This window comes from Triticum aestivum, chromosome 7B (genome assembly GCF_018294505.1).
Source record: "Triticum aestivum cultivar Chinese Spring chromosome 7B, IWGSC CS RefSeq v2.1, whole genome shotgun sequence".
Lineage (NCBI taxonomy): Eukaryota > Viridiplantae > Streptophyta > Magnoliopsida > Poales > Poaceae > Triticum > Triticum aestivum.
The window spans coordinates 396298898-396370986 of NC_057813.1; the positions used below are offsets into that span (position 1 = coordinate 396298898).

At 44.5% G+C, this 72089-nt stretch overlaps 1 long non-coding RNA gene across 4 annotated transcripts; it reads right to left on the minus strand.

Moving 5' to 3' along the window:
• Positions 1 to 24773: 24773 nt before the first annotated feature.
• Positions 24774 to 31584, minus strand: LOC123160912 (uncharacterized). 4 transcript variants are annotated; one of them, XR_006480458.1, is made up of 6 exons: positions 31238 to 31584; positions 27940 to 27996; positions 27768 to 27846; positions 27593 to 27655; positions 27408 to 27502; positions 24774 to 24833 (listed from the first exon to the last, which is right to left on the minus strand). It is a non-coding gene; the product is annotated as an uncharacterized lncRNA (long non-coding RNA). The 4 variants fall into 4 exon arrangements; XR_006480455.1 differs by having other exon boundaries at positions 27940 to 28026; XR_006480456.1 differs by lacking the exon at positions 31238 to 31584 and adding an exon at positions 28176 to 31222 and having other exon boundaries at positions 27940 to 28026.
• Between the last annotated feature and the right edge of the window lie 40505 nt (positions 31585 to 72089).

Consider the following 72089-nt stretch of genomic DNA (forward strand, 5'->3'; position numbering starts at 1 on the left):
CTCCATTCTTTCTGGTCTACGGAGCTGAAGCCGTTTTGCTGAGCGATTTACTCCACAACGCTCCCCGGGTCGAACTCTTCTCAGAAGATGAAGCAGAGCAAGCTCGACAAGACGCAGTTGACATCTTGGAGGAAGAGAGAGAGAGATGGCTTTGATCTGGTCGACCGTTTATCAGCAAGACTTACGTCGATTCCACGCCAAGAACGTAAGGGGTCGTGCATTCCAGGAAGGGGACAACAAAGGCCACACAAGCTCGCCCCCGCTTGGGAAGGCCCTTTCGTCATCACCAAGGTGCTCCACAATGGAGCATACCGTCTCTTCAACATCGAACACAATAGAGATGAGCCGCACGCCTGGAATGTGGATCTGCTCCGCCGTTTCTATTCTTAAATAGTTAAACCTGTTAGCTTAATTATCGAAAGACATATTTACTCCTTCTGAGTGGTTGTTATTTACTTCTTTCTGTGTATGCTACTTTAGCAGCGAATCTATTTCGCGTGAACCTAAGTGATAAAAATCCTACCGAGTGATGAGTCTGCCTCTCACTCGGGGGCTTCGCTGCAGCCCAGTGCTCGCCTAAGTGATAAAAATCCTACCGAGTGGTGAGTCTGTCTCTCACTCGGGGGTTTAGCTGCCCAGTGCTCGCCTAAGTGATAAAAATCCTATCGAGTGATGAGTCTGCCTCTCACTCGGAGGCTTAGCTGCAGCCCAGTGCTCGCCTAAGTGATAAAAATCCTACCGAGTGATGAGTCTGCCTCTCACTCGGGGGCTTAGCTGCAGCCTAGTGCTCGCCTAAGTGATAAAAATCCTACCGAGTGATGAGTTTGCCTCTCACTCGGGGGCTTAGCTGCAGCCCAGTCCTCGCCTAAGTGATAAAAATCCTACCGAGTGGTGAGTCTGCCTCTCACTCGGGGGCTTAGCTCCAGCCCAATGCTCGCCTAAGTGATAAAAATCCTACCGAGTGATGAGTCTGCCTCTCACTCGGGGGCTTAGCTGCAGCCCAGTGCTCGCCTAAGTGATAAAAATCCTACCGAGTGGTGAGTCTGCCTCTCACTCGGGGGCTTAGCCGCGGCCCAGTGCTCGCCTAAGTGATAAAAATCCTACTGAGTGGAGAGCGATCCTCTCACTCGGGGGCTTAGCTGCAGCCCAGTGCTCGCCTAAGTGATAAAAATCCTACTGAGTGGAGAGCGATCCTCCCACTCGGGGACTTAGCTGCAGTCTCGTACTCGCCTAACTTTTAAAAATCCTACCGAGTGAAGACCAATCCTCTCACTCGGAGGCTTAGCTGCAGCCCAGTGCTCACCTAAGTTTGAAAAATCCTACTGAGTGGAGAGCGATCCTCCCACTCGGGGGCTTAGCCGCAGTCTTGTACTCGCCTATGTTTGAAATATCTCACCGAGTGAAGAGCAATCCTTTCACTCGGGAGGCTTAGCTGCAGTCTTGTACTTGCCTAAGTTTCAAAAACCTTACCCAACCGGTCGACTGGAACGTCAAGACCATTGCTGAGTACCTTGCTGATGAGCTGATCAATGCTACTCAAGGAACACCCAACCGGTCGATTGGAACGTCAAGACCATTGCTAAGTGCCTTGCTGATGAGCTGATCAATGCTACTCCAAGGTTGCTCGATCAGGCGACTGGCCGTACTTCTCCAGAAGCTGAGTACCTCGCTGATCAGCTCATCAGCAAGGTATTGCTGAGTACCTTGCTAATGAGCTGATCAATGCTACTCAAGGATCACCCAACCGGTCGACTGGAACGTCAAGACCATTGCTGAGTGCCTTGCTGATGAGCTGATCAATGCTACTCCAAGGTTGCTCGATCAGGCGACTGGCCGTCCTTCTCCAGAAACTGAATACCTCGCTGATGAGCTGATCAATGCTACTCAAGGATCACCCAACAGGTCGACTGGAACGTCAAGACCATTGCTGAGTACCTTGCTGATGAGCTGATCAATGCCACTCAAGGATCACCCAACCGGTCGACTGGCTGTCCTTCTCCAGAAGCTGAGTACCTTGCTGATGAGCTGATCAATGCAACTCAAAGGTTGCTCGATCAAGCGACTGGCCACCCTCCTACAGAAGCAACATTAAGCAAACGGACAATAATTCAATAGAAAGGTGAATTTCATTCGAAGACAGACGCAGTGTGTGAGGTGACAAATCCAAAGTTTCTTAACCGCAGAATATAGTGCTCGAGCATCAGGCTTGAAGCAGTTTTTACGGTTACAAATTCACTCAGCATTCCGAGGCAAATAAAAGTGATAAGCATAATGTTTTTCTTTTGATTACTCGGCAGGAGAAGGACTGGCTGGGTCGCAGAAGCTGTCGAGGTCGATGCTGTCGGTGATGCGAGTGGCTGCCTCGAGGAAAGTGTCCATGAAATCCTGGAAGGAGTGCTTCTTTGTGTTCGCCACTTTGAGAGCAGCCAACTTTTCCTCTTTAGCTTCCTTGCAGTGCACTCGGACCAGAGGCAAAGCGACATCAGCACCACAACGGGCAGAGGATTTCTTCCACTCTTGCACTCGACTTGGAATCTGATTTAGCCGGGCCATCAAAGACTCGAGGTCTTGCGACAGTTCCTCCCGAGGCCAGAGCTCAGCATCCACTCGGGTCATCACCGCCTTCAGCCGAGCCAGATAGTCAACTACGTCATTCAAGCGCGATTCCAGTCGGAGCAAGTTCATCGCAGCTTCATCCTTCATGGGGCAGTTGATAGGGTCGAGACCTGTCTCGACCCATCCAGTTTCGTCCTCTAAGTCCTGACAGAGTTCTTTTTCATCACGGCAAACAATGAGTCGACAATATTACAAATCTCAGTCGACGACAGTTATTTAACGGGACAGACATACATTCAAGCTTCAGGACAAGCTTTGCCGCGAGTTGCCCTAAATGAGACTCTAGCTTGCCAGTCTTGGTCTTGAGGCCTTCGACTTTAGCGGTCAAGTTCTCCTTGTCCTTCCGCAGTTGCTCAACTTCAGGTTAGCGTCCGAGACAGCCGTCTTCAGTGTCGCATTTTCATCCTCCAACTTGCCGACCGAAGCCAGCTTCTCATCCGCAAGCTTCGTCTTCTCGCGCGCTTCCTTTTGAGCAGCTGCGAGGTCCAAGTCCTTATGCTCCAGAGCTTCCTTCATCCTCTCTAAAGAAACAACACTCTTCAGACGAGACTGGAGTTGGCGATTTTCACTATGCACATCTGCTTATGCGAATTCACTCGGTTCAAAGAGACTGAAAGAAAAGCTAGTGCCAAGTGAAAAGCTACAAAGTAGACAAAACGGTCGAGTGATTACCTCCCATGATGGCTGTTTCTTATTGAGCTTTCTTCAGATTCTTCTTTGCAGGTTTGAGGTCAAGTGCAACGTTGATACGTTTCTTCTTCAACTCGGTGAGCCGAGCTCCAAGATCACAAGACCTCTGCAACCAGAAAGACAGAACATATCAGTCGACAGGTCGCAGAGCCGAGTGAAAGCAAAGAATTATTCTAAGAGTACTGCCGAATCAAGTTTTCAACAGTAGTCTCGGGGACTACACCCAGTGGGTGCACTTAGCATGCCCCCACTGGATCAGATCAATACTCAGTAATTTTTTTTTGGCAGAATGACCAACACTCATCAGACCTCAGTCGACTGCCAGCAGCCGACCGTGGTCTCGGGGACTACACCCAGTGGGTGCACTCGACGTGCCCCCACTGATTCAGAAAGTGCAAAATTAGAGATTTCTTGGGTTCTAAATGAAGGAACACCCAGTGGGTGATCAGATATAAAGCAACGTTCAAAAGTTCAGTCGGAAGTTTACTAACCTGAACATTGGTCTGAAGGGCAGTGCTGGCATTGTAGGCTATCTGACTAGCCTCATGCATCACCTTCACCTGCTCCATGACAAGATTTTCCTGGCGAAGAGCTTCCCTAGCGGCACTTGGCGAATCGTCCGGAGTCCGATATGTAGCAAAAAGGTATGGCTCTAAGGGGGTCAAAGCAGCGGCCGGGTCAGACGAATGGAGTTGCATCGATGCTGCAGGTGTCTGTGTAGTCGACCCCGATGGACGATCAGTCGTCAACGGGTTGGAAAATGTGACGCTAGTCCGAGCTGTCGCCTCGGGTGCCGGCGTCGACTGAGGGATTTGGACTTCAAGTCTCCTTCTGCTCGAACCTCCACTCTTGTTCTTCCTCTCTTGTGGGGCTTCTTCTTCCCCTTCGTCATCATGAAGCACAAAGATATCTTGCAGAGCTATATAAGAAGAGAAGCACCAATTTTTCAGTCAATCGACCACCCACTCGGTTGAACAAGATTGAGTTGAATGAACTTACCAGCCCGTGAGGTGGCTTCTTCGTCCTCTGGTGCCTTGTCAATGTCCATGTCAGTGGCAGCGGAGGTGGGGCTGAAAAGACACAAGAACTAGTTAGTCGGATCGGGAAAACCTTCAGTCGACTTACAGAAATGCAAACAAGATACCCACCCTGAGGCAACGGGGACGTCCATCTTTACGCGCGGCAGCGTCTTACGGGTCTTGGAAGGGGTGACTTTAGGCTGCTTAGCCACCTTCTCCGTCGGCTCCGGAGCCGACGTCCGAGTGCGCTTTTGGGTGGTGGCGCCTGGAGCCACACTCTTCACTCGACCGCCGGATGGATCGTGTTTCTGCTTGGAGCGACGCTCAGATCGCGGCGGCGAGTCGACCTCTTCCTCCTTGTCTGACTCCTCGCTCTCCTCCTCCTCCTCTCCCAGGGACTCCCATTCGCCACTCTCCTCTGCGCTGTCCTCCCCCTCCTAGTCCTGAGCCAAAGCCTGTTCACCGTTGGGCATTGAGTACATCTCTGTGAATACCTGCAAAGCAAGTTGGCCGAAACAAGAGTCAGCCAACACCAAACACAGTCGGAATGCAAGCGGAAAACAGTCGGAACGAAGAAAGTACCTTGTCGGGTGGGTTGTCACTTTTGAAAGGGGCGACTCGCCTGGATCCTCTAGGGTTATCTTGATTGCCCGTGATACCCTTCAACCACAAGGCCACGGTGCCGAGCGGCACTTATTCTGGATGGACCCGAGTGGAGTCGCCCGACCCAGAGTACAACCACATTGGGTGGTCACGAGACTGGAGAGGCTGGATATGCCGAGCCAGGAACACCTCCAGCAAGTCCATTCCAGTGACACCATCGTTGATGAGCTGGACCACTCGGTCCACTAACATCCTCGTCTCCATGGTCTCAGCAGCAGTAACCTTCAGTGGAGCAGGAGTCTGGACACGGTCGAATGAAAAAGGAGGAAGACCGGTCGACTGGCCCGGAGTCGCCACGTCCTGGCAGTAGAACCAGGTCGATTGCCAGCCCCTGACAGATTCAGGGAGGATCATGGCAGGGAAAGGACTCCTATTCCTCTTTTGGATACCTAAACCCCCGCACATTTGGATAACGTGGGTTTTCGAGTCACTCGACTTCGCCTTCTTAACCGACTGGGAACGAATGGTGAAGATATGTTTGAATAGACCCCAGTGCGGTCGACACCCTAAGAAGTTCTCACACATCGACACGAACGCGGCTAGATACGTGATGGTGTTGGGGGAAAAGTGATGGAGCTGTGCCCCCCAAAAGTTCAAAAACCCTCGGAAGAAAGGATGCGGAGGAAGCGAGAAGCCCCGGTCGACATGGGTGGCGAGCAAGACACACTCACCCGGTCGAGGTTGAGGCTCCGTCTCTCCCTTCGGCAACCTCGCCACTCCCTCTGCAATCAGCCCGGTCTCCTCCAGCTCGGTCAGATCCTCCTGCCGGATCGAATACCGGATCCAATCGCCTTGGATCCAGCCTGGCGGCAGCCCCGAGCGCGATGACGATCCGCGGCTTGGTTTCTTGCCCTTCGCCGCCCCCGTCGCCTTCTTGGAGCGCTCTAGCACCGCCCTCTTGCCCTTCACCATGGTGGGAAAGCAGTGACATCGGAGGCGGAAGCGCTTGGTTCACGGAGGAGCAGAGAAAGAAGAAGAAGAGGCGGGCGTGCACAGTGCAAGCACCCCGGTCCCGTCGCCTTATAAAGGCTCACTTCCGAGTGACTAACACGTGGGGCCGGGCAATCCCGTCAAATCCTGCTACAGTTGTGCACAGCGAACGTGGCGAAAAAGGCGGAACGGTAATTGAGGCGTCTCGGCTCGTCCGGGTTCCCCTTTTTTCGGTGCCCTCCTGCCCGTGCGCGCCTCCGAAATTTCATATCCTGCAGAATCCAAGATTCCTCGCAGACAATCTCGCCCGAGATCTCACGCTCCCACACGACACTCGACGCATGAGGCCACTAGTTCAGTCGACGATTTCCTGAATAGATCAAGGCAAGTGAGTCGACTCCGAAGTATCAACGCAGGCGTTCAACCTAACATGAAACACTCATGGAGACACGAAGCACACGACAGGTCCAATGCTGTCTTACTTTCCTCTCACACCTTAATCCATTCGGGGGCTACTGACGAGGATACAGACCCGGGGTAGGGTCATAGGCTCGACCTATACGTCCTACCCAAGGTCACTACCCTGGAAGATGGAAAGACCAAGAGTCAACAGAAGAACACCAGTTTCGTACGTCGAGTGCAATCCACTCGACGTTCACACCACTCGATGATCGTTACCTGTCGTCACTCGACCACGAGGAAGATCACTTGACCATATCGAAGACCAGAAGCCAGAAGAGCATACAATGGCCAAATATTTACTCCTTAGTCTTCATGAGCATTAAGAGTACTAAATGCTGGCGTTACCAGTAATGCCCTTACTTTATGTACATTAAGCCCCTTGTAATGGAGGGGAGCTGGGGTCCTGGCGCACTCTATATAAGCCGCCCCCTCCTCTGAGATAGGGGTTCGCACACTTTGTAATTCAACACACATAATCCAATCGACCGCCTCTGGGCACCGGGACGTAGGGCTATTACTTCCTCCGAGAAGGGCCTGAACTCGTAAACATCGCGTGTACATCTTCGCCATAGCTAAGATCTTGCCTCTCCATACCTACCCCCTTTCTATTGTCAAGCTTAGAACCACGACAGTGGCTGCAGAGCTGGCCCCTCCTTAGGGGCCTTCCCTTTCTCAGTGGCCATGAACCTCCACGCCGGCGCCATGAGCCTCGCATCTACGGCAAGGTGGAGAAGAAGAAGGAACGAGCAGCAGGAAGACAAAGATAGAGATGAGTGAGGGGGGCTCTGACCCTCCCCTCATTTATAGTCGGAGGGAGGCCAACCGCCGGCCTCCATGATCCCGCGCAATGATGTCTTCTCTGCATGCAACATCGACTCATCAAGTCGGCAGTTGCCAAGGCAGCATGGGGAAGCGGAGACACCCACGTCCCATCAATCGCTACGCATCGCGCAAGGCCACATGCGGTTAGGGCCGGCGGCGCTCCGCACTTGCCCCTTGGCTTCGCCTAGAAGCCAAGACCGAGCGCACCTTGGGCCCTGGGGATATGGTCGGCGATCTGGATACGGGGGTACCCATGCTTGCTTGCCTACGGCCCGCGGCGTGGCTCCCTCAATGGCCTGGTACGACCCAGTTTTGACATCGACCACCCTAGACCCTCGCGAGGGGCCAAGCCTTGCGAGGCAGACGACATCAATACCTCCAAAGGGCTTGGCCTCCTCAGGCTGGCTCCCGAGGAGCGGAGATTTCTATGCAAGGCTCACCTCACGAGGTTCGGATGACGTGATCCATGACGACCAAGGCCAGGCGGGCGCCAGCGGGCGTAGAGTACCCGTTTCCTCTTCGGTGCAAAGGAGGCAAGCAACAGGCTCGGAGTCATGAAGAAGCAGGCAAAGGTTTCCATTCTTGTGCAACAAGACCAAGACCGCCAGGACGGCAGGATGGAGGTCATCGCCGAGCCCACTGCAGTGTCACGACCAGAGGCTTTTGCAGGCGAAGACCACTTTAGCCAGGATAAGATGTACTTGTTGTCTCCCTTCAAATTTGGCCGTTGTGGGAACCCTTCCTGCCTCCATTCGGGAAGAGGACCAAGGCCACTATAAATAGGACCTAGCCACCACCAAGGAGGGGGATGTGATCCATTCCACCCTCACCAGCTCACCAGCTCACTTGAGCCCAAGAACACACCTCCTGAGGTTGTTCTCCACTGTACTAGTTCTTCCTCAGCCCCTCAAGGCAAATCCACCACAAAGCAGGAGTAGGGTTTTACATCGCAAGGTGGCCCGAACCTGGGTAAATTGCCGTGTACCGTTTCCTTTGAGCTCGACGTGTTAGGCTGTGAGATTAGTGAGTCGGTAGACTAGGGAGAGTGAGATCTTCGCACGCACCCCAAAGTTCGAACCTCTCAAGGGTTTGCGAAACCCGTAATCCGACACACGCTTCATCGGAAGGGCAATGGTGTTGATGTAGAAGCCCTCCTGATCGAGTCCCCCTCCGACAGGATGCAGGAAAAGGCCCCTAGATGGGATCTCATGGGTACAGAAGGTTGCGGCGCGAAAAAGTATATTCGTGGATGCCTCTTTTGGTTTTGGGATATATGGGAATATATAGGCAAAAGAATTAGGTCAGGAGGTGCACGAGGGGCCCACAAAGGTGGGGGCGCACCCTACACCCTGGGCGCGCCCTCCATCCTTGTGGCCCCCTCGTGGCTCTTCCAAATTCATCTCCAAGTCTCCCAGTTGTCCTCTGGTCCAAGAAAAATCATCGCGAAGGTTTTATTCCATTTGGACTCCGTTTGGTATTCCTTTTCTGTGAAACTCAAAAACAGGGAAAAAACAAGAACTAGCACTAGGCTCTAGGTTAATAGGTTAGTCCCAAAATAATATAAAATCGCATATTAATGCATATAAAACATCCAAAATAGATAATATAATAGCATGGAACAGTAAAAAATTATAAATACGTTGGAGACATATCATTGGGCCAGGCCTAGGGGCTCCTGTCAGTGCAACAAACCCCAAGTGTGTTGCCCGGACTGTACACAAGCTCACGAGCAAGGATGCGACATCCAAGACAAGACCAAGTAGCAGAGATAGCTCTTTGAGAGATAAAAGGGCAAATCAAGAAGACCAAGTCAAGCTAAAGGAGCAAGATACCACTAAGGAAAAACCTCCCCTGTCGGGCCGGCGTGCCTGGCGGGGTCGAGGTTGCCACGAAGACAAGTCTCAGGACTGTCCCAGTAATCTTGCTGGGGACGCTAAGGGCAGAATACCACACCAAGGCTCCACCGCTCCACCTCACAGTAACGCAAGTCACCAATCGGTGGAGTGTCGAGCCCCCAATTGACCAAGTGGTTGTTATTCGGCACGTGGCAGCCACTTCCGAAGGAAACTGCCTCCAAATGACACTTGTCCAGAGATGTGTCACGCAAGCAGGCGAGAAGATGGCCGAACGACCCGACAAGGCTTGCTGGGCTGCGCTACAATGTGACATTAATTGGTGCATTTAATGCTCTCTGGCCTATCTGTAGAGTTAGGTATGATAGCACTGTTTGCTATATAATCAGTATGCAATGACTAATCTGCCATTGTGGTGACCCCTTGATCTATAAAAGGAGGGTCGTGGCAACCTTAGAAAGGATTCGGACGCTTGTACACTCATACACGCGTAGCTGCTCTCGCCCCGAACATGGGTAAAAACTGCCCGTGTGATCGCTGTCGTGCTGCTCTGCACCCTCCGCTCTTTGTGCAATGCGTCCTTCCCCCTGCCGAACTACAAGGGGCCAATGGCCCCATAGGTGGTCGTGTTTTCCCACGACATAAATACACTATCTTGGACATCTTTTATGAATGTGAGAACTCATTAAAATATTATATGCTAATAGGTTGATGTTAGACAAGGAAGATAACATAATGAGTTATGTTTTCTTATATCAGAATAAAAGTTATAATGTCATGGATCCTCCAACATGTGAAGCTTGATTTTAATCCCATGCTAGCAAAATTTTTGCACCAAGTGGAGACACTACTTGTGCATCCAAAATCTTTACACTTAGTTTCATGTCATGAGAGGCCACTATACCTACCGATGGATTGAGTAAGATCCTTCAAGTAAGTTGTCATCGGTGAAATGCAATAAGAATTGCTCTGTAAATATGTATGATCTTTGAGTGTGAGGAAAATAAGCTTTTATGAACTTGCGATGTGGAAGAAATAAAAGTGACGAACTGCATTATAAAGTTTGCTATCAGAAGTGGCAATATAAAGTGACGTTCCTTTGCATTAAGATTTTGCATCCAAATAAAAAGCACATGACAACCTCCACTTCCCTTTGCGAAGGGCCTATCTTTCACCATACCTTTTATTTTCTCCTTTTGTCAAGCACCATGTGTTGGGGAAAGATCTGGACACGCATATCCACTCGGATGTAGGTGATCATGAGTTATTGTTGTTGACATTACCCTCAAGGTGAATGGTTGGGAGGCGTAATTATAATCCCCTATCTTTCTATGTGTCTGACTGAAGCTTTGATTTCATAAGTATCGCACAAGTGTTAGCAATTGTGAAAGACTAAATGATGTTTGAGTATGTGAACTTGCTAAATAAAAGCTCTCCGTCGCGGGAAACCATGACCATGTATGGGACCAGGACGATCCGTTGCTGGTTCGGCAGGGGGTTGTCGTGTTGCACAAAGACAAGACCAACGAAAGGTAGCACGACAGGGATCACACATGTAGTTTTACCCAGGTTCGGGCCACCGCAAGGCGTCAAACCCTACTCCTGCTTTGGTGGATTGATGGGAAAAGGTGGTGGTGATGCGTAGTACACTTGCCCGGTAGGGGTTGCTTCGGGACGGCAGTGACTACCGCGTATGGGGGTGTGAGCGATCTAAACTTCTAACCTCTCGAATCGTTGCCATGGGCCTCCTTTTATGGATCAAAGGGTTATAACAGTGGCATATTAGTCATTAGACACTGATATGATAGCAAACAGTGCTATCATACCTAACTCTGCAGGCTGACATCATGCATTTAATGCGCTGCTTAGTGTCACGTCATTGGTTGCCCGGCAAGGCTTGCCAGGCTAGTTCGCCAGCTCCACACCTGCTTGCTTGACACACCACTAGAGGGTGTCATCTGTGGGTTCACTTGGTAGGAAGCGGCCACCATGTGACGAATGGCTGCCACTTAATCATCCCGCGTCTTGACACCGCACTGATCGGAGACGTGGGTCATGGTGGAGTAGTCGGTGAGGTGACTTGGTCCCCATGTGCCCCGGCAGACCCTGCTAGGGCGCCTGGGTCCGCTTCTTCTGGTGGTGGCCTCGACCCTTGCCGGGCTCGCCTGTCTGGCAAGAGAGGCTTCTTCCTTGATAATATCTGGCTCCTCTGTCTTGGTCTTGGTTCCTTCTGATTTGCTAGTTGGTTCTTCGAGTCTCTTGGTGTCTTGTTTACATTGCTCTGTCCTTGGTTTGTCTGCGCATGAGTCAGGGGAAAACATGTACCCCCATATATTTTCCCCGACATAAGCCCTTGGACCTGAGCCATACATGCCGCTGGGCACGTTGGGTTAGGTCCCAAACAGTGCGTGGACATGTGGCAGGAGAGGGCTGCACACACTGTTTTGCCATGATGACCGGTCAATCCAATGTCCACTTCGCGTGAGTATTGCGTGTCGTGGGGTCGTGGGACTGTAGCAGTTAAGGTCAAATGGTAACTTTTTGAAGTATCGCGCACCCGTTTGGTGTCCTTCTCTTAAGAGCAGGAAAAGCGGAGTGGAGTGATCCATATGTTCTCTGCCCGCTCCCTCATCTTCTTCTTCCACAAGCCAAGCAGTAGTTCCTCGCTTCTCCCTTCCGCCGCAGTTCTCATTACTATTGTCTTCGGAAATGGGGAAGAAACCCGCAGACAAGAAGAAGCAGATGGCCGCGGTGAAGGAACTCGCCGCCGAGGGGAGCAAAAGAGGGATGGAGTTGAGCAGGAAGCAAAGCTAAGATGTCGTCTTCACCCCATCAAATCTGAGCGGCCCTGTCCTCCTGGAGAGATATGGATATTTGTGGGGGAGGCCCATCGAGAAGGAGCACGGGGCGCCGACGGTCATCATGGAGCGGAAGGAGGTACCACATGATTCTTACTATTTCTTCTGCGCCTATTTCATGTGCGGTCTTGTGCTCCTTCTCTAGATTCTTCAAGGCAATCATGAACACCTATGGGTTCCATCTTCTTGATTTCACGCCGAATGCAATGGCGACCATGGCTATTTTTGCCCATCTGTGCGAGAACTTCGTCGGAGTCAAGCTCAATGTGGATCTGTTCCGCCACTATTTTGTCCCACGGGTGGAGAGCAAAGCATGTCGCTCCGGGGTTATCAGTTGGATGCCGCGCGTGGCGAGGAAGCTTTGGGATTACCTTCCCGGGTATCAGCGAGAAAGGTGGGATGAGTGGAGGGGTGATTGTTGCTAGATTCAGGACAAAGAGGCCCCTGAATTCTGTGAAACCCGGAGGGAGATTGTTGAGTGCGGCATGGACTGGAGCACCAAGGGCCTCACTGAAGATAGACTGCACCCGGCAATCAACAGGGCCACCCGTTTGAGGGCTGTCGGGCTGACTATCGAGCATGTGGGGGCAGATTTCCTCCTCCGCCGAATCTCGCCGTTGCGGGAAAGGGATAGACCTACGTGGCTGTATGGTGATGCAGCGGATAGGATGAGGTTGCATCCTGGGCTGGCCAACCTATCGGTGTATGGCCACGCCTGGTTATGCGACCAACTGTTCGGCCGTTTTGACATGTTCAAACTTCCGGCAACCATCATCACGATGAATGTCAATTCCGCCCGGGATCATATATTGTTGTGGATGCCGTACTGCAATACTGAAGGGGTGACGAGCACCTGGAAGATGCCCACCTGGAAAATGAGCTTGAGTGGTCGAGCTCCTTGGTGGAGGTGGCTACCAAGGTTGAAACTAGGATGTACAAGCCCACCTCTTCTATAGAGGTGGCCTATATCTTGAGGAAGGTCGAGGAGGCCAAGGCGGCCTACCTCATGGAGATGGCGAAGGCCATGAAGACCGGGAAGAGCAAGGGGAAATCTGGGGATGGGAGCTCCTGTCAAGATGGTGGCGAGGCGCAAGCCACGAAGGGAGCTGCCGGGGATGAGCCTGCCGGAGGAAAATTTGCCGGGCTCGACGCACTAGTCGCGATAGCAAAGGAGCTCTAGAAGAAGAAGGAGGAGGCTGGCAAGGTGGCGGAGCCAGAAGAGTGGCTTGCGGCCGAGCCGCAAGCCCATGAGCCGGACCTTGAGCAGCGTACACGCAAACGTGCCGCTGCTGGCCCAGCCGCAATGGAGGTGAAGAAGACGATGGCCAAAGCCTCCAAGGCCGAGGCGACATGCCGCCAATATCCTCGCCTCGCCAAGATCAGGGCCCCTTCCGCCCGGCGGGCGGTGACGGAGGACGACCCTGACTCTAGCTCGAGCTTGAGTCCATCGCTGGACTCGTCTTCGTCTGACCCTCCGGCTCTGTGGCGGGCGCCGCTGCTGGCGGAGAGTTTCGCTCCCGCGCCCCCGAAGAGGAGAAGGGAGCCTTCGCCTTCCATGGAATTCAACTTGGAGTCCATGTTCATCGCATAAGAGTAACGAAAAAATTCCCTTTGTGAATGGCTTGTGCGTATCTTGGTATTTTTGCCGACTTCTTGCGTTTGTTGTTGTCGTTGGCAGAGGGGTGCAGGAGGATACCAAATCCCTTATCCATCACTCCTGGAGGAAGCACCAGTGCCTTGGATCGCCGAAGGGGACACAGAGCTCGGCTTGGTGGGGAGTGAGGCAGGGGATCCAGCTTTGAGCCCCCAGTCCAGCCCTTGGCCCGGGAGTGAGGACTTAGTTCCGCCTGCCGAAGACGACGGAGACAACCCTCCTACTTCTTCGGGCGGTGGAGGGGAGGGGACGCATGGCGAGCCCCTCCCCGGTGGACGCACTTCCCCTGCCACTCGTGTCGGAGATAGTCATGTGGAACCTTTGGTGGACGAGGTTGTGCTCGATGCTGTCGAGATTGCCACGGCAGAGGACGAAGCTTGGGGCCCGGCAACAACTGTTGTCGGGGAGACTGAGATTCCCGCCCGGGAGACTACTCCAGGTGCCACACTTGCTCTTTATTTGCTACTTCCTTTTTTTCTCTTTTTTCTCTCTCTTCTTTTTAACTTCCGCTTCCTCGTTGCCTCCTGTCCCTCTTTTTCTGCAGACTGCCAAGTTGTAGAGCTGGAGCCATTGGAGGTGGCGGTCGACATAGGAAAGGCTGCTGCGGAGGATGCTGCGGGAATCTCTGCTGTGGAGGGGCAGGATCTGGTTGTCGAGGACACGCAGGGGTCCCTGGCGGTGATGTAGCGTCCTCCGGAGGTCATCCTAGCAGAAGGAGTGGCCGTAGAGGAGAAGATCCCTCTCCAAACCATGGTCCCACTCCCTGCCATTAGGTATGTCGTTGAGATCCTGCCGCCCTCCTCCAGCATGCTAGCCATGGTGCTGTCGCCACCCGGAACCAGAGCCCCGGGCCCGTCCTTGGCGACGGACGCCTAGCTTGCCAAAGAGCTTCAACGCATCCTGGCTCCACTTTATCAAGAGGCTGGGAAGGCTGATGACTCGATCGCCGTTGCCATGGACTTGTCCTTTATGGAATCCATGGCGGCCGGCGTCAAGGAGATGCAGGCCCGGCACAACCAAAAGTGGGCACAACTCAAGGAGCGGCGTGAATCTGTCGACAAGATGGGCCAGAAGCTGAAGGACAAGGGCTTGGAGCTACGCGAGTGGCATGACAAGCACTTCGAGGTGCTCCTGAGGCAGCCAGAGATGCTCCAGGTGACACGGGAGGATGTCATGGCCTGTGAGGCACCTCTGGCAGACCACAAGGCTTCCCAGGATGCGAAGGAGCGAGAGATTCCCTCCAGGAGGAGAAACTTGCGGCCACTCTTCACGCCAAGGATGATGAATCGGAGGCCCTCGTCTGTAAGCGCACCAAGGACTTGGAGGATAAGCAAGAGGTAGCTCTGAATGCTATTGCCACTGATTCTGCTGCTCGACTAAAGAAGCTTGTTGATGACCTAGCTGTCGTGTCCGCCGCCAAGACTGATCTTGATCGGCAGATGTCTGAGCGGGCGGAAGATCTCGCCAAGAGCGCCAGGGAGTTCGATTCCCTCAAGGAGGAGGCACGGAAGGCAGAGACCCTCTTAACTGATGTGCAATCACAACTTTCTTCCAAAATCCAAAGCCTCGAGGGTGCCGACGGTGAAATCTTAGACCTGAAGGCGAGGATTGGCACATTGGAGAGCTCGGTAGAGTCACTTGAGTCCTGCAAACATTTGCTGACCAGGGATCTGTACAACGCCAATCGTATCAGGTAGGAGGCCGAGGACAAGCTGAAGAAACAGCTTGACCTGAGCACCCTCTACATCAAGAGCCTGATCCACATAGCTGAACGCCTGGGCACTCGGGATGCGGAGATGGGCATGGATGGTCCAGTTTTCACCTCAACCAGCATGAGGTCCCAAGCGCCAAATTGGGGGTCTTCTTCAACAAGTTGATCAAGAAGCTAGGAGCACACGAAGCGGGGAGGGCCCAGCGCTTCACAACCGAATCCCGGAAGCTAGCTCGCAACACCCTCTTCGTGGTTTTGAGCAACATCGCCTGCCGCCACCTGGATCTCGACCTCGATGGTGGATTCAAGAAGCCCCCGGCAGGCGGCGACATCGCAGCCGCCAAGGAGAAGTTTGCATCACGGGCCGACAGGGTCCTCCTGGTCCGAACCTCTCCGCCTGGTCGCGAAGCCAAGTATTGGGACTTCGTTGCCCTGTAATGAAAATATATCGCATATTTTTTGTTTAGTCATCCTATCTCTAACATTTGTGTGGAACTGGTACTTTGGGTTGAATCTTAGTCGCGCGTTTATCCCTTTATTCCCCGTATGATTGCATTCCTATGATCTGTTTCCATGCATGTTTTGGATGCCTGCCGGTATCATATTGCCGCGATTGTCGTAAGGGTCCGGCCCTTAACAGTCATCTTGGCATGGATGCATCCTGGTAGGTTTTCCCAGGTAGTTCTTGATGCAGCCTCTCGCCCTGAGAGCAAGGCTCTGTACACGATGATGGAGCAACCAAAGAAGCTGACCAAGGGTCCATCATATGAGGATTTCTGTGATACGAACGCTTGCTAGAGTTTTAAGGGATAAACGACTGCAAAGAAATCCAAAGCATCAATTAAGAGATGATAATATGAACTTAGCTTATGTTTTGGGCTTCCTTTTCTTCTGCCAGGCCGCGCATGTCGAGTGTGTTTGCAATATCCAGTAAGCAGAAGCCATTCGGGTGGTTTCTTTGCCCCCGGCAGAGGCCGATATGCACTCTGTGCGGTTGGCAGCCATCGAGGCATAATGTCGAGCTTCTCTGCCCCCCACTTTCTCTTCTCTTTTTGGGCTAGTCCAGCGACCGCTAGTGCGCGGATCATGCCGACGCATGCAACCTCGCCGAAATATGCTTGCCAGGGAGTCAATTTGACGGAGTCATACCAGCGCCTCGCTCAGGATTGCCCTAAGCAGGGTGAATACTGGACCGAGTGTTGCACGGTAGTCGTCGATGCCGATGTCGCCGGGGCTGAAGCAATTCGACTGCTGACGAAGGGAAGAGACGGGAAGGAGGAAGCTTGCGTTCGCAGGTTCTGCATTCTCTCTCCGAGCGGCGCCTAAATTGCGGAGGCATCACATAGGCCGCCGAGACGGGCCTCCCACCTCCAGCGGGGGATCATCGCCGTGATCACGACCGCGGCGGGGCATGGAGGCCAGCAATGTGGTGCAGGGATGGCCTTGCTCCGCTTCTGCACCCTGGCAGGCGCCACGATCGATGGCGTCGTCGACAATGCAGATGGCGATGAAGATGATGCGTTGCTTACGTCTTCAGGTTCGTGCAAGAGATCCTCCTACTTGGCGCGCCAAAGATGTCGCGGGAAACCACGACCACCTATGGGACCAGGATGGCCCCTTGTTGGTTCGGCGGGGGGGAGTTGCATTGCACAAAGAGCAGACAACCGCAAAGCAGCATGGCATGGATCACACAGGCAATTTAACTCAGGTTCGGGCCACCGTGAGGCGTAAAACCCTGCTCCTGCCTTGGTGGATTGATGGGAAAAGGTGGTGGTGGTGGATAGTACACTTGCCCGACAGGGGTTGCTTCGGGGCGACAGTGACTACACACGTATGGGCTGTGAGTGATCTAAACTTCTAACCTCTCGAATCATTGCCATGGGCCTCCTTTTATAGATGAAGGGGTTACCACAGTGGCAAATTAGTCATTAGACACTGATATGATAGCAAACAGTGCTATCATACCTAACTCTGCAGGCTGACAGCATGCATTTAATGTGTCACTTAGTATCACATCGTTGGTTGCCCGACAAGGCTTGCCGGGCTAGTTCGCCAGCTCCGTGCCTTCTTGCTTAACACATCACTGGACGGGTGTCATCTGTGGGTTCACTGATACGTCTCCAACGTATCTATAATTTGTGAAGTATTCATGCCATGTTTTTAATGTTTTTACATGATTTTGATATGATTTGATTAGAACTAACCCGAACTCATGCTGTTTTTAGCAGAACTACCATGATGCTGTTTTTGTGCAGAAATAAAAGTTCTCGGAATGCACTGAAAATCAACGGAGAATATTTCTGGAAAATATAAAAATACTGGAATGAAAAGCTACTGGAGAGGAGTCCCGAGGCCACCACGAGGGTGGAGGGCACGCCCTACCCCCCGGAAGGGTGCTCCTACCTCGTGGACACTTTGTGGGCCCCCTTGACGTGAAACTGATGCCAACTCCTCCTATAAATCCTAAAACCCCCCAGAATAGAGGAAAGATCGGAAGTTCCACCGCCCCAAGCCTCTAGAACCATGAGAAATCAATCTAGGCCCTCTCTGGCACCCTGCCGGAGGGGGCCATCATCACCAGAGGCCATGAGGGAGGATCTCGGAGGGGCCATCATCGCCATGAAGGCCAAGGACCAGAGGGATAACCTATCCCCATCCAAGGGGAGGCCATGAAGGAGGAAGCACAACGGGGCGAACCTCTCCTCCTCTCTCTCGGTGGCGCCGGAGTGCCATCGAGAGGGGAATCATTGCCACGGAGATCGTCTTCATCAACATCACCATCGTCATCATCACCATCCTCATCTGTTTTCAGCGGTCCACTCTCCCGCACCCCGCTGTAATCACCTACTTGAACATGGTGCTTTATGCCACATATTTTGATCCAATGATGTGTTTCCATCCTATGATGTTTTGAGTAGATTTCCTTTGTCTTTGGGTTGACTGATGATCTAGATTGGTTTGAGTTGCATGTTTTATTATTGGTGCTGTCCTATGGTGCCCTCCATGTCACGCAAGTGTGAGAGATCCCCGCTGTAGGGTTTGCAATATGTTCATGGTTTGCTTATTGTATGTGTTGCGTGACTGACTGAAACACAAACACGGATAAGTGGGTCATGGAGTATGGGAATGAAGAGGACTTGATACTTTAATTCTATGGTTGGGTTTTACCTTAATGATCTTTAGTAGTTGCGGATGCTCGCTAGAGTTCCAATCATAAGCGCATATGATCCAATAAGAGAAAGTATGTTAGCTTATGCCTCTCCCTCATATGAAATTGCAATAGTGATTACCGGTCTTGTTAACAATTGCCTAGGCCAATTCTGCACGTCGACCCATCATTATTGCACACTCGCTATTTATAATATTTAGTACTATATTCTAACTTTATATTAACAACACCTACTTTTATGTTTTAGCTCTCCGATATCATGCAAAGTTATCCTCTTCATACCCACAACATAGTTTTATTTCTCGTTTCTAGTTGGAAGCAAACGTTCGGTGTACGTAGAGTCGTATCAGTGGCAGATAGGACTTGAGAGAATATTGATCTTACCTTTAGCTCCTTGTGGGCTCGACACTCCATACTTATCACTTCCGCCTTTGGAAATTGCTAAGATGATTCACTGCACTTGGGGATTATCAAGCTCTTTTCTGGCGCCGTTGCCGGGGAGCAACAGCGTGGGGTTGATATCCTCATGTATGTTTGTTTGCTTTCTTCACTAAGTAGATTTTTGTTTTTCCTTTTGCTTCTGTTTAGTTGTGGGTGAAACAAACAAAAAAAAGTTAAAAATTCAAAATGCAAAAAGGGGTACTTGCCTCTTATGCCTAAAAACTTTTTCTAAAAGAGAAGTAATTGGAAACTTATGCATTGGAGAAGTGAGAGTCGACCCTCAACACTTGTGTTCATGCTCATGGAAACAATGTAGAATTTTGCATGGAAGTTTCTCAGAAAATAATTATCCCCTTGTATATATCCATTGTATTATAAAAATAATGTGCAAAGTTTTGGTTTTAGGATGATTAGATTGTTTATGTGATATGTGCAGTGCAAAAACAGAAACTTTGGCTGTAGCGCGTCAATTTACATTTTTTTACTGGAAAGTCAAACGGGTCTGAAACTTTTTGCACAGTACTTCTATACAATTTGTTTAGATTGTCCTAATTTTTTAGAACTTCTAGAGTTACTGGAGTATACGAAGTTTCCATATTACTACAGACTATCCTATTTTTGACAGATTCTGTTTTCTATGTGTTGTTCACTTATTTTGATGAATCTATGGGAAGTATCAGGGGTGGGGGGGGGGGGTATGAACCACGGTGAAATTGGAATACAGTAGATATAATGCTAATATGAAATTGGAATGAGTTTACAATAGTACATAAAGGTAGTGATTTGCTTTATTGTACTAACAGATCTCAAAAAGTTTTTGTTAAGTTTTGTGTGGATGAAGTGTTCGAAGAACAAGGAGTTTCCGATGTGAGAAGAATAAAGAGATGCAAGAGTTCAAGCTTGGGGATGCCCAAGGCACCCCAAGTAAATATTTCAAGGATACTGAAGCATCTAAGCTTGGGGATGCCCCGGTTGGCATCCCATCTTTCTTCTTCAACAATTATCGGTATACCTCGGTTTTTGTTTTGTTCACATGATTTGTGTCCTTTGTGTTTTCATTTTTCTTTAAGAACCATGCTAGTATGAGATAGCCCTTCATTGATTTATAGAATGCTTCATGTGCTTCACTTATATCTTTTGAGTATGACCTTATAGAATGCTCTTTGTGCTCCACTTAAATCTTTTGAGTATGGTTTTATAGAATGCTTCATGTGCTTCACTTATAAATTTTGAGCTTGGATATTGGTTAATATATATTAATTGTAGAATGCTCCATGAACTTCACTTATATCTTTTGGAGTATGAATAAGACTATCATCGAAAGTGGGTTTGGAAGAGTGTCAACTTTAGGAAGTAATGATCCCACTATTTTGGAGGGTGTTGAATCTTAGTGTGATATTTATGGAAGTAGATTTGAAGAGGTCTTGACTTTATTTAGTAATGATTCCACTATTTTGGAAGAGGTTCCAATTGATTATGAGAACAAAGTTACTATCTATGATGACTATTGTGATGACATGCATGCTATAAAGAATAATGTTAACCATGAAACTTGTCATCATGATTTTAATTTTCAATTGGATTATGCCTCACGTGATAGTTATTTTGTTGAGTTTGCTCCCACTATTCCGAATGAGAAGAATTTTGCTCATGTGGAGAATAGTAAAATTTCTATGCTTGTAGATCATGAAAAGAATGCTTTATGTGATGGTTATATTGTTGAATTCATTCATGATGATATTGAAACTTATTACGAGGGAGGAATATATGCTTGTTGGAATTGCAATAATATCAAGTTTCCTCTCTATGTGCTTAAAGTTTTGAAGTTATGCTTGTTTTGCCTTCCTATGCTAGTTGATTCTTTTTCATAGAAATTGTTTGCTCACAAAATCCATATGCATATGAAGTGGGTTAGAATTAAATGTGCTATTCATATGCTTCATGATGCTCTTTTCATTCTTATCTTTCATATGAGCATCATTGACATCATCATGCCTAGCTAGAAAGGCGTTAAAGAAAAGTGCTTGTTGGGAGACAACCCAATATTTATCCTTACTTTTTTTGTGTGTTCACATGATTGAGATATTGTAGTAATCATGTTTTATAGCTTTTGTTTCAATAAAGTGCCAAGTAAGACCTTTGGGATGGCTTACGATGACAGTTGATTTAATCTTGCTGAAAAACAGAAACTTTTGCACTCATTGCCAGAATTTTTAAAAATCACAGAAGCATGATTTTGATCTGAAATTTTTACACAAGATTGATATACAAATTTCCCAAGTTGTCCTAATCTTTCAGAATTTTTGGAGTAGCAGACGTATGGTTGATGTTTAGATCATTACAGACTGTTATGTTTCTGGTAGATTCTATTTTCAATGCATAGTTTGCTTGTTTTATAGTTTCTATGGCTTATATTGCTCAATATAAATTGTAAAAATGATATGGTACAATAGGCATTGTGTGAGAACAATTATGAATCTTGTCTTTGACAGTACCTAAGTGAATGATTTACTCTTTATCATACTAACCCATCTCACAAAGTTCCGTTAAGTTTTGTGTGATTGACGTTTTCAAGTTTTGGGTGAGATATCGATATGAGGAGAATAAGGAGTGGAAAGACCCTAAGCTTCGGGATTCCCAAGGCACCCCAAGGTAATATTCAAGGAAGAATCAAGCGCCTAAGCTTGGGGATGCCCCGGAAGGCATCCCCTCTTTCGTATTCAAAACCATCTTTGTACCTTACTCTGAGCTATATTTTTATTTGTTACATGATATGTTTTGCTTGGAGCATATTTTCAACTTTACTTTCTATTTGAATAAAACCATTGGATCTGAAATCTTGAATGAGAGAGAAAAAAAATCCTCCCATGGCTAGTTAATTATTTGACTACTCATTGTCCTTCACTTATATCTTTTTGGAGTAGTTTGACATTTACTCACGTGCTTCATGTATATCCTATGAGTAAATGGTTGAATGAATTGAGTATCATAAATCTGAATTTTTATATGTTTCGTATGCTTATACCATGGGGAGTAATGATTTCACACATAATAAGTATAGGTGGTAATTTATTGAAAGTTAGCAGTCACTTGAACAATTCATGAAAGAATATTGAAGGAAGAGCGATTTCACATATAAGTATACTATCTTGGACATCTTTTGTAATTGTGAGTACTCATTCAAATATGAGATGCTAAAAAGTTGATGTTCGACAAGGAAGACAACTTTTTTTTGAAACTGTAGACAAGGAAGACAACTTAATGGGTTATGTTTTCTTATATCCGAATAGAAGTTATATTATATTGGATCATCCAACATGTTGACCTTGCCTTTCCCTCTCATGCTAGCCAAATTCTTTGCACTAAGTAGAGATACTACTTGTGCTTCCAAAATTTCCTTAAACCAATTTTCCCATGAGAGTCCACCATACCTACCTATGGATTGAGTAAGATCCTTCAAGTAAGTTGTCATCAGTGCAAGCAATAAAAATTTCTCTCTAAATATGTATGATATATTAGTGCAAAGAAAATAAGCTTTATACGAACTTGTGATATGGAAGAAATAAAAGTGACTGACTGCATAATAAAGGTCTTTATCACAAGCGGCAATATAAAGCGACGTTCTTTTGCATTAAGATTTTGTGTGCATCCAACCATAAAAGCGCATGACAACCTCTGCTTCCCTCTGCAAAGGGCCTATCTTTTACTTTTATTTTCTACCCTTATACAAGAGTCTTGGTGATCATCACCTTTCCTTTTTACACTTTTTCCTTTGGCAAGCACTTTGTGTTGGAGGCGATCCATATATATATATATACACTTGGATGTAGGTTTTCATAAAGTATTATTGTTGACATTACCCTTGAGGTAAAAGGTTGGGAGGCGAAACTATAAGCCCCTATCTTTCTCTGTGTCCGTTTAAAAATTTGAACTCATAAATATCACGTGAGTGTTAGCAATTGTGAAAGATTAAACGATAGTTGAGTATACGGAATTTGCTAAATAAAAGCTCTTACATAGACCCTTCCTGAAAATAAGATGAATTGCAATTGTTTGATGACTGAGAACATAGTTTGTTAGTTTTCAAGAAAGTTTATGATCTATACTTTAACATGTGAATAGCTTGTTACTAGATCATGAGAAGTTTTATGAGTTGAGCTACTGTTATGATATATAATGATGCTAGAAAGGTGACTGAAATTATCATTGATCAGACCTCTGCACTTGCTAGCATTCACACTTCATAAATTATTTCTTTAATCATTTACCTACTCGAGGAAGAGCAGGAATTAAGCTTGGGGATGCTGATACGTCTCCAACGTATCTATAATTTATGAAGTATTCATGCCATGTTTTTATATTTTTACATGATTTTGGTATGATTTGATTCGAACTAACCCAGACTGATGCTGTTTTCAGCAGAACTACCGTGGTGTTGTTTTTGTGCAGAAATAAAAGTTCTCGGAATGCGCTGAAAATCTACGGAGAATATTTTTGGAAAATATAAAAAATACTGGAACAAAAAGCTACCGGAGGGGAGTCCCAAGGCCACCACGAGGGTGGAGGGCGCGCCCTACCCCTTGAGAGGGTGCTCCTACCTCGTGGGCTCCCCGTGGGCCCCCTTGACGTGAAACCGACGCCAACCCCTCCAATAAATCCTAAAAACCCCAGAACAGAGGGGAGTTTGGAAGTTCCGCCGCCGCAAACCTCCAGAACAACGAGAAATCAATGTAGGCCCTCTCTGGCACCTTGTCGGAGGGGGCCATCATCACCAGAGGCCATGATGGAGCATCTCGGAGGGACCATCATCGCCATGAAGGCCAAGGACCAGAGGGATAACCTCTTCCCATCCAGGGGGAGGCAATGGAGGAGGAAGCACAATGGGAACCTCTCCTCCTCTCTATCGATGGCGCCGGAGTGCCATCAGGAGGGGAATCATCGCCACGGTGATCGTCTTCATCAACATCACCATCATTATCATCACCATCCTCATCTCTTTTCAGTGGTCCACTCTCCCGCTCCCCGCTGTAATCACCTACTTGAACATGGTGCTTTATGCCACATATTATGATCCAATGATTTTTGCCATCCTATGATGTTTTGAGTAGATTTCCTTTGTCTTTGGGTTGATTGATGATCTAGATTGGTTTGAGTTGCATGTTTTATTATTGGTGCTGTTCTATGGTGCCCTTCTGGCACTTTGCCATCTGCCATGGCAGATGGCAAAGGCATGGTCGGCGGATGGCAAAGGCTTTGCCATCTGCCAGCAGATGGCAAACAGTTTTTCTGAAACCCTGCCGGCAAAGGCTTCTTTGGAGTCTGCTGGCTGATGGAAAATAGGCTGTACATTTGCCATCAGCTGGCAGATGGCAAAGCCTCTTAACGGGGTTAGCCCCGTTAGAAGGCTAACGGCATACTTTGCCGTCTGCCAGCAGATGGCAAAGGCTACAGGCTCTTTGCCGTTCGCCAGCAGATGGCAAAGGCTGCATGCTTTGCCGTCTGCCAACACATGGCAAAGAGCTTTGCCATCTGCCAACACATGGCAAAGAGCCCAAATAGGCCAGCCCAAATTTTACATGTAAATGACATGTGGCCTCTTTGCCATCTGCTAGCTGATGGCAAAGCTCTTTGCCATCTGCCAACAGATGGCTAAGTGACTATATTGCCCCATTTAATTTTTTTTCTTATATCAATTCATTTTCACAGAAAATCAAACACAAATATATTTATATGACCAATATAGAATATTCAACACATATTACCAATAGTCATGAACACATACATATCCAACACATGTTACCAATAGTAGCAAGTTTCATCCGTACATATACATAGTTTCATCAATATTACACAGTTTCATCCATAGGTAGCAAGTTTCACAAGGTCAAAACAAAAACTAAATACAAGCACTCCATCAACCCAAGCTTCCGTGATCTTAAGCAAATCTGTAAAATGGGAAAGAAGAAAGTTAGAAGAAGAAGACTAGAAGAAGAAGATTATTATGATGCAACTAAAATGTGAAGATTATTATGATGCAACTTATATCTATAAAATAGGTCATTTTGGAGCTAAGTATGGTTATTATGTCATTTTTGAGCTAGCTAAGCATACTAAGTCATTTTGGTGTAAAACATGCTAAGGTCATTCTAGAGCTAAGTAAGGTTATTATGTCATTTTGGAGCTAGCTAAGCATGTGAAGTCATTTAGGAGCTAAAATATGTCATTTCTTAAGCATATTATGTCAATTTAGAGTTAGCTGAGCATATTAAATCATTTTGGAGGAAAAGATGCTAAGTATAGGTCATTTCAGAGCTATCCTAGGTTAAATAGGTCATTTTTAAGCTAGCTAAGCATATTAAGTCATTTTGGAGGAAAAAAATGCTAAGTATAGGTCATTTTAGAGCTATCGTAGGTTAACTAGGTCATTTTGTAGCTAATTCAGCTTATTATGTAATTTTTGAGCTAGCTAAGCATATTGAGTCATTTTGGAGGAAAAAATGTTAAGTATAGGTCATTTTAGAGCTATCCTAGGTTAAATAGGTCATTTTAGAGCTAAGTAAGGTTATTATGTCATTTTGGAGCTAGCTAAGCATATGAAGTAATTTAGGAGCTAAAATATGTCATTTTTAAGCATATTATGTCATTTTAGAGCTAGTTAAGCATATTAAGTCATTCTGGAGGAAAAGATGCTAAGTATAGGTCATTTTAGAGATATCCAAGGTTAAATAGGTCATTTTTAAGCTAGCTAAGCATATTAAGTCATTTTGGAGGAAAAAATGCTAAGTATAGGTCATTTTAGAGCTATCCTAGGTTAAATAGGTCATTTTGGAGCTAATTAAGCTTATTATGTCATTTTTGAGCTAGCTAAGCATATTGAGTCATTGAGGAGGAAAAAAATGCTAAGTATAGGTCATTTTGGAGCTAAGTAAGGTTATTATGTCATTTTGGAGCTAGCTAAGCATATGAAGTCATTTAGGACCTAAAATATGTCATTTCTTAAGCATATTATGTCATTTTAGAGTTAGTTAAGCATATTAAGTCATTTTGGAGGAAAAGATGCCAAGTATAGGTCATTTTAGAGCTATCCTAGGTTAAATAGGTTATTTTTAAACTAGCTAAGCATATTAAGTCATTTTGGAGGAAACAAATTCTAAATATAGGTCATTTTAGAGCTATCCTAGGTGAAATAGGTCATTTTGGAGCTAATTAAGCTTATTATGTAATTTTTGAGCTAGCTAAGCATATTGAGTCATTTTGGAGGAAAAAATTGCTAAGTATAGGTCATTTTAGAGCTATCCTAGGTTAAATAGGTCATTTTAGAGCTAAGTAAGGTTATTATATCATTTTAGAGCTAGCTAAGCATGTGAAGTCATTTAGGAGCTAAACTATGTCATTTCTTAAGCATATTATGTCATTTTAGAGCTAGTTAAACATATTAAGTAATTTTGGAGGAAAAGATGCTAAGTATAGGTCATTTAGAGCTATCCTAGGTTAAATATGTCATTTTGAAGCTAGCTAAGTATATTAAGTCATTTTGGAGGAAAAAATGCTAAGTATAGGTCATTTTAGAGCTATCCTAGGTTAAATAGGTCATTTTGAAGCTAATTAAGCTTATTATGTAATTTTTTAGCTAGCTAAGAATATTAAGTCATTTTGGAGGAAAATATGCTAAGTATAGGTCATTTTAGAGCTAGCTTAGGTTAAATAGGTCATTTTGGAGCTAAGTAAGGTTATTATGTCATTTTGGAGCTAGCTAAGCATATGAAGTCATTTAGGACCTAAAATATGTCATTTCTTAAGCATATTATATCATTTTAGAGCTAGCTAAGCATATTAAGTCATTTTGGAGGAAAAGATGCTAAGTATAGGTCATTTTAGAGCTATCCTAGGTTAAATATGTAATTTTTAAGCTAGCTAAGAATATTAAGTCATTTTGGAGGAAAAATGCTAAGTATAGGTCATTTTAGAGCTATACTAGGTTAAATATGTCATTTTGGAGCTAATTAAGCTTATTATGTCATTTTTGAGCTAGCTAAGCATATTGAGTCATTTTGGAGGAAAAAATGCTAAGTATATGATTATGTTGCTAGTATCCATATGGTAGAGAACCCGGGCCGACATGACTAGTCATAGAACCAAGGTGGCACAAACGTACAGGGACATGCATACATGACCCAGCAATGCACATGTCGGTCATCAGCGAGTGCAACCAAGTCGTAGCAAGCTACAAGGACTTCGGTGATACACCGCGTGACATTTCCCCATAGGGACAGACACAGGAGCAAAGAAGGACACATGCCGGTCAATCCATGTGTTCCGGAGCAGTAGCGAACTACCATGGCTCAGTGGAAGCACTAGGAGGCATTTCTCTGTATGGAAGGCTACCAAAGGCACACGACTAGGTGTCGAATCCCACACATACAATGGATTTCAAACATACACACATTATGCACGATATGTGTAGATACAAGATGGCATCACAACAAAACTCTATTAAGAAAAACACTTGGGAAACTTACCTTCATCATGAAGGTGTAGGTGTAGGTGTAGGTGTAGGACCGGTCGCGCCAGTGGCAGACGGAGAAGGATCGGTCGATGCTTGTCGGGAGTTACGCTGCACCAAAGATTATTTCCAATGTATCGTTAGCATGATGCAAATCAAATGTGAAGACTAGTAACTAATGACCGTTCAAATGAAACTCACCGTGCCCGCCGGAGCAATGACTGGCATCGACGGAGGGGTCTGGCCATTCTTCTCGCACATGGACTGCACATTTGGTTTTGACGAGTCAGTCATATCTATTATATACTTAAAACAAAAGACAATGGAATGAAGATCAAAAAGGGAGGAGCAATGCTCAACAACAGATTTGTCGTACCATACAACCGAAACCTTTTGGTCAATTCCTAGCTCACATAAATGTCGAGTGGTGCAACAGGCCCAGGTCAATCAAGTACCTATTTAAGAACATCCATAAAGATGACAATCAGGTAACGGCCTTACTAAAGGAAAGAAATGCGGAAAACAACTATGATGACATCAAGAAATACCTAGAGATGAGATACATATCAACAACTGAAGCATACTGGCGGATATTCCAGTTTGATCTACACCATCGTGATCCACCAGTCAAGAGACTACCATTCCACATTGAAAATGATCAAGAAGTTATTTTTCTAGACTCGACTGACATTGATAAGATAGTAAGAAGGCCAGGATCCACGAGTACTAAGTTCACTAAGTGGATGGAGGCAAACAAAATACATGAGGCGGGAAAAGAATTAACCTATGCAGAATTCCCATCAAAATTTGTATGGAAAAGCGAAACAAAAACTTGGGGAGCCGAAAAGGGGCTTCGATATTGGACGAATCTACTATGCACACTCTGCAAGTGGCAACCGGTATTATATGAGAATGCTTCTAAACACCAAGAAAGGATGCACATCATTCATGATATTGGAACAGTTAATGGAGCTGTTCACCCAACATACAAATAAGCATGCCAAGCGCTTGGATTTCTTGATGACGACAGTGAGTGGATTGAATGCATCAATGAAGCATAATGCTGGGGCTCAGGGACACAATTACGACAATTATTCACCACAATTTTATGCCATTGTGAGGTGACCAGCCCAAAGATGTTGAGGGAATCAACATGGGAGGCACTGTCTAAAGATATCCAGTACAAAAGAAGAATTATGCTTAACTTTCCTATGCTGCAGCTCACTGATTCACAAAAAAAGGCATATGCTCTGATTGAGATAGAGAAACTAATGAGGCAAGCAGGAAAGACACTAAAGGACTATCCAGACACAGAACTACCAAATGCTACAAAACTTGAAGAACTTGGGAACAGAATGATAAACGGAAAACTTAGCTATGACATGGAGGCACTAAAGAATGAGCACCAAACCATAATAAGCAATATCCTCTGTCAGTTTATTTCGCAATGACCATAACCAAAAGCCAAGGTCAATCCCTAAACAAGGTGGGCCCATATTTGCCTAAGCAAGTCTTCTTCCATGGGCAATTATATGTAGCATTATCAAGAGTCACAAACAGAGAAGGATTAAAGGTGTTGATTGACAACATGGAGTACCCAAGCAAAGATAGCGCAAAGAATATAGTATACAAAGCGATCTTCTATTTTTTTGTTATACAAACAAATGCATATGAACGCCAAATAATCATGATTAAAAAATACAATGTATGGTTCAAAAGTGTGACGTACATGTTTAGATATATGGCCGGAAATACTGTACACAAAAGGATGTTATAGATTGGATTTCTTATTATTTTCGTGAACACAAAATAAGAGCATGACAATGCATATTATTATTGCCATGCACTGCTTTCATGCATACAGATGTTAACATGTAGCTTCCTTTCTGCATGACAACAATCAATTGGTACTTATTAATTTAAAAGTATATACTCCATTAATTCTTATTATAGCGGATGAGCTTTAAAGATGAAAAGGTTACGTAAGACATAGAGCGCGTACACAGCAGATCATTGACATGTGTACAAGGAATTCTTTTTTTCCAAGAGAGGACGTACAGGGAAGTCCAACATGCATACATACACATTTTAGTTAGAAAAGCACACCAACTTCAACTCAAAAAGAAAAAGCACACCAACTTTTTTGAGATAACACACATATAGGGGAGTCCAACACGCATACATAGACATCAGTTAGAAAATGAAAACAACTAAAAAGAGCAAACTACGAGAGGTCTGTTCTCAGGAATAAAAAGCACATACACAGCCAAAAAAAGGCAGGAAGGTCTATACCAAATAAAAAACGCCTTATCGGATAATATTGAAAATATATATGAGTCTTTCCCGGACATGTATGCCGAACTTGGAAGAGCTGGTGTCCCTGTCTATCTAGGATTCTAATTGAATGCAAATCTTATTTTTGTAACTTTTTTTAACACTGTTTTGCAACTCCCACATGCACGCATGCAAACAGGAAAGCTAGCATACATGTATGCAAGCTTATCTCCGTACTTGCACGACAAATAAGAAAATAGACATCTATAATACCATAGCTAACACATCAGAATATCCCATACACTTATCGAACTACCGCACATTGAATACAGAAGCGATGAGCGCCCAGCTAATTGAAATATCAAATCCATAGATTCGCACAGGATCTGCATTAGATGAGTTAAGAAAACATTGTATCTGGTGAACGCCACAAAAATTATTTTTAAAATTATTTTGGTAATACAAAATGTTTGTAAAAGAATCATAGATATTCTATATGAAGTCCATAAAAAATAATTCTGTAAATTACAATGAAAGGATATTTTAGCTATTTTCAATGAGTAGTTACATTTTCTTAGATGAGCAAGTTACATAGTAATTAATAACCAAAAGATTAGCATGATTGCAACTGTATTGTCATAATCAAGGAATGCAATTAGAACATGTCGGGGCAAAGGAAACGAGATGATAAGGCGAGACTGAACAATGTTTAGACTTCATCTCATGGCAGCAATTTCTCAAAACAATATAGAAACATAGCCAGACACTGAAAGATGAGATGTGGAAGAGGTAAATCATGACCTTAGTAAGAACATGACAATGCATATTATTATTGCCATACACTGCTTTCATGCATATAGATGTTAACAAGTGTGTACATGTAGCTTCCTTTCTACATGGGCAAAAGTTTTAAAATCTTATTACAAAGTTTGGATAATAACCACTTTGATAAAGATGATTCTGAAATCATATTAGCCGACAAGATTCCATAAGCAAGATAAGAAACCATATGTGTAGCTACTTCGGATCTTGCATTTGTGTGTGCACCATATAACATTGTATATGTTCGCCATATAGCAGTGCCTATACATGGTAATTAAGACGCAAGCCAACAAGAAAACTAGCCGCACATAAATCGTTGAACTTGAAAACTTAACCTGCAGCTAGATGCATGCATGTTTCAGGAAGGCCGAACAACTAGGATCTCGGCCTCTACAGAGCGGAACACATGCAACGACCTCCATCTCAGAAGATGAACATGACCCAGCGGTCTCCACCACCCGCCCCCGAATCCGCCCCAGCCGCAGCCCCAGCAAGAAATACTAACAAAACGCGGCATCCCGGCGACCGGGGCCTGTCGACGAACAAGCGGATCACAACCCATTCTCCCAGAAAAAAAACAGAGACGAACCAGGTCGCGTCACTAGGCACTAGGCACGCGGCATCCACCATCTCCACCCAGCAGCCGGATCACGGCCCGAGCGCCATTCGCGTGATCCCAGGGCCCGACGCCAACCTCGAACCAGACCAAAGGAAATCTACGGTAGAGAGGGAGGAGAGGGGGGCGCGCACCGTATCCGGCGTCGAGGGAGGCGGTGTGGAAGACGCCGGCGTAGGCGGATCCGTCGCGGACCTGGAACTCCACGGGGCGGGCCGTGGACGAGGGGGAGGGCCGGCGACGGGGCGGGGGAGCGACGCGGCCGACGACAAGGTGGGGAAGCGACGGGGCCGGCGACAGGGCGGGGGAGGGCCAGGGATGGGGCGGGGGAGCGACGGCGACGGGGCGGGGGAGTGACGCGGCCGGCGACAGGGCGGGGGAGCGACGGGGCCGGCGACAGGATGGCGGCGGGCGAGCCTAGAGCGCCATCGACGGGGGCTGTTCGGTGCGTGGATGAGGAGATGCGAACATCGTTTTTTACCTGGATGGGTGGGGAGAGAGAGGGAGGGGATAACCCCAAAGTTTTTTTACCTGGAAAAAAATAATCCCATCTCTTTGCCATCTGCCAGCAGATGGTAAAGAATTTGCCGTCTGCTGGCAGATGGGAAAGAGGTGGGGCTGGTACGCCGTTACACTGTTGACGGCCATAGGATGTGCCAACCTCTTTGCCATCTGCTGGCAGATGGCAAAGATTATTTGCCATCCACTAGCAGATGGCAAAGAATTGGCTGATGACAACCATGTTCTTTGCCGTCTGCAAGTTCTTTGCCATCTGTTTTTTATAAGCAGATGGCAAAGACGTTCTTTGCCATCAGCTAGCAGATGGCAAAGAGCTGGCTGATGGCAAATTCCCTGTTTCCAGTAGTGAGAGATCCCCGCTGTAGGGTTTGCAATATGTTCATGGTTTGCTTATTGTCTGTGTTGCGTGAGTGACTGAAACACAAACACGGATAAGTGGGTAATGGTGTATGGGAATAAAGAGGACTAGATACTTTAATGCTATGGTTGGGTTTTACCTTAATGATCTTTAGTAGTTGCAGATGCTTGCTAGAGTTCCAATCATAAGTGCATATGATCCAAGAAGAGAAAGTATGTTAGCTTATGCCTCTCCCTCATATGAAATTGCAATATTGATTACCGGTCTTGTTAACAATCGCCTAGGCCAATTCCGCACACCGACCCATCATTATTCCACACTCGCTATTTATAATATTTAGTACTATATTCTAACTTTATATTAACAACACCTACTTTTATATTTTAGCTCTCCAATATCATGCAAAGTTATCCTCTTCATACCCACAACATAGTTTGATTTCTCGTTTCTAGTTGGAAGCAAACGTTCGGTGTACGTGGAGTCATATCAGTGGCAGATAGGACTTGAGAGAATATTGATCTTACCTTTAGCTCCTTGTGGGTTCGACACTCCATGATTATCACTTCCACCTTTGGAAATTGCTAAGATGATTCCCTGCACTTGGGGATTATCATTCACTTGGTAGGAAGCGGCAGCCATGTGGCGAATGGCTGCCACTTAATCATCCCGCGTCTTGGCACCGCACTGATCGGTGACGTGGGTCTCGGTGGAGTAGTCGGTGAGGTGACTTGGTCTCCGTGTGCCCTGACAGGACCTGTCGGGGCGCCTGGGTCCTCTTCTTCTGGTGGTGGCCTCGCCCCTTTCCAGGCTCGCCTGCCCGGCACGTGAGGCTTCTTCCTTGATAATATCTAGCTCCTCTGTCTTGGTCTTGGTTCCTTCTGATTTGCTAGTTGGTTCTTCGAGTCTCTTGGTCTCTTGTTTACATTGCCCTGTCATTGGTTTGTCCGCGCATGAGTCGGGGGAAAACATGTACCCCTGTATATTTCCCCGACACTCTTACATAGACTCTCTCTGACATTATGACAAATTGCAATTGCATCAATGACTGAGATCATAGTTTGTTAGTTTCCAATGCAGTTTATGGTTCATACTTTACCTTGTGAATGAGCTATCACTTTAGCATGAGAAGTTATATGAAAAAATATATTGTTGTTCTAATGATGATCATGATGTCCTCATGTCCGTGTTTTGTTTTTATTGACACCTCTATCTCTATACATGTGATAATGATTATAAATATGGGCTTTCGCTTGAGGACAAGCGAGGTCTAAGCTTGGGGAGTTGATACACCCATTTTGCATCATGTTTTTTATGTTGATATTTATTGCATTATGGACCGTTATTACAGTTTATGATGCAATTCTCATGCCTTTTCCCTCTTATTTTGCAGGATTCACATGAAGAGGGAGAATGCCAGTGATAACCCACAAGTATAGGGGATCACAACAGTGTTCAAGGGTAGAGTATTCAACCCAAATTTATTGATTCAACACAAGGGGAGCCAAAGACTATTTGCAAGTATTAGCAGCTGAGTTTTCAATTCAACCACACCTAGAGGTTAATTATCTGTAGCAAAGGGATCAGTAGCAATGTAGTATGATAGTTCTGATAGGAGTAGCACAACAATAGTAACAGTAACAGTGATAGCAATGATTTTGTAGCAAGTGTAACAGTAACGATAGTAGTAGTAACTTAGCAGGAACAATATAAGAGAAATTCATAGGCAATGGATCGGTGAATTCGTTGGATGATATTCCTCATATAACAGTCATAACCTAGGGCGATATAACACTAGCTACAGTTCATAAATATAATGTAGGCATGCATTTCGTAAATAGTCGTACATGCTTATGGAAAGAACTTGCATGACATCTTTTGTCCTACCCTCCCGTGGAAGCGGGGTCCAATTGGAAACTAAGGGATATTAAGGCCTCCTTTTAATAGACAACCGGAACAAAGCATTAACACGCAGTGAATACATGAACTCCTCAAACTACGGTCATCACCGGAAAGTATCTTGACTACTGTCACTTTGGGGTTTATGGATCATAACACGTAATTGGTGAATTTAACTTGAAAGATCGAATCTAGAAACATAGATATAATGGTGTAACATAAACAGTTCAGATCTGAAATCATGGCACCCGGGCTCAAAGTGACAAACATTAAGCATGGCAAAGTCATATCAACATCAATCTCAGAACATAGTGGATACTAGGGATCAAGCCCTAACAAAACTATCTCGATTACATGATGAATTCCATCCAACTCCTCATCAACCAGCGAGCCTACGAAGGAATTACTCACTCCCGGTGGGGAGTATCATGGAATTGGCGATGGAGAAGGGTTGGTGATGACGAAGATCGAAGATCCCCCTCTCCGGAGCCCCAAACGGACTCCAGATCTGGCCTCCCGATGAAGAACAGGAGGTGGCGGCGGCTCCGTCTCGCAAAATGCGATAATTCTTTCTCCCTGATTTTTTTGGAAAAATAGGTATTTATGGAGTTGGATTCAGGGCCTGTGGGGCCACCAGGTGGGCACAACCCACTGGGCGCGCCAGGAGGGGGGAGCGCCCTGGTGGGTTATGCTCACCCAGGCCCCCCTCCAGTAGTTCTTGGCTCCAATAATTATCTTTTATTATATAAAAAATCCTCACGAAGTCTCGTTCCAATCCGAGAACTTTTATTTCTGCACAAAAACAACACCATGGTAGTTCTGCTGAAAAAAGCGTCAGTCCGGGTTAGTTTCATTCAAATCATGCAAATTAGAGTCCAAAATAAGAAGAAAAGCGTTAGGAAAAGTAGATACGACAGAGACGTATCAACTCACCGGAGCTTAAAGCTTTGCTTGTCCTCAAGAAATTCAGTTTATAAACTGAAAGTGAAAAAGAAAAACTTTTACAAACTCATTTGCTCTTGTTCAAATAAATAAGCTAAAGTAGCACCCATGTTTTCATCCAAGATCGTGACTAACCATGTCGACCATAACTCTTAAAAATTATATTAACTTATACCAATGATATAATCAACTAGCGAGCAATAATATGATATCTCAAACGACAACACTTTGTTCAAAACAACCATGATATAATATGACAATAGTGGCATCTCGCTAGCCCTTTCTGAGACTACAAAACATAAATGCAAAGCACCTCTAAAGTTCAAGCAGCGACTAAACATTGTAATTCATGGTAGAACATATCTAGTCATGATGCATCCAACATTAGCTACACACAATGCATGAAGATGACAATAGTGCTCTCAGGATCTGGCGCTTATTTGAGAAGGTGATGACACAACATAAAAGTAAATAGATAGTCCCTTCGCAGAGGGAAGTAGTTATTTGCAGCGGTGCCAGAGCTCAAATTTTTATAACAGAGGTAAATGAAATTTTGAGAAATGCACCCTTCTTATTTACTTCGCGACCATTAGTTATCGGCATCTTCCATGCTAAACACATTAGTGGCGGTTCCCAAGTGATAAAAGTAAAGGTTTACTACCCCTCCACCAACAAGCACACTCCACAACTAACCGAATCACGGGTACCATCCATACCAACATCAGTCCTGGGGGAGTTTTTTTAATTATTCGCAATTTGATTTCGGGACTGAGAATCCCTATTACTGCCCTTCTCATGCAAGGAAGAGTGAATAAACACTCATCATGAGAATAACCCGCTTAGCATGGAAGATACTGACTACCTCCTGTCACTCCATGAACAATCCGGGCACACAAAAAAGGATATTTATTTGAAGTTTTCAGAGGTGGCAGATGCAAATTTACTTAAAATGGTAGGGTAATACCACATATAGGTAGGTATGGTGGAATCACCTGGAATACCTTGTGTTTTAGGATTTTGATGCACAAGCAGTATTCACACTTAGTACAGGCGAAGTCTGGCAAATAGGTTGGGAAGCGGCCAGCTAGAGAGAGAAAACGATCATGAACATGCATTATGCATAAGTAACATTGGATACTAGCATGAGTAGGATATGAACACCATGAACACAAATATCATAGAGGCCATGTTGGTTTTGTTTCAACTACATGCATGAACATGTGCCAAGTCAAGCCACTCAAACATTCAAAGGAGGATACCATATCATCATACTACATCACAATCATTTTAACGCAATGTTGACATCACAATTTTTTTCTGTCATACTTATGACACTTCTATGACGATAATTATGACAAAACCAGGTATCATCATAGATTGGTGGGCTCCTACTTCTATGACAAAAAATCATGACAGAAAATGGGCTTTTCGTCCTGGGCGGGATTGAGACGCACCTGCATGACATTCTTTGGTCCGTCCATGACGGAAAAAATCATGGTAGAAGCGAGGGCGAGGAAAATTCATGGAGTTCCCAGTTACGATGGGTGGTTGGGGGCCGAGCGATGCGTGTTTCTCTCGTACATGTACGCGCGTGGGTGCGAGGCGTTGGGCTCTAACTGAACCCGAGCGTGGCGTTCGCCTATTGAACCTGAGCGATTGCACAACTACATTACTGAACCCTGATCGATCCCTTGTTGTTAACTGAATGTGATCGAGCGATCAATTCGCTACTGTTGCTAACTGAAGCCGATCGAACCTGCTGCCTCTAGATGAACAATGAGCATTGTTGGGGGTTGGATGAACAGTTCCCGGTGGGTTGGATGAACAGGCCCCCGTGGGGGTGTAGAGGCCGTTGCCGCTGGATGAATAGGTCCCCGATCGAGTCGGTTAGGGCTGGATGAACAGGACGACCCTGTGGAGGGCTGGTTGAACAGTAGCCGGTGGAGGGCTGAATGAACAGTAGCCTGTGGAGGGGTGGTTGAACAGGATCCTATGGAGAGGGCTAGTTGAACAGTAGCCGGTGGAGGAGTGGTGGAGGCTGGATGAACAGGATCCCGTGGATGAACAGTCGCAGGTGGAGGCTGGAGGAGGTTGATGGTGGATGAATAGTAGCCTGTGGAGGGTGGAGGAGGTCGACGGTGGAGATGAACAGTATCCCGTGGAGTCCCGTTTTGCTGCATGCCACACCCCTCCCGATGAACAGGACCCCCGTTTCGATCATAGCGTTCCAACACAAGTTCGTTTCCTCCATTTTTTGGTACGCCACACCCCTCCCAATCAAGAGGACCCCATTTCAAACGTAGGCACTTGAAGACAAGTATGTTTCCTCCGTTTTGCGGTACGCCAGACCCCTCCCGATGAACAGGATCCCGTTTTGACCCTAGGTGGTGGAACACAAGGCCGTTTCCTCCATTCTGCGGTACGCCAGGCCTTGCTTCTTTCGGCTGTTCCGTCCAAGCCGGTTGCCTCCCGACGAACACAATCCATTCCGACCCAGTCTGTTGCCTCCCACTGAACAAGACGCATTCACCCAGTCACTTGGCTCCCGGTGAACACGACGTTGTTTCCTCTGTTCCGACCTAGCCGGTTAGCTGAAGATGAACAGGACAACATCGCTGCCGTCCGTTGCATATCCATGTATAGGAGCCCTGGCCGTCCGTATGCGCGAGTACACATTTCGAGACCCCACTCATATGTACGTACGTGGCCGTATTTTTTGTTGTGTGGTTGTATGTACGTGTACACGGTTTAGACGGGACATCCTGAACTGGTACGCGTGGGGCTCTACTATGACATGTGCTGCTACTTACTTGGCCACGGTTCATCATTGCAGAGCAACCGATCGACCAGTGTGTACGTAGACGTTCGCAACAAGACAGACAACGCTACGTACGCTTTGACCGGGCGGGTCCCAACTGTCAGGGAGGATAAGGACTCACTTCCTTGCATGCGAAGATATAGCTGTTGGGTCCCAGCTATCGGGGGGTGAATCATTTTTTGCCCGTAATGAGGACGCACTTCCTTGCATGCAAAGATGTAGCTTGTGGGTCCGAGCTTCCAGGAGGGAAAACATTATTTTTCAGGGTAAAAAGGATGCAGTTGAATGCATGCGTCCATGGGCATGGTGCGTCCCCACTGTCAGCCTCTCACGTACAGTCATCTTCCGATGACTCTCGTTTGTTGACCACGTTGACCACACCGTGCCGAGCGCACCAAGGCCGGTGGACGATGGCGAGGCCGAAACTAGAACGGCGCGGAGATGGAGAAGACGCGACAGTGGAGTCGCAGATGGGGAAGAGTGGGAAACTTGACTGGTTCGGGTGCGCGACAACACTGCCGCCCACGGGAGACAGGAGCAAGAATAGAGGTTGAAGAAGCAACACGGCCGGCCACGGGAGGCGGTAGTAGGCGGTACCGCCGGCGGTGGTTTGGGCGGCTGAAGCATGAATATAGGAGATTGAAGAAGCTCCACAGCCACTAGATGGACATCCAACAACCACTGCTAATAGAATCGTGTATTGACTATAAGTTTTTTTAGGGATGTGTGTTGACTATAAGTTGACAAAGCCTTGCGTACGCGTCAACTTAGTAGGCCCACAAGTGACCATCACATCTGTGGCAGAGAACATATAGCCCATTTGTGATTTGTATTTTAAATTATAATGGAATTTACTCAGCCCATTTATTGTTTGTTAAAACTACGGCCCATTTTCTAGCCAAGACTTTGTTAATAATTTCAGCCAACCGGTAAAACTTTTTTTCCAACATTTTCATGGGTCCAAAATATTTTTTAACCCGAAATTTAGAGTCAGATTAAATAAAATTTCAAAATAAATTTGTATTAAGTAAAAATCCAACGAAATTTTGCGCGCGCAACAAGTAATGAAATTAAAAAATTTACCTTTTTTGAGAAGAATAAAAAAATGTACCTGTTCGGTTCATTTTTTATATTTATAGCCAATTTTTTAATTACAGCCCATTTATTATTTCTTCAAGCCCATTTTCTTGGCAAGTCTAGTGCGGCCCGGAGAATAACAAGTTGACCTGGGTTGGGTATTCCGCAAAAAAAGAATAGCTGGGCTAGCCGTTTTCATATTTAAATATTAATATCTAGGCTGGATATTTGGTCGATATAAAATAATAGCCTGGGCCAGACGGGCCATAGACCGCCCATTTGATACCCTGCTCCTTTGAACAACGACAAAAACATCACTCCAGAAAAACTCTACACACACCTCAAAAATGGAAATTCTGCTCGAACAGCTGGGTCCCAGCTATCAGCCGTTCCTTGTGCAATTCTCTCGTTTATTGACTATATAGGTTGACAATGGTGTGGGACCGTGATGTCGGGAAACAGGGAGGAAGCAAAAAAATATAGTTGTATATATACTAATAAGGAGGCACTTGCGTACGTGCGGCTATGTCCCTGGTGGGATCCACTATCATCCTCTCCAATTAAAGTCATCTCCTGATTCCTCTTGTTCATTGACCATGTTGACAATGCGAGACAGCGGCACCACAGCGAGTGCAACAACTCGACGGACGATGGAGAGGGCCCTACGGATGGTCTGATACATAGCCTGCTGCTCATTCAAGAAGCCAGGATCATAGCGCCACATGTCCACGACGGCATTGTTATTCGCTTGTTCACCGGAGATTCGTCCTTCCGCGAGCCGGTGCTCGTTGAGGAGACGGAGGTTGCAGCATAGGTCCCCCTGCGCTGGTAGCTCTTCTGCCATTAGGGCTTCAAAGTGCGTCCGCACCTGCTCTATGGTGAACTCGGCATGAACCGGCTTGGGAGGTGCCACCAGCTCCTGGTCAGAAGCCACGTCCATCATTTGATTCTCGTTGCTCAGCTCGGCGAGCTTTCTCGCGAGCCAGCATGTCCGACTACTGGATGCCTAGACCGCTGCCAAGCATGAGTCTGACCACCCTGGCCCACCTAGACCGCCTCCCTCACTCACTATGCTTTCCGCCCGAAATGGTCAGCGCCACCAGCGCCGCTTCCCGGTGCAGGCGATTGCTCCGTGTTCAAATGACACAAGTGCCGTCTGTCCGTCCGTCTACCACCCACATTAACGATACGTGGTTGCCGAGGCGGCTACTCCGGCGCCACCCGTCCGTCCCTCTACTGTATAAACTGCTGCTCCGATCATAGCCGTAGTCATCTGCCTCCGTTCCCTTTCTCCTATCCAGACCACTCCCACCATGGCTTCCTCACGCTCCAGCGCTCTTCGAGATGTAAGCCATTGCTGCCTACAGGCTAGCCGACAGGCAGCCGGAGGATGACGACGTCCCAATGGAGAACGTGGTAGTCGATGATCCAGCGCCAACCCCCTCCTCCGCTCCATCCTCGCTGATGCATTGCACCATGGACACGGTGAGGCAGAAGCGTGATGAGCAGTTCCGGGAGGCGCAGGCCGACGCCGCCTACAACCACCATCTCCTCCACGAGCACCTGCAAGCGGAGGAGCAGATTGCCATGGAGCAGGCGGAGCAGGAGGCGCTGCTCGAGTCGTACCGCTCGGCACGCAAGAGCTGCCTCACGCACTGGCGGTACCGCATGCGGGTGGCGGAGGTTGCGGCCACCTATAAAGAGGATGATGAAGCGGGCGAGGCGCTGTTTGGCGAGACCGACGACGAGGCAGAGGACAATGCCGGCTCCGCCGAGGCCCCGTCCTGCTGGCACCGAGGCGGAGGACTTCGCTGGCTTTGGTGAGCCCCTGCTCCGCTGAGGCCCCGCCCAGCCCACAATGAGGCAGAGGACATCACCGGCTCTGCCGAGGCCCCGCGCCTCCGACATCGAGGCGGAGGACTTCGCCGGCTTTGGTGAGGCCCTGCTCCGCCGAGGCCCCACCCCGCCAACAATGAGGCAGAGGACATCGCCAGCTCCACCGAGGCCCCGCCCTGCCGGCAATGAGGGGAGGATTTCCCCCGCTCTGCATACTTCTTCAAGGCCCCGCCCCGCCGCCAACAAGGACGCACCACACAGAAAACGAGGAAGAGTAGAACATGGTAGGTCGCCGCCGCTCGGGTCCAAGTAAGGCCACCACTGCTAACCTCCGGTTGAAGCCAAGCTAGGCGGGTTGAGCATTGATGGCCGATTAGCTTCTTGGTGGCGACGTGGAGTCAGAGAGGTGTGCTGGAGAATAAGCTTGTGTTTGGCTCAGCCGGCCAGACACGGGAAATGGGCATCGGAGATCATAGATTAAGTTGAAGAATGTATGAAATGTAATAAAATCCGGCATGTTTATATCAAATCCGGCAGTGTATGAATGAATTTAGTTCAATTAGTTCGAATTCTTGTATCACTGGCGTTGGATGAACATGCAAAACAGTACGTACTAGCATTATTACCAGGGTGATCACCTCGTTTGCAGTAGTTTCACACGTACACCCTCCGGTCCTTTCAGTCTGCATATAAGTTTTATCTGAAGTCAAAGTATCTCTACTTTAACCAATATTATAGAAAAAGGTATCAACATTCACAATGTAAAATCGACTTGAAACAAATCTAATATGAGAAGTAAAAAGGAATAGAGGGATTACAAAAAGTTTGAGCTGCTTTTTAGCATTCCTGTGAGTAAAATGCACCGATGGCCATTAAACTTGTCATGTACGCTCACTTTGGTCACTGTACTTAAGAATACGATCAATACGGTCAGTATATACGTGTTGAGGTGATTATACGGCCACTAGCAGATCGTATAGATCTGTATGCATCCATTTTGACTGGTCAACCAAACCACTTGACACCTCATTAGCTCACTTTCTCTCTTTGTCATGCGGGCCCTACCTGTTAATGGGTGGAAGAAAGAAGTGGAGGGAAAAATAATTTTTTTGCACAAGGTGGGGATTCAAACCCAAGACCTCCCGTTCATCTGCGAGGAGGCTAGTCAGCTGCACCAGCTTCACGTTGTGATTTCATAGAGGAATACATGCTTGTATACTATTGCTGAATTCATGTGACAACCATTGATTGTTTTTCTTTTTCGTGGGTGAGTATTAGATTTAAATCATAATTCTTTCATGTGGCTTCAGTGGTTGGGCTTTTCGGGATTATGATTATGATTGTAACATTCAGATTGTCAACATTCAGCCATTGGGATTTTTTTCTTGCTTTGTGGTTTGTTTCCAACGCATGCAGTCTGAATGTTCAAAGAATAGTAGGTACGTCTACACCGAACAAAAGAAATTTAAGTGCTAATGCAATCTTGACGGTGAACCCTATGTATGAGTACATTTAAAAAAATATACGAGTACAGAGTTCTGCCAACACTGCTTTAAATCCCCAAAAAGACCAACCACTGAAACTACATTTAACGATTATGGATTCTCAAAAAAAAGATGAAATGATTATAATTTAGCGGTAAATCCCAATGGCTCGCACGCAAAGAAATGCACTCAATTGCTGCCACGTGAATGCATGGGAGACGTCTAAAATGCGCTATTTCCTCCTTGTTATCAAATAGTTTCACTGGTACAGCTGGTTTATTCGCTGTTCCATAAGCGCGAAGATTCCGGTTCGAATCCCCACTCGCCCATTATTTTATTTTGGCTCTATTTCTTTCTTCCACTCATTGACAGACAGAGAGAGAAAATGAGCTGGCCATGTGGATTGTTTGACCGGTCAAAATGGATGCATACGGATCTATACGATCTGCCAGTGACCGTATAATCACCTTAACACGTATATAGTGACTGTATTGACAGTATTCTTAAGTACAATGACCAAAGTGAGAGTACGCGGCAAGTTTAAGGACCAATAGTGCATTTTACTCCATTCATGTACATTGCAATCAAACACACAGGCCTGACAATTCATAGAGCATTCAAAACAATCGATGATTATGCATCTCAACGATTCACATGTCAGAGCCAATATTTACTTCACAACTAAAGAGTAAAGAAAAATTGATCGATGTTGCTGTAAGAAAGGGCGTTCCATTCAAAAATATCAAACACATGTCTTATTTCTAACATCAATGAACAAAATTTGACATGGATTTTGCATTCCAAAATGTCAAATGTGTTTTGTTCATACATCAATGAGCAAGCTTTGACAAGGTTTTCCCATTCCAAAATATCAAATGCCTACGATTGTGGAATAGGCAGGGTTTGCCATCAGTTTGGACATTGACATGGCAGCTTGTGCTAAATAAACCAACTGTTGTTTTTGTGTAGTTCCACCAAAATCAACCAAATTCGCGTGTAGCTTGTATGATTTTGCCTTTATATGTTGCAACGCTTTAGAACATATCGGCGCATCCTTTCTTGTGGTGGAAATGAATGATTCGAGAATATTCGATGTATTCATGAAAATTTTGTGCAGTTCCCATAGAAATCAAGCTAAGCACCCGTGTTTGCATAAATTCAAAAAAGTGATTAGTATAAAGCAAATTGTACTATGAATTGACAGTTTAAACAGGCAACCTACATGATCCGTGCAGAGCACACATTTAAAAAAAATGGAACTCACTGGAAGGAAACCTAAAACAACATTGTATTGGCCATCACAACAACAAAGATGGATATCCATGAATGCTTCTGAGCTGAAGTTAGTTTGTTCTTGTGGGCAATAAAACCATCCTTCAACTGCTCCCTTCTGATAAGAAGAGAGGCTTGGCTTCTTCTTCCTGGCATAATCAGAACCAAACACTTCACGTTCTCCATATTCTTCTTCAGAGGTGGATGATCCTGTTGTGCAATGCTCAAAAAAAAAGGAAAGGAATTATTTAAAACAACACAGATGAAGCACTTCATGACAGTAGCTAAATAGTAGCACAACACCAATAGAGATGAAAAAGCTGAATCATATGGATGAAATCCGTGGGTCGGTACCAACCTTTGTCAGGAGGCTTATTGTGTAGAGCATACAGATGAAGCACTTCTCCGGAACCATCTGTTGTTATCTACTGTGGTTGCCATGCTTACTATATACTCCTCGATTTGTTTAATGTTTCCAACATCTTCTTGTGCACTTCCACTAAAATAAATGTGATCTTCTAAGAAGATCCCTGTTTGCACAAGTAGAGATAATTACGTATTACATTAAGAGTGGGAAAACAATTGCTCGTTCCAACCATAGCAATAAATTAAGATGCAAAACTAGATCATTACTGGTGTCATCACAGTTCCAGTGCTTCACTATGGCACTAGGAGTTGATTTTTGTTTTTCTTGAGATTATCCTTCCCCTTCATCACTTGGTTCAATAACGCCTTCAATGTAAGATTTGGCATGTCAATTAGGGAGCAGAAGTATAGCACTAAATAACGACGTTAATTTTCTGATGACAGTAGCAAAATACAGGCCAACAGTTGTGAAATATCATTATCTTACCTCAATGGGATATTACGATGCACATACAGATTGGAAGTCTTGTCTCCATTTGCGTAATTCACTAAAATCAAGCAACATTACCGTATAAGAAGCACAACATATGAAAGAACACTGCAAAATCATGTGAAAGAATGCTAGTACTGACCTCTCATGACACGGAATTCAGACAACTCACAAGAAGAAGATCTGAAACAAATTTGCCAACAAGGATAGGAAGTCAGACCTCCTCTTGTGTAGTTCCATTAAGATCAAGCAATCAAGCAATATTGTCGATTTGACATTTTGGTTGAACTGAACAGAACACTCTTAAAACAAAAGTGTTTTGTGCAGTGCAACAAAAGGTCGCAATAGCAACAAGGTGAAGCAGATAACCCTGTTTACACAGAGGTGCAAAGGAAACAAGTACTGGTCAATAACGGTGGATGGCACAGAAGCCCACAAAAAGAAGCATCTAACTTATCTAAATGGGAAAGAAAGCAAGACAGTAGCATTTGTCAAATAGTGGCACTGATTAATATTAACAGAGAGATTATATTAACAACAAAATTCGTTAAACATGTGATTTGCTTTTAACTATGGCATTGCTTCAATTTTCTAGCGGCATTATTAGAGGGTGTTTGTTTACAGGGACTTTTTTGTGTAGGGACTAAAAAAGTCACTTTTAGTCCCATCTAAACCAAACATGAGGGACTTTTAGGGACTAAAAGTGGGCATTTGGGTCTAAAGAAACAAGACCCCGAGGGAGAGTCTTTTGGGGACTTTTTCTAACAGTTGCCCCTGCCCTGCATCGCACCTTATCTCTGTTAGTTCATTACTAGGGGTAACATGGTTTTTAGCATGTCATTTAATAACCTCTAGTCCATGTTTAGTCCCTGGAACCAAACAGGTAGGGACCAGGGACTTTTTAGTTGGGACTAAAAAAAGTCCTAGGACTTTTTAAATAATCAGGGCCTTAGATTAACAACAACTAAAGAGTTGTACGGGACAGTGGACGCACCAGCACCAGCACCATGTGCATCTATCGATATATAAAGGGGTGATGCACAGTCTGTTGTAAAAAAGAACAAACAACCAAGGAGCATATTTGTGTTGGTCCTAGTTTTGTCATCTTTAGAAACCTTTCCCTATGTGAGGGAAGCAAATCTAGTCCTGCTCAAACTCTACAACCTTGTCCCCCAAAACAGAAAGATCAGTTCATTACAGATGTGCGTATTGTGTTTGTCATTGTTTTCCCTTTTCGACCAACGTAGGTGCTGGATAGCCAGTCTGTACTACTTCCCCCTACCTTTCCTCTTTGAACCATGTCCTAGATTCATGCTACACAACTTTCCCCACTACTTTCCTGTTTGATCCAACACCTAGATTCGAGTGCAGAAGCGGAAAAAGCCCACATGCAGCTAGAGCAATGCATGTGGAATAAGTAAATTATACCTTAAGGTTCTCGGGGTGTGGCTCAGTGGGCGGCCGGAGGCCGATCTGCCCACACTATGTACGTCAGCAAGCAAGAAGGGGTCGGAGGCCCTCCCGCGCCGCCGCTGGGTGAAAGAGAACAGCTACGCTGGTAGTGGATTCCCTCCCTCACCGACAGCGACAATGTTAAGCCTCCTTCCCTTCCCGATGGATGGATCCTGCCGGCTCTTTGACCAGCAGTAAGGGGGGAGAGATAGAGGCTAAGGAAGTCTTGTTTAGATCTACAGAGGGTGAGAGAGTGTGAAGAGAGCAACTACAAGCGCTGAGGCTCCAGCATGTATATATATAGTGGAGAGAGAGTGTGAAGAGAGCAAATCCTAGAAAACAAGCGCCTAGGTTGCAACGTATATAAATGGAGTGGTTTTCTTTTTATCTCCATAAAAATCTTTTTGAATTGTGCATGAAACGGAACTCTTTATTTAACGTAGTGAAGAAAAATACTAGGGGCAATGTTATACGTGAAGAAGATTTAACACTCCTCGCAATTAATGCTGCACGCCTCCCAGTCGTGCTTACTAACATTCACATGTGGTACATGACCCTCCGAAGTGGTGAATAACAAATGAACCACACACAGTCAAAATATTGGAAAGATGGGTTGCACCATCCTCTAATTTTAAATATTTGGGTTTCAAAAAAAATATTAAATATTTTGGGCACTTGTATTCGGCCTAAGTCGCTGTGCCACTGTATGTACTAAGGGTTACAGCGGGTCCTAATAAACTAGGGCGTATTGAGAGTAATTGCCATGCCGTTTATTTGTAGGGTCAGTTGCAAAGTGTGAAACTCTATTCACCTCTTATTTAGTGGATGAGGCAAATCTTTTGCCTCCGTTTCAAAAAAAAAACAAGAAATTCAATTTTAATTATTTGGTTTGAACATTTTGCTCTCTTTCAATAATTTTTGGCACTTGTATTCAACCTAAGTCAGTGTGCCACCGTATCTCGTACTACTCCCTCTGTCTAGGTGTATAAGTCACGTTAGAAGGTGCAGCAGGACCAAGGTGCAAGCAGATTGGAAGAGAAGGAGAAATTTGACCGGTCCTTCCTCCAATCAAAGCCCTGATTTCTGTCTCTAAATGCAACAATTAATCACAAAAATTAAGAGATGTCGTTTTAGCTACCATGCAGGGCCATATATTAACTCGCATGCAAGACGACTTTGATTCCTTGACAGATCAACGTGTAGTTGCGCTCAACGCCCGCTCCTGACCAGCCTGACCCACCCAAAGCCCCTACATCGCCTATGTGTGCTGACCGCTCCGCTCCAGAGAATCGGTGCCGCATTCATGCGCGGGCAAAGCGGACGCGACCTCTCACTGGCAACTGCGTTGAAGAAAGCGGAATCAAGAGTGATGGTTGCTTCATCAGTCCAACTTACTACTGGGTCTATGTGATTCGATGGCTCATTGGTCATTATTACTGAGGTGGTACGACTGCTGGATGTCCCACGTTTAGGCGAAAGGAGGTAGATTACAATTTTATCCATTCTTACAGCAAAGGAGTGTGAAAGTAGTGAAAACACGCAAGCTCAGTGATTACATGGCCCACCTCACACTATCACCATATTTTTTGGACACCGTGCGACACCTAACTCTTTACATAGTAGTATAGTACGTATTGTAATTTTTCAACGAGATGAATTTGTACAATGCGATGAAGCTTCCAGCTTCTGTTTCATGTATCTTGCATCCAAGATTGCCCTGTCGCAACATTTCATCAAATACAAAGGAGACTAACATGCATGCCATTGCATCTCAATGATTGAGAGATCATAGCCAATATGTACTCCCTTCCAAAGTAAGTGTCTCAACTTTATGCAAACTTTAGTACAAAGTTGTACTACTACTAAAGTTGACACTTATTTTGGAACAAAGACATCTACAGAAATAAATGATCCATGCAGTCCCTAGCCCTTGAACCCTAAACCCTAACTAGGCTTTAATTTGCTGGCGACGTTGAACCTTCCAAAGAAATGAAGTTTGCAACCCTTTGGCCATCGGATCATTTTGTGCAGCTTCACTAAAATCAAGATGAGCATCCCTGTGGCAAAGAAATTGAAGAAGCGTGATTAGAATAAGATTACTGGGACTAGTTGATGAGACATAAACTCATCACAATACAGTAGAAGCCAGTAGAGGTACATGCGGGGCAAAGAAGTAGAGAAATATCCACATGGAGCGATGTGGGCAGATGGGGCAGTGGTGCAAGCCGGCTGTAAAGGAAGTTGTACCTGAGGGATGTCGGGACGTACCTCAACCTAGAGAAGGGTAGCGGGAGGCGGCAACTGCCCACGTCGTGGCAGTGAGCAAGGGACGAAGGCAACTGCACCAGCTATTGATAGAGAACAGCGGGGACCCCTAATCGGGATGTGCCGACAGTGGGCTTTCGCCGGTGGTGACGGTGACCGCATCTACACAAAGAATCCACCCCTTCCCCCGGCGGACATGATCCGCCCGGATGTTAGATATGTGGCCACAATCGTTTTGTGCGAGAGAGTGTGAAGAGAGCAACCCTAGCAAGCAAACATGTAGGCTTGTCCTGGCTATGTATATAGTGGATCCGTTTCTTTTTCTCTCCTGGACGGTTCATGCGTGGTTCCCAACCCTCCATTATTTATAAGTGAGTAACTACTACTAGACGCGTCAAATTATCATGTGGGCTGCATCATCGTACAGAAATGAGCTCCACCATGTCACATGTGTGGTTGGTGAAGACGAAAAGAGTGCTAGGGAGTACTAGTACTACGTGCGTGGGTGCGTGCACCTCTTTCTCTTCGAGATTGGTTATTAAAAGTATAGCCCACTAGTCTACCACGTGGTTATTATATGGGCAAAGAGTATAGGCAGTAATAATGACTAATAAGCCGTCAAATCACGAGGCCCACTGTAACATCCCAAATTTTCAATTTGGAATGTTATACATTAGATCATCATTGCATATCATATATTTATTGCATTGTTGGTTGATCCTAGAAATTCTAGGCAACTCAAGGACCCACAGAGAGAGTTGGGGATTTCGTTATTTTCATATTTGAGTTTTCTCAAATTTTGAAAAGAGGATCATTTAGTTTTCATTATTTTCTCTTCGAATATTTCTAAGATGAAAATAAAAGAGAGGGGATAAAATGACTTCTCCAAAATAAAGAAGTATTGGAGGAAAAATATTAAAATCAAATAAGAATTTTATTCGGAGTTTTATTGCTATTTGATTAGAAAAAAATGCGTTTTTCAAAATTGCATTAGAGGCCCAAATAAATGTTCACTTTGTCCGCAATATTATTAGAGGACCGCGAAAATTTATTTCAGGATTTTTGGAGTCCGTTTAGCATTTCTTTTATTAGTTTTTCTACGTCAGGATTTTTTTAAAAAAAAGTCAACCGACTTACCAGGCCGTGTTCGCCTAGGACTCCAGCCTGGCCGGCCTCTTTAAAGGCCGAGGCCTCGAGCCGCCTCATCCTGTCCCGCCGCCCCACCCCGCAAACCCTAGCACCATAGCTGCCCTAGCGCCGCCACCGCCGCCTCTCGCTGCCCCCGCCGCCGCCACCGCCGTCCGCCGCCGCCCCGTCCCGCCGCTTTGCCGCCGCCGGAGGAGCCACCGCTGATCCCGCCGCTGCCGCCACCTTGCCGGAGGTATAACCGCCGCCGCCGCCGCTGGCTTATCTGATAAAATCGTTAGGTTTTCTTTGAAAACCCTAGTTTTGTTTTTTTCTTTAGATCGGTTTTTATTTTTTCGGTTTAGTTAAATAGCGGACGTTCGTCCGTACGTTCGTTTTAACAAACAATGTTCATCCATTAGCCGCAGACAGCGAACGTTCGTTCGTTAGCTTGTTCGTCAGTTTTTCTTTTTCCAGGGTTTTTTCGCGATTATTTTTTATCGCAATTTCTGCCCTGATTTTCATTTTAGTTTATCTTTTTGCTCGTTTATCGGAATCAGGTGATTCAAGCACCTAGATCTTTGTCTCGAGCCCTCTTTCTGTTTAATCAACTTGAACAAGATTTTGGTACTGTAAAATTTAACTTTAGTCCAGATTAGTAAATGGATCTTGTTTCTTTCGCAGTTTGAGTTTCGATGCTCCTTTTGATTTGATTTTTTGCAAACCGGAGTTCTTCAGTTGAACTTTCTGGTTAGATCTTTTATTTGAGTTTCACCCGTGCCTCTAGTTGAGTGCTTATGTATGCTATTGTTTGTTTGTGATAGAGTACCCGGATTGCGAAGCGTGCTACTACGAGTCTCTAGGTTTTGCGGATCATCAGCAAGGCAAGTAACACTTTGATCATACCTCTTTACTACCCGGTTTTTATTGCATTAGTCTCAACCCTCAAACATTGCATGGTTAGGATCTGATTAACATGTGGGTTATGGGAAGTAGATGATGAGGTAGAACCTATTGCCCTGTTTATTATCAAACCTTTGGGAGTTACTTTTACGTGATGCTTATATTGTTATGCTATGCTTGTAGACGTGGTTTGGGTGAGTGAATGCATGACAGATGTGATTATTGTTAATTAATGGTTAACTTAAGGTGGCTACTTAAATACACATCCGGGTGGATTGCTTGAGGCACCCTGGAGTACCCAGTGGTTGTCAGGGCACCTTGAGAATCCAGTGTTGTCCTAGGATATCCGGGAGTACCCGTGTGATCATCCTATGGTATGCCACCCAGGCTCAAAGGGATCAAAAGATTATTCATGCTAGAAACTTCCGTGTGCAGCCACAAGCCAATATGGGCTCTGGCATAGTTGAGTAAGTTGCGCGAGCTCTTGAAGAGGTAGACTAGCAGATGTAGTGGGTTCTAGGTGGTACTGTCTACCCAGAGTAGAGAGTTAATGCTTCAGAAAGACTGTGTCTCGAATCTCCGATCATGAATATGTTTGAGTCTTGTGCGAAAAAATGCGCAAACCTCTGCAGAGTGTATAAACTAATCATGGTTAGCCGTGTCCCCGATTATTGACATCTTGAGTATCTGGTTCTTGGATTATCATGTTGATCTCATCACTCTAAATTAATTTGATTGGGTTTAATGATGATGCTTAATTGGGATTGAGTTGGAGGAACCTTCTCAATGTTTATCACCACCATGATATTTAAATAAAATATATTCCTTTGTTGTAGGAAAAAATGGCTTTATGCAAAACTATAACCATAGAGCTTTACACCAGCCATATATGCATGTAGTGATAGCATTCATCCTGTTCAATACCTTATGTGTTACATTGCCAGTATATTCCATGTGCTGACCCATTTCGGGCAGCAACATTTCATGTTGCTGACTTTTCAGACGACGAGTAACGTGCCATAGGTCGATGTCGTTCACTCAGCTATGCCGTTGGAGTTGATGGACTCACTTTATCTTCCAAGATTTCCGCTGTTATCGTTTTTAGATGGCCTTAAGCCATATTATTGTAATAAGTTCTCTTTTGAGACATCGATGTAATAAGTGTGTGATTGAAACTCTGTTATAAATCCTCGAGTACTGTGCGTGTCAGCATTACCGATCCATGGATGACACTGATGCACAGAGACTAGACTGTTTGAGGTATGGTCGCTACACCCACCTTTCTCTATGTTTGACCGAGGAAGCAGCCATCATTTCACTCCTCGTTGAATATCCATCCGCTGCTACCTCCGCAAATAAATAAAAAACCGTTTCTACCTCTGCAACATGATTAATAATATAGCATGTCAATCACGATGTAGAAATATCATTCACTGATACAATAGGGCTGGCTCTAAGGCTGGTGATTTTTTTACTTTGTCTGTTTCTCTTTTTGTCTCATTTACTCATTTTACATAGGAGCACGTGTAGAGGATGGCTATTCCTTTCGATGGGACTTCTTCATGGGGTTTAAGACTAAGGAGCTCCGAATTATCCCCGTTGCCCACCACTCTGAATCGTGCCATCTATGATAGTACTCCCGTTGCAACAACCAGGTCCACTAGGTCTAGCATGTCCTGTAAGAAGAGACTATCATGAAAAACATACATCTTGTTGCCTTCTTCCTCATACAGTACGTACCACTGGTACGTACTACTCGTTCTCCTATAAACCTTGCACTTGGCATCTACTCCCTCCATTCCTAAATATAAGTATTTGTAGAGATTTCGCATGCAACCACGTATGGATGTATTTTGATACGTATGTAGTCTATAGTGGAATCTCTACAAAGACTTATATTTAGGAATGGAGGAAGTAAAAAATATTAACCTTGCGCTTGGCTCTTCGCCTCTTGGGAAAGTCGAGCAATAATGGTACTATAGTATATGTTCTGGCTATCGGAGACCGAATGAATTGCTGCACGTCCACCACGTAGGTGAGGTTCGAGGGGCGAGGGAGAGTGCGTACTAGTACGTTCGTTTCAATATGGACTACATACGGAGCAAAATGAGTGAATCTACACTCTAAAATACGTCTATATACATCAGTGTTTGGAGTAGAGACTAGGAGTAATGGAGGGAGTACAACTAGATACACTCTAAAATACGTCTAAAATATGGAGAAAAATGAGTGAATCTACACTTTAAAGTACTAGTAGTTCATATCAAAATCTACTACTCCCTCCATCCCATAATACTAGTTTCAAAAACGTTCTTATGTTATGGGACAGAGGGAGTAAAACTAGATACATCCGTATCTAGAGAAATTTAAGACAAAATTTTTGGGACGGAGGTAGGGACGAGGAGTAACAGAGGGAGTAGTAAAATTTTCTCCTCGTCCCGCGAGCCACCGCGTGCGTGGGTGAGGGAGCGAGCATAGGCATCATAAGCAAGCTTCTCCTCATCCTGCGACTCTGCGAGCCACCGCACCCGTGGGCGGGGGAGACGGCGTACTAAGCAAGCTTCTCCTCGTTCTACGAGTTGACGGGAAACATCAAAAGTAATACGTACAGGACATCTCCAGTGTATAGAGCCTTTCCTCTAAGATAGGCCCCACATGGTTTGCCTCTTTTTTAACATAAGGCGTGAAGTCGCAATTTGTTTGTTCACCCGTGGTACACGATCCTCCATCAAGTGGACAACCAGTTTCACATGTCAAATTACCACGTGGGCTACATTTTTGTACAAAATGAGCTCCATCGTGTACCCGCGTGGGTGTGGTTGGGAAAGAGACGGGAGTATGTGCACATGCAGTGCGTGTACCTCTTCTCTTCGTGCACGTCCCCCACCTATGTGGGTGTGAGAGAGAGAGATACAAACCTATATAGACGACGTGTGTTCGTGAGTGTTTTTTGTTGGGGGGGGGGGTGATTTCGTGAATGTATTTGTGGGAATATGTGTCGATGATATGTCAAACAAAAATTTGACACATGCAATGTGTGTGAAATAGAGGCCTATCTATATCATATATAGAGGGGGCGATGCACGAGAAGAGAGGGAGGGGTCATAGATATCGATAGTGTTGAAGAGAGGATCAAGTGGTTGGTGCGAGATCGATGAAGAGAGTCATCGAAATTGTGTGTGTGCAAGTCAAAGATATAGGGCGACTAACCTACTGGAACGTCAGCGGGCACAGGGCAAGTTTGTGTGTGGCAGGTTGACAAGACTAGAGCGCTCGATGTATCGGTGTGTGTGGGGAGGTGGGGGGAGGGGGAGGAGGAGACCTCACTAGATAGGTAGATCAACTCGTATATGTGTTGAGAAGGAGAGACCCAGGTATGTCATGAGGGAGATCGGTCAACATCCATACATAAGTGAAGGATGGGAAATAGGTTGGGACAGAGAGAGGAGGGGGGAGAAGAGAGAGAGGGGGGAGGAAGAGGGGTAGAGTGTTGGATGGGTGCTGGAGTTGCTTCTCGAAGATGGTGGGAGAGGCCTAATAGACGAACGAGGGTAGAAATGCAATATTGTCAATAAGAGTGAGTATGTGTATCTGTGTGTGCATGTGCGTGGTAAATGTGTTGGCAGGCATGCATGGATGATGAATGGGGACCATGTGTTTGGTAAGCAGACCTAACTAGATTGCTAGATCAATTGTTATGTGTCGCAGGAAGGGAGAGACATAACGAATGAGGTAGATCGATCGGTGCTTGGGGAAAACGAGTTATAACGACCTAGCTAGCTATATGTAGCGGGAGATCAGTCGGTGTACATGCATTTGTTAGATCTAGGAGCTAGGAGGTGGTGCGAGAGGCCTACTAGCTAGATAGGGGGAGGAGTGTGCGATTGTGAGATCGATGAAACGAGGGGCGAGAGTTTACACGTGTGTGGGACCGTATGAGAGACACGAGGCATGGACACATGAAGGAGGAGAGGGAAGGTGCATGTGTATGTGGTAGGCAGACATTGCTGGAGAGGTTTATCAATTGGTGTGTGTCGGAAAGGAGTTGTGGAGACCGTGGGAGAATGACCTAAAGAAAAAAAAGAATGTGCGCGATTGATAGAATGCTGAGGGAGGGGGAGGGCGAGAAGGGCGTGTGCATGCACGAGAGAAAGTTAGTGCTAGATACAAAGGTTAGAGGATTGTGTGGGTGTAAGATACTAACAAAGATCATAATTCAATATGAAAGTGGATTCATATATTTGAATAGGAGACCATAGTGTTATAAACATATGCATGCATGAATATAGAGGTGATATGCATGGTGTGGTTTTGGACATGTTATACCATAATGTGATAATGTGTGGCGTTGGCAAGTCACAACTAAATATGAACAATCTAAACCATACTATACATCGAACAATCTCACATTTTATTTGAATTTGTGATAATGTGTGGCGTTTGCAGCTCACAACCAAATATCGAACAATCTAAACCACACTATATATCGAACAATCTCAGATTTTATTTGAATTTGTGATAATGTGTGGCATTTGCAACTCACATCTAAATACTTGTAGGCGTAGGGGGCAGGGCACCATACATTATGTGATAAACACATTATACATACCATACATGGTTTAGATTATGAAGATCTAGCTAGAGCTTGAAATGTACTGTGATTTGAAATCAACATAAAGTGGATTCAAAAAATCAAGTTCAAGTTCATATAGTACACATAGTTCATATCTAACTCGACAGTAATCATGTGGTGTGCTGTGAAGATAATATACAAATGATGGTTTAACTTGACAATAATGATGATTGTAGGTCTTATTAAAATAGATAAACGAATTCAAATGGTTTAACCTGACAACAATCATGATTATAGATCTTATTCAAATAGAGAAATGAATTCAAATTTAGTTCATATTGAAGCAGTAGTATATACATTTGCAAATGCACTAAAACGTTCATTTGTGTAGTAGGTTGCATGCATTATACACATAGCAAAATATTTTAATTGAACATAACATGAATTCAGAGTTTGGAATGGCATTTGTAGTGTGAATTGATTTGGTACGGTACACGGGACTAGACTCTCTTGTGTGCTGCGAATTGATTTCTTTTTGTTTTTTCGTCAAGGGAAGTGCAAATTGATTTGGTATAGTACATGTTAGGCTTGTCTGCAAATTTCAACCCGCGCCTTGTGACCCAGAAATATTTAGGATATATCATTGTCTCGTTGTGCTCCGAAAACTCCCTCCATCTCAACCAGTGCCTTGCTATCCCAAAATTACAAAGCACGTGAAAACTCCCACCTCCTGCAAAATCCTGACACGTGAAATGCCCGTGATACCCCTGAACCGAAAGAACCACCTAGCTCAAATCGGTGTGGGTACTTTTGTAACTTACCGCACATTTCGGACAAGCGCGTCCCTAAGCCATGGTTCCCCCTCCCATCCCATCTGCCAACCCATTCGAACACCGACGCTACGAAAACCCGTGAAACCCCACACCCTCCTCCGTCCACCACGCAGCCGGAGCCTCTTCCCCGACGATGTCGTCCACAGCAACACCTCGATGTCCCTCATCCACCACACCGGATGAGGATCCGTCGTTGATCTCATTGTCCCGCCGGTTCAGCCACCCCGTCCTCCACCTCCAAGGAGCTGCCCCGACGTTCCGCTCATCTTTCGCGCCACCTCCATTCCCACACCGCCATCATCACCTACACCACTAGAAGAACAACATCATCACCGATTCCTCGGATGAAGCAGAGGCCTAATCGCGCCACCAAAGAGGTTCTACACTAATCGCCACATTTTCTTCTTGATTCGATCTCACGGTGCTGCCGGCGCTCGGTCCCGAGCCGACATGGCGCGGCTCCATCCACGGCGGCTTCGCCGGCCACTTCCTCCACGGTGTCGCTCCCTCGGCGGCGACATACACATTAGCAGGACCTGCTGCTACTTTGGCTCTCGCTCGCGCTACTGCTCTGCTCTTGCTCTCGGTCCCCTGCCTAGTCTGGTCTTGCTCTTGCTTGCACTGCTGCTCTTGCTCTTGCTTGCGCTGCTGCTCTCGCTCTTGCTCTTTCTCGTGCTGCTGCTCCGATTTAGCTACACTTCAGTCGACTGAATCGACTTTTGGGTCAGTCGATTTTCAGGGGGGGCTCGCTGAAGAGGTACCCCACTATCTATCTTAGGGTTCAGGGTGGTGGCTGTGGTCGCCAGCGGTGGTGGGGCGGCGGCGTGGGGATCGCCGGAGAAAAAGCTCGGCGCAGGAGGCCAAGAGGGATGGCCAGGGCGGCGGCGGACCGACAGTGGGGAGTGGTTTCGTGGCGGTTTGGCCAGTAGTGGCTGGCGGCTCAGGAGGGTAGAGGTTGAAGATGAACTACATGCCCTTGATTTTGTATCCAACGGCTGGAAAATTGACTGACCAAAGATGAAAAAGTCAGTCGACTCTGCCTGCTGCTCTACTATTGCATGCGCTGCTGCTACACAAGCAGCAGATACTGCTCTCGCTCAAAACCCTGCAGCTGCTACTCGAGATGCTGCTACATGACCAGCTGCCCCGACTCTCGCATGCGCTGCTGCTGCTGCTACTGCTTTTCTGCTACTAGTGCGTTCAGTTTCGACAGTGAAATTCAGTTTTGACAGCAAAATTCAGTTTCGACAGTTAAATTCAGTTTCGATAGTTAAGTTCAGAGATGAGTGGCTGATGTATTTTACATCTAGCACTTTGTGGTTATGTATTTTACGTCATCTATTGGAGATGCTATTAGAATTCCACTCAGGTTAACATTGTCTCTCTTGTCCTGCTTCAGCCTCGCCGTCGTACAACTCACCAGAGCTGCTCCAACGACGAAACCCTCCATCACAGTGGAGCAGTACCCTGGGCTCCATCTCCACACGCCTAAGATCTTCCTCCACTCCTCTAATAGCCAAATCAGATGGAGCATCCTCACCGACCAACCCAATCACGCTGAGATCGACATGGCTTCACCAAAGAGGTTGTACACTTGTTGCATCTCTTTTTTACTCTACATGTTATATATATTGTCCACTGAGCACACGTAGTAATGTCAAATACGATTAGTTTCTCCTAATATATGACCAACAGTGAGGTAGCAGGCAACTTATGTATCCGTGATGGACTCTCTTGAATGCCATCATTTTTTATCTTTGTGCGTTTGAGCTGTGCATTTGTAGATGGGCCTGGGAGTTGAGCTAGTAGGGCAGTGGCCTGGGTCCATAGTAGTAGAAGTAGCACAAAAACATTTTCTGAGTGTAGGCTTTTCCCTGCTCAAGCCTGCCTACTAGAATCGCTACTGCTTGAAAGGAAAAGTGAAGGAAAAACATAGGAATTGGAAAGTTTCATATGGTACCACTATTCATGCATTTGGTTCAAAGGAATGGAGCAAAGGAAAAATGTAGGATTTGTTCCTTTAGTGTCTCCTTGAAAGAAAAACCATAGGAATTTTAATATCCACTTGTCTTCCTTTTCAAATTCCTATTCATGAAGCACAAGACTAAGAGATGGTAGCATAATAGCATTATAACCATACATTTTCTTGTGGTTTGACTTAATCTCACCATGCTTCTTTGCATCCTGTGATCTTCCAATTCTTGTGAACCAAACATCTAGATTGGCAGAAATCCTGTGTTTTTAAATTCTCTGTGCTTTGCACGTGCATTTCTATCCTTTTCCTATGTATTTACAATCCCTGCATTGTTAGAATCCTCAAATTTAAACAAGCCCTTACCCATTTCCTTCCGTTATAGATATGTGTCAAAGAAAACCTTGTGTGGTTTGTCCCGCTCCTGCTGCGCTGTGTTCCTCCCCAGCTTAGCTGCTCCAATGATGGAAGTGTTCACCACAGCAGGGATCCGCTCTCCAAATTGTCTTTCGCCACCTCAGATCTTCTTCCCCGCCCCGACAGCCATGACAACTGCATTACCATCATCAACCGAGCAGATGACCTCGAGGACTACACGGGTTCGCAAGAGAGGTCGCACTCTTTTGTGTCTACTTATGTTATGCATCGCTTAATATTACATGCTACTTTGTCATCCTGTTCATCGATTAGACTCTGAGTCAGCTCCAAAGTAATGCTCAAACATGAGTTTTTAAATTGTTGTGGGGTACATATCGGGGCCACAGTCAATAGTATCTATCTACTCTCTGGTTAATCTCTAGTGTCTACAATGAGTTTCATGTTGGGTGGAAAACAAACAGTAAAGAAGCCATTATTTGTATTTTTTAACTGAAGCCATTATCTGCCTGCCATCATTTGTCTTGGGTGTATCCCCAGGTTGCTACCATCACTCTAGATTTCTGCATGCACTCCTTACATAATCTCACTATGTTTTATTCCTATGCATGTCAGTTGTTGTACACAATGGAACTGAACATGTAGAGCAAAAGAGACGAGCCTTGCGTGGCAATAAAAATTCATGCGGACGTCGCTCCATGGTGTGTGCAAAGGCAGCCCCCCTCCATCCATTTCTGATTGTAAACAAGAGGAAGACAACTATTCTGAGGAGGATTCAGAAGGACAAGACCACTCCTATTTACCCCCTGAGGTCTTCGCTCTAGCTTGGCATGCTGATGTTGGTAATATCATGCATATGGTGGCTTGCATTGCTTACTTTATACATCAAATATGTCATCTGCTTAGTTTAGACATGCTTTGTGTGAATGCCATCTGTTTAGTTTCTTTATCGTATATGTGAATTATGCAACGCCATCTTGTTTAGTGATAACCCACAAGTATAGGGGATCACAACAGTTTTGGAGGGTAGAGTATTCAACCCAAATTTATTGATTCGACACAAGGGGATCCAAAGAATATTATCAAGTATTAGCAATTGAGTTTTCAACTCAACCACACCTAAAGACTTAATAGCTGCAACAAATTATTTAGTAGCAAAGTAGTGTGGAAGTAACGGTAACAGTGGCAAAAGTAACAGTAGCGGTTTTGTAGCAATCAAAATAGTGGCAACGGAAAAGTAACAAAGCAAAGACCAATATGTGAAAAGCTCGTACACAATGGATCAATTATGTATAATTATGTCAGATAGCATTAATCATGCAATTGTTATAACATAGGGTGACATAGAACTAGCTCCAGTTCATCAATGTAATGTAGGCATGTATTCCGAATATAGTCATACGTGCTTATGGAAAAGAACTTGCATGCCATATTTTGTCCTACCCTCCCATGGCAGCGGGGTCCTATTGGAAACTAAAGGATATTAAGGCCTCCTTCTAACTGAGAACCGGACCAAAGCATTAGAACTTAGTGAATACATGAACTCCTCAAACTATGGTCATCACCGGGAAGTGTCCCGACTATTGTCACTCTGGGGTTTGCCAGATCATAACACATAGTAGGTGACTATAACTTGCAAGATAGGATCAAGAGCACTCATATATTCATGAAAACATAATAGGTTCGGATCTGAAATCATGGCACTCGGGCCCTAGTGACAAGCATTAAGCATGGCAAAGTCATATCAACATCAATCTTAGAACATAATGGATACTAGGGGTCAAGCCTGACGAAACTAACTTGATTACATGGTAAATCTCATCCAATCCATCACCGTCCAGCAAGCCTATGATGGGACTACTCACGGACGGCGGTGAGGATCATGAAATTGGTGATGGAGGATGGTTGATGATGACGATGGTGACAGATTCCCCTCTCCGGAGCCCCGAACGGACTCCAGATCAGCCCTCCCTAGGAAGAATAGGGCTTGGCGGTGGCTCTGTATCATAAAATGCGATGAATCCTTCTCTGATTTTTTCTCCCCGAACGTGAATATATGGAGTTGGAGTTGAGGTCGGTGGAAGTCCAGGGGGCCCACGAGGTAGGGGGAGTGCCCTAGGGGGGCGCCCTCCACCCTCGTGGATAGGGTGTGGGCTCCCTTATGTTGATTATTTTGCCAGTATTTTTTATTAATTCAAAAACTTGACTCCATGAAGTTTCAGGTAATTCCGGGAACTTCTATTTCTGCACAAAAATAACACCATGGCAATTCTGCTGAAATAATGTCAGCTTGGGTTAGTTCCATTCAAATAATGCAAATTAGAGTCCAAAACAAGGGCAAAAGTGTTAGGAAAAGTAGATATGTTGGAGACGTATCAACTCCCCCAAGCTTAAACCTTTGCTTGTCCTCAAGCAATTCAGTTGAAAAACTGAAAGTGATAAAGAATTTTTTTACAAACTCTGTTTGATCTTGTTGTTGCAAATATGTAAAGCCAGCATTCAAGTTTTCAGCAAAGACCATGAACTAACCATATTCACAATAACACTTAGGTCTCATGTTTACTCACATGATTGGCATAATCAACTAGCGAGCAATAATAATAAATCTTGGATGACAATACTTTCTCAAAACAATCATGATATGATATAACAAGATGGTATCTCGCTAGCCCTTTCTAAGATCGCAAAACATAAAAGCAGAGCACCCCTGAAGATCAAGGACTGACTAGACATTGTAATTCATGGCAAAAGAGATCCAGTCATAGTCATCCTCAATGTAAATTAATAACAATGCAGACAAATGAAAGTGGTGCTCTCCAACTGGTGCTTTTTTATAAGAGGATGATGACACAACATAAAAGTAAATAGATAGGCCCTTCGCAGAGGGAAGCAGGGATTTGCAGAGGTGCCAGAGCTCGAATTTTGAAACAGCGATAAACAATATTTTGAGCAGCATACTTTCATTGTCAACATAACAACTGAGAGATCTTGATATCTTCCATGCTACGTACATTATAGGCAGTTCCCAAACAGAATGGTAAAGTTTATACTCTCCCCCACCAACAAGCACATTCAACGGCTGATCTGATACAATGGGTACCGTCCAACTAACAACAATCCCGGGGGAGTTTTGTTTGCAATTATTTTGATTTGATTTGAGCATGGGACTGGGCATCCCAGTTACCGGCCATTTTCTCGTGAATGATGAGTGGAGTCCACTCATCGTGAGAATAACCCACCTAGCATGGAAGATATAGACAACCCTAGTTGACATGAGCTATTTCGAGCATACAAAACAAAATTTCACTTGAAGGTTTAGAGTTTGGCACATACAAATTTACTTGGAATGACAGGTAAATACCACATTTAGGAAGGTATGGTGGACTCATATGGAACAACTTTGGGGTTTATGGAAGTGGATGCACAAGCAATATTCCCGCTTAGTACAAGTGAAGGCTAGAAAGAGACTGGGAAGTGACCAACTAGAGAGCGACATAGTCATAAACATGCATTAGGATTAACCAACAATGAGTGCAAGCATGAGTAGGATATAAATCACCATGAACATAAATATCGTGGAGGCTATGTTGATTTTGTTTCAACTACATGTGTGAACATGTGCCAAGTCAAGCCACTCGAATCATTCAAAAGAGGATACCACCCTATCATACCACATCACAACCATTTTGATAACATGTTGGCACGCAAGGTAAACCATTATAAACTCCTAGCTAATTAACCATGGCATGAGTAACTATAATCTCTAATTGTCATTGCAAACATGTTTCATTCATAATAGGCTGAATCAGGAATGATTAACTAATCATATTTACAAAAACAAGATAGGTCGACTTCATACTAGCTTTTCTCATCTAAATCATTTCATCATATATTGTCATTATTGCCTTTCACTTGCACGACCGTACGGTGTGGATAATAATAATAGTGCGCGCGCATTGGCCTAAGCTGAAATCTGCAATCATTTAATTCAAAGGATAAGACTAGGTAATATGGGCTCTTTGTTAGATCAACAATAATGCATATGAGAACCACTCATCATTTGCATCGTGGTCTTCTCCTCTCGACCCCCAAAGAAAAGAAAATAATTTCAAAGAACGAGAAAAAATATTTACACGGGAAATCTCACAACAAGCAAAAGAAGAACGAGAAATATTTTTGGGTTTTCTTTTAATTACTACTACAAGCATGGAAAGTAAACTAGCTAAAAGCTACAACTTTTTTTTCAAAGTTTTTCAAACACACAAGAATAAAGCAAGAAAAGAAAATAAACTAGCATGGATAGTACAATGGAGAAGTATGAACACCGACAACTAGAATGAGTGTGTGAACATGAATGTAATGTCGGTGAGAGATACGTACTCCCCCAAGTTTAGGATTTTGGCCTAAGTTGGTCTAAGGCCACGGCTGGCCTGGCGGATATCCAAAGTTGTAGTCGGGGTTGTACTGAGATGCAGCAGCTACTGCCTAAAGAGATGCAGCCTAGAGGCAAGCAGCCTCCGTCTTCCTCTCATATTCATTTGCCTCCACTCTGGTTATAAAATATCTCCCATTTACCTGAAAGTTAAAGAAGGAAGGAGCGGGAAGGGTAATACGGACAACATGTTGTCTGTCAAAATTAGTCGGTACTAGAGGGACTGTTCGTTCCTCTCAAGAAACTGATGGCGAACCATAGCATTATAATCTAGAAAAGCAGGTGGCAACTCAATATCATTTTCATTTTTGGATACACCAAGATAATCAGCTAAACTAGTTGCATAAATTCCACCAAATAAATCTCCATCTTTAGCATTAAGATGTAACCTCCGTGCAACAATGGCCCCCAAGTTATATCATTTATCACCTAATACCGCACTCTTGAGGACACTAAGATCTGGGAAGCAAATGTGGTAAAGGTCATCCTTATTATTAATGCATCTACCTATAAAGAGATTAAAGTAATGTATGTAAGGAAATGAATGCTCCCTATGGTAGCTTGTGTGATATCTCTAGTTTCTCCCACAGTGGAATTAGCAAGAAAATCATTATATTCAGATTTGCGAGGTTCACTAAAGATGCCCCACTGTGGGATTTTGCAAGCAGTGTTAAAATCTTCAAGGTCCATTGTATATGATTTATCATAGAGGTCAAATATAACAGTGTGAGTGTTGTGCTTAGATGAACATTTTAAACCTCCGCACAAAGGAATCAGTGAGGTGATAGTATTGGCGACACTTATCTGGTACGAAGTCCTCAAGATCAGCATTACACACATACTCATCAAATTCATCCTTGAAGCCAGCTTGGATCATAAATTCATCTGACGGCCATTTGCAAGGCCGCACTGGAGCTTCTCTTCATTGTTTAAGGTCCGGTTCATGTATGGCGAGCCTCAGTGCTTGCTTCCTTGAAGAACCACCTTGGTACATTTTCCTAAACATTTTTCTTCCTCTGAAATTTTTAGTGACTCAAAATAAAAGTGAACCAAACTCAACAAGATTGATAGTAACTACTCCCACAAGTGCCTAGAGGCTACATCATGCATTAAAACTACTTTGGACCATATAAATTTGACATGCAAGCTCAAGAACAAGGTCACGTCAGCAGCCAAAATTTGCAATAAATAAAGCACTTGAACAAAAACTAATTGGACCATTGGAGGAGTCACATATCGAAAAACAATCCCCCAAAGAAGTTTTGTGAAAGGAGCTTTGAGCAAGGAGATCGAGAACGGCAACAAAATGAGCAAGAACACGAGTTTGAGCTACGAGATTATTTTTTCTGGAGGAAGACAAAGTGTGTGGGTATTGTAATAAGTGGAGGGGGGCCACGTGGGACCCACGAGGGAGGGGCGCGCCCTCCATCCTCATGACCAAATGGTGGGTCCCCTTGGTGTGTTCTAAGTGCCAGAAATTCTCAAATATTCTACAAAAAATCATATCCAATTTTCACGGCACTTGAAGAACTTTTATTTTCAGGGTATTTTTTTATTGCATGGATAATTCAGAAAACAGACAGAAAATACCATTCTTACTTTATTTAAGCTAACTAACAAAAAGTAGAAGGAGGGAACTTGAGGTTCTGCTTTCTAACTTCATCTATCTCATGCTCATCAAAAGGAATCCACTAACAAGGTTGATCAAGTCTTGTTAACAAACTTCTTCCGAATAACATGAATCTGGAGAATTTTTGAATAACACTAGGTTACCTCAACGGGGATATGCATATTCCCAACCATAAGAATATCATATTTCTTTTAGACAGTAGGAAGAGGGAATTCAAAACCACCAATAGTAATAGTTGAAAATTTTCCAATAGAGTTGATGCTATGAACTTGAGGTTGTTTCTTTGGAAAGTGTATCGTATGCTCATTACCATTAACATGAAAAGTGACATTGCCTTTGTTGCAATCACTAACAGCCCCTGCAGAATTTAAAAAGGGTCTACCAAGGATGATCAACATACTATCATCCTCAGGAATATCAAGAATAACAAAGTCCATTAAAATAGTAACGTTTGCAACCACAATAGGCACATCCTCACAAATACCGATGGGTATAGCAGTTGATTTATCGGCCATTTGCAAAGATATTTTAGTAGGTGTGAACTTATTCAAATCAAGTCTATGATATAAAGAGAAAGGCATAACACTAACACCGGCTCCAAGATCACATAAAGCAGTTTTAACATAGTTTCTTTTAATGGAGCATGGTATAGTTGGTACTCCTGGATCCCCATGTTTCTTTGGTATTTCCCCCTTAAAAGTATAATTGGAAGGCATGGTGGAAATTTCAGCTTCCGATATCTTTCTTTTGTTTGTAGCAATTTCTTTCATATACTTAGCATAGGGATTCATTTTAAGCATATTAGTCAAATGCATACGCAAAAAGATAGGTCTAATCATTTCAGCAAAGCGCTCAAAATCCTCATCATCTTTTTTCTTGGATGACTTAGGAGGAAAAGGCATGGTTTCTGAACCCATGGTTCTCTTTCTTTACCGTGCTTCCTAGCAACGAAGTCTCTCTTGTCATAACATTGATTCTTTGATTGTGGGTTATCAAGATCAACATCAAGTTCAATCTCTACATCATTATTATTACTAGGCTGAGCATCAACATGAACATCATTATTAACATTATGACTAGGTTCATGTTCATCACCAGATTGTGTTTCAGCATTAGAAATTGAAATATTATTGAGATTCTCAAGTGTGTCAATAACAGGTTCACTAGAAGAATGCAAAGTCCCATCCTTATTCTTTTTCTTTTTTAGTAGGACTAGGTGCATTAGTATTAGTTCTCTGAGAATCTTGCTCAACTCTCTTAGGATGGCCCTCAGGATACAATGGTTCCTGGGTCATTTTACCACCTCTAGTCAGAACTCTAACAGCATTATCATTATTATTATTATTTAACTCATTGAGCAAATCATCTTGTGCTTTAAGTACTTGTTCTACTTGAGTGGTAACCATGGAAGCATGTTTACTAATAAGCTTAAGATCACTTTAAATCTAGACATATAATCACTAAAGTGTTCAACCATATAAGCATTATGTTTCAGTTGTCTACCAAAATAAGCAAGTCTTGTTGACAATAAAAGTATCAAACTCATCCAATCATTGACTAGCAAACTTAGTAGATGGGATTTCACACTTATCAAATCTATAGAGAGAATTTACCCTTATACCTATGTTGGGTTATCAAGACTATGTATTTCTTCAATAGGCGGTAAATTCTTAACATCTTCAGCTTTAATACCTCTTTCTTTCATAGATTTCTTTCCCTCTTGCATATCTTCAGGACTGAGAAATAGAATACCCCTTTTCTTCGGAGTTGGCTTAGGAGTTGGTTCAGGAAGTGTCCAATCATTATCATTACTCAATATATTATTCAATAGCAATTCGGCTTGCTCAATGGTTGTTTCCCTGAAAACATAACCATCACAACTATCCAAGTGGTCTCTGGAAGCATCGGTTAGTCCATTATAAAATATATCAAGTATTTCATTTTTCTTGAGAGGTTGATCAGGAAAGCATTAAGTAATTGGAGAAGCCTCCCCAAGCTTGTGGGAGACTCTCTTCTTTGATTTGCACAAAATTAAATATTTCCCTTAAGGCAGCTTGTTTCTTATGAGCAGGAAAATATTTTGCAAAGAAGTAATAAATCATATCCTGGGGACTACGCACACAACCAGGAGCAAGAGAGTTAAACCATATTTTAGCATCACCCTTTAATAAGAAAGGGAACAATTTAAGAATAGAGTAATAGCGATTTTTTTTCTCATGAGTGAATCGGGTGGCTATATCATTAAATTTAGTAAGATGTGCCACAACAGTTTCAAATTCATAGCCATATAAAGGATCAGATTCAACCAAAGTAATTAGCTTAGGATCGACAGAGAATTCATAATCCTTATCAGTAATACAGATAGGTGAAGTAGCAAAAGCAGGGTCATATTTCATTCTAGCATTCAAAGACTTTTCTTTTAACTTAGCTAATAGTTTCTTAAGATCATATCTATCATTGAAAGCAAGAAAGTCTCTAGCAATTTCTTCATCCATAACATAACCCTCAGGCATAACAGACAATTCATATGTAGGGGGAGAATCTTCATCATCAGATTCAATAATATCATCAGGTTCAGTAATTTCAGTCTCTGTAACCCTAGCAAGTTGTTCATCCAGAAATTCACCTAATGGCACATTATTTTCAATCAGAGAAGTAGTATCATCAAAAGCATAATGCATAGCAGAGGTTGCATCATCAATAACATGTGACATATCAGAATCAATAGCAGGTGTAGGTGTCGCAAGTTTACTCAAAACAGAAGGTGAATCATGTGCGGAGCTATATGGAAGTTCCTTATCTCCCCTCGTAGTTGAGGGAAAAATCTTTGTTCTTTGATCTTTCAAATTCCTCATAGTGATCAACAGATATAATCCCAAGTGACTCAGATAATAGAGCTATGCTCCCTGGCAACGGAGCCAGAAAAAGGTCTTGATAACCCAAAAGTATAGGGGATCGTAACAGTTTTTGAGGGTAGAGTATTCAACCCAAATTTATTGACTCGACACAAGGGGAGCCAAAGAATATTCTCAAGTATTAGCAGCTGAGTTGTCAATTCAACCACACATGAAAGACTTAATATATGCAGCAAAGTATTTAGTAGCAAAGTAGTATGGAAGTAACGATAACGGTGGCAAAAGTAACAGTAGCGGTTTTGTAGCAATCATAACAGTGGCAACGGAAAAGTAACTAAGCAAAGATCAATATGTGAAAAGCTCGTAGGCAATGGATCAATGATGGATAATTATGTCGGATAGCATTCATCATGCAATAGTTATAACATACGGTGACATAGAACTAGCTCCAGTTCATCAATGTAATGTAGGCATGTATTTTGAATATAGTCATACATGCTTATGGGAAAGAACTTGCATGACATCTTTTGTCCTACCCTCTCATGGTAGCGGGGTCCTATTGGAAACTAAGGGATATTAAGGCCTCCTTTTAATAGAGAACCAGACCAAAGCATTATCACTTAGTGAATACATGAACTCCCCAAACTACGGTCATCACCGGGAAGTGTCCCGACTATTGTCACTCTGGGGTTTGCCAGATCATAACACATAGTAGGTGATTATAACTTGTAAGATAGGATCAAGAACACTCATATATTCATGAAAACATAATAGGTTCATATCTAAAATCATGGCACTCGGGCCCTAGTGACAAGCATTAAGCATGGCAAAGTCATAGAAACATCAATCTTAGAACGTAATGGATACTAGGGATCAAACCCTAACAAAACTAACTCGATTACATGGTAAATCTCATCCAACCCATCATCGTCCAGCAAGCCTACGATGAGATTACTCACGCACGGTGGTGAGCATCATGAAATTGGTGATGGGGGATGGTTGATGATGATGATGTCGATGGATTCCCATCTTCGGAGCCCCGAACAGACTCCAGATCAGCCCTCCCGAGGAAGAACAGGGCTTGGCGGTGGCTCCGTATCGTAAAACGCGATGAATTCTTCTCTCTGATTTTTTTCTCCCTGAACGTGAATATATGGAGTTGGAGTTGAGGTTGGTGGAGGTCCAGGGGGCCCACGAGGCAGGGGTCGCGCCATAGGGGGGCGCGCCATCCACCCTCGTGGACACGGTGAGGGCCCCCTTCTATTGATTCTTTTGCCAGTATTTTTTATTAATTCCAAAACATGACTCCGTGAAGTTTTAGGTAATTCCGAGAACTTCTATTTCTTCACAAAAATAACACCATGGCAATTCTATTGAAAACATCGTTAGTCCAGGTTAGTTCCATTCAAATCACGCTAATTAGAGTCCAAAACAAGGGCAAAAGTGTTTGGAAAAGTAGATACGTTGGAGATGTATCATTTAGCCAGGCATCATATAGATGAATTTTGCAATGCCATCCTGCTTAGCCAGTAATCTTATATGTGAGTTATATCATGCCATCCTTTTTTTCACTATGTATTACATTTGTCAACAATGTTAGTACATTCAACTACACTTCGTGTGCATCACCCATTTGACATGGTGGTGGAAAATTCTGGAGTGAAAACAAGGTCTTCAGAGCAGATTATGCTATCTGACAAAGCACATATCTCGCTGGTTACGGATAGCTCCCCAGAGGAGGATTCAGAGACAGATGACCAGTCCTATCCCCCCTGTGTTGTATGCTCTAACTTGGCAGGGTTATGTTGCTCATATCGTGTGTATGGTGTCTTGCATTGCTATGTCATTTGCTTAGTTTAGACATGCTTTGTGTGATTGCCACCTGTTTAGTGTCTAATTACCATATATGTGAATTATGTAATGCCATCTTGTTGCAAGACATTATATATGTGAATTTTGCAATGCTATCTTGTTGCAAGGCATTATACATGTGAATTATGCAATGCCATGTTGTTTAGCCAATCATCATATATGTGAATTACATCATGCTATCCTTTTTTGAATTACATGTTCCATTTGTCGAGAACGTTTGTATATTCAACTACTCTTCCAGTGCATCAGCCATTTGAAGCGGTGATGGAAGTATCTGGAGTGAAAACAAGGTATTCAGAGAAGACAATGATACGTGCTGAAGCAGACATCTTGCTGGTTACAGATAGCTCCTAAGAGGAGGATTCAAAGACAAATGACCAGTCCTATTTCCCCCTGAGGTCTATGCTCAAACCTGGCAGGGTTATATTACTCATGTGATGCATGTTGTCTTCCAGTGCTTAGTTTTTACATTATATATGCGACATCTGCTTACTTGCTTATTATATAAATCATGTATTTGAATTATATCATGACATCATGTTTACATAGACAACATCTATCTGAATTTTGGCATGCGAAGCCATTTGATAAAGACATCATATAGGCGGCATGTATTTGAATTATGGCATGCCAACCTATTTAATAAATACATTATATAGTTATATCATGTCATCATGTTTACATAGTCATCATATTTTGAACTATGTCTTTCCATCCTTTTTAGTTAGCCATCATATATGTGAAATTGTGTCATGCTATCCTGTTTAGTTAGCCATCATATATGTGAAATTGTGTCATGCTATCCTATTCCCTGTTCAAGAATTCATCCGATTAACCAGTTAACTTACCGATTAATCCCTACTCATAGGGTCACCGAGTAGCCTATAAACCGATAAATCGTCTGATTAATTGATTAAATGTCCGATTAACTTGCCGATTAGCCGATTAATCCCCTACTCACCAGCCAATCGAGCAGCTACCAGTTAACGATTTCCTCAACAATGATCCTGTTTGGTTAGACAACATAAATGTGAATTATTTCATGCCATCTTTTATTCCCCACTATCCATTGCACTTGTCTATCATACAATGTCTATACATTCAATTACTTTTCTTGTTTATCAGCCATTTGAATTGGAGAGGGTGATGGCAGTATCTAAGGGAGTAACAACACGATCTTCAGAAAAGATAGTGCTACCAATCGATGCAGATAGAACCATGGTTGTACTTGCCCAAGAACCAACCCCACCACACATAACCCAGACTCTCGCAGATTGTGCCCCTACCCAGTTGGACAGAGAACCGGCTACACCCCTTATAACCCCTACACCAGCAGATAGTAACCTAGTTCCAGTTGACACAACACTATCTCCACCACAGAGCACCCAAACACAAGCAATTAGTAAGGGAACTACAGTGCCCAAAGCACGAGGACCACCACTCTGAATCCCAACTCTACGCTTTAAGGAGAAGAATAATTGTTCTCAGGTCAGGTTTTGTAGCTATGGTTCATACTACTTTGCTCTTGCATCACTGTATTTACTCATACCAACAATTTTCAAATTTGAAGGATGGAATTGAAACACCAATGGCGCAACAGGTATGTTTTAAACCTGTTTCTTTAAATGGTTTGCTGTTGTAACTTGTTCTTTGTTGATTTCAGTTTCAATTGAATAAACAGTTATGTTCTCATGTCATGCACATTAAAGGTGTTGCTATTGCTCTGTAGTTTCCCACACTTATATTCTATCTATTCTGCTTTGTCTTAAATAGATATTATTTGAACTATGTCTCTATCTTGATTTGGCAACAAAAACTAGAATGATATAGACCATACAGTGACCATGGTACATAGATATATGTTTGTTTCATGCTGTTATCCTGTCCACTTTACTACTGAGCTAATTTACCAAAATGAGTTTCATATACAACATGGTAAACCTGTGATGTGTCTGCTTGTTTCTTTTTGAGAATGCAGACGAAATATTGGAGAAGAGTACCCCGCTATGCAATGGTAAAGGAAGTAATGAAGATAAGGTTAAGATAGAGAGACCTCCCTATTGGTCTCCAAGAAAGCTGATTAAAACTACCTTGACGACAGTGAGACAACCCAAAAGTCCTGTCTTGATGTAGTGTTTGAGTTACTGGCGACTACCGCTAGCACAAGCTCTTTGAACTCTCTACCTGAATCACTTCGGCTTCTTCAATCTCATCTACAAGGTGAAAAGCATCAGTCGGTTGTGCTGCGGCAAGAAGCCGGAGGACTGAGGAAGTCCCTGCAGAATTGAGATGCATACTTTCTGGTGCAATAGCAAGCGCTAGAGGATTTAAGTGCCAAACAAGAGAAAGTTAATAAGCTTGCTAAGCATCTTGCCAACATTATGGGTACCCAGGATATTGTTTCTTGAGCTCTTCTGAAGTGGTTTCAGTTCTGGACTTGTTTTGCTGTGTAGTGTATTTGCACTGGTCGCCAACTTTGACAACTAGTGTATGTAATATGCTGCTTTGTTCCCTATATTTGCACTGGTGGCAAACTTTGATGCCCAGTGGATGTAATATGTGTAATAGGCGTGATAGCCTAGCATAAGTTGCTTTCTTATTTATTTCCTTGTTGTCTTCTTTATTTGTTTGCTTGTAGTCACTACAGTTCTTTTTCCGTGGTTTGCTAGTGGCTGCAATAACCTAGTTTTTAAAACTAGGCCACAATAACCATGGGCTACATATTCACTATAGTGATCATGGGCCTCCTACGGGCCGTACAAACAATGGGCCTTCTACGGGCCGTAGAAACAATGGGCCTTATACTGGCCATAGCATCAATGGGCCTTCTATGGGCCATATGATTGATTGGCCAAACATGGGCCAATAACAGACTGCATTATGGGTCGTAAATGGGCTAGAGTTGGAATCATCCGTTCATGGGCCGACCATAATGGGCCATCATTAATCAGCCATATTTGATCACGCTATCAAAATGGCCCAACGGATTAACAAGCCACAAATGGGCCAACTGTAACCACAGGCTGAATTTGGCCCACAAAGTAGAAAAGGCCAATAACGGGTCGTAAGTAAAGGAATGCTGGAAATGAGCCCAAGAATAAATGGCCCCTATGAAGGCCGAAACATAACACGGGCTGCAAACGGCCCAACAGAATAATTGGCCATTAATGGGTATAAAGCGATACACTGTTCATTATGGGCCAGTTTCACCATGGATCGTTAATGGGCCAAGAGTTACAAAGGGTCTCATATGGGCCGAAAGACGTCATGGGCCATACATGGGCCAGAAGTTACAACGGGCTGGAATCATATTGGACGGCCTAGATGATGCTACTAGGCCTAATTCGGATAGGCCGTAACGGGTCGTGACTTCGCGGGATGTAAATGGGCTATATGCTAACAGGCCGTTAACATGCTTTCCGTCAGCCGGCCCGCTCCCTTTTGACCAAGTCAAACGGCCCGGCCTTTTCACTGGAATGGGCCTCTGTTGGGTTGTGCCATGTGTCAACGTATCATAGGCGCCTTCGGTCCAATGAGTGGATGACATCTGTCCCAACAGTGAGCGGACACGTGGTTCCTCCGGCCAATGAGGAATTTACACGTGGAAAATCCCCATGGGTCGTGGCTGTTAGCGGGTGTCG